The following is a 63,763-nucleotide window of genomic DNA, read 5'->3' on the forward strand; positions in this document are numbered from 1 at the left end:
GATGTTATGGGAGACCGTGCAACGCCAAGCAAGCGCCAAGAGCCCGAGGCCGCCTCCTCCTCCCCCTCTGCGCAGCGCTCGGCGAGGCTCCGCGCTCCCGACTCACATGTACTGGGGACCTCCATGCTTTCCTCCTCTTCAGAGCCGTCGTGGCTTTCGGCCAGGGTCTCTTCATACTTAGTCCACGAGCTGTCATCAGGACCAGGGAAGGAAAACTCTGCTCACAAAGAGAAAACAAGGACAGGAGTTTGTGCTGACGCCTCCCAGCTGCGTCACGGGGGAGAAGAGCTGATGAGGAAAGCGAAACCACGCCGGCACCCAAGGGCAGAGCTGGCAAATCCCAGGGGCAGAGGCAAGGAGCCGAGCGCAGGCGCGCGGTGGCAGCCCCACGTCCGCTTCCCGCCTCCCCGCCGAGTCCCAGGAACCCCGTGGCTCACCGGTGCTGGGGTCTGTCGGGGTGTCCCCTCCCTCAGAGTCATCCGGATCCTCGGCATTGGGATCCTCCCCTTGCTCAATCCGCGACAGCAGGTCAGGCTTCGAAATGGCAGCATCTGCAGGTAGAAAGAGGGTCGGGACGTCTCCTCCGGCCTCGCAGGAGAGAGACATTCTCCAACCTTTGCCCACCAACCTTCCTTCACTGCTGGGGCTGACGGGGAACGGAAAGAGAGGCTTACGGAGACGCTCTCACACGTCTGCACCGCTCACCTTGTCTGGCCCTGGGGACATGAGCGGACTGCAGGAGCACACTCTGCTCGGGTGAGGAGCACCTCCCAAGCCTGCAGCGTGAGGAGGAGAATAAGAAAATGCATCTGTGCTTACCTCCGGGCTTCCTTTCTTCTCCTCTCTGCTAAGGTCCGCGGGTCCATTACAATGGGGACTTCAGCTCGGGGACAGCACCAGAGCTGTCAGCCGGCGGCAGCAGGGGAAGTGCCCTCCCCATGCGGTTCCCTCCAGCCAGGACCACTCCATCCTACTCGTCCGAGTCCCAAGCTGCTCGCGGGTTTTGGTGGGGGAAAGGGGGGACAATCACAACCTCTCCTAGGGCGGAGAGCGGAAAAACTTCGTTTCCAAACAAGTGGGTATTCATTTCCACCGCTGCTCCGGTGGATCCGTTTGCCTTAAACGAGGGCCAAACCCCTAAACCTCATTGCTCCGAAAGAAACAAAAGAAAGAAACCTTCAGATGAAGCACAGATACATTTTTCTAACCTCCAGGCTCAGATCCACAGACGCCCTTCGGCGGGGCCGCTACGTTCCTGCGCCTCTAGCGCAGCGGGATCAGTTTTTAAATGGGAGAACGGGGGGGGGGCAGTATTTATCCTTCACCTTTTTTCCCCCTCTTTGCACACAGGGACTGCTGAAGACCTCTGTCCGAAAAGATGGAGGAAGAAAGGAAGGAGAAAAGAAGGATGGAAGGTCTGGGCCGCCCCGAATCGGATGGCAGGGCGGGGGTGAGCCTGCATAGCGGTGGCCTCGGCGCAGGGAGCAGACGCCGGGGATCTCTCCTGCCCAGCTGAGGCATGGGCGCTTCTCCGTGGAGGCGACGCGTCCCCCCCCGTGAGGGAAACCCCCCTGCAGCCGGCACCGCGCCCGCCAAGCCGCCGGAGGGGAAAAGCGGAAGGCAGAGCCTGCCTTCGCCCGCTGCTTCTCCCCAGCTCCGCGGGAGCAGAAGCTGCCAACGTGCTCGCGCCAGAAACGGTCCCCGGGACGAGGGTGGGGGTCAGAGCGAGCACCACGGCGGGCAGGTTACGGCTGAAGGACTGACCGCCCCCCTGGACAGGGCTGGAAGGAACCCCAGAGGCAGGGCACCCCTCTGCTGCGCTACGTGGCAAGCGGGCTGAGGCACCCAGCGCAGTGGATCTGTGGGCCTTTGCCTGACAAAAAAACCCCGCCTCTTCCCCATCTTTACTCGGCTTGAGGGGTCCTCTCGCTTCCCCTCCTCCTCCCGACCCGGGTGCTCGCTCGGCTCCCACCGGCCGCCGTCAGGGAGACGCTCGGGACGTCCGTCCCACCGCTCCACCGAAGCGGTGAGGGCTGAACTCGCCGGGGCTGGCGGCGAAAGCCGTGAGGCGTCCCTGGATCGGCACGCCGCCCGCCCGCCCCGCTCCCACCAGGCGCTTCCCCGGGGAAGCCTGGCGCAACGGAAGGCCCGGGGGGCGAACCCCGGCTCGTCTTTACCCATCGAGATGACGGCCTCGTAGTTGCCTTTCATGATATGCCTGTAGAGCTCCTTCTGCCACTCGTTCAAGCTCTTCCATTCCTCCTCCGAGAAGTTAAACGAAGCATCGCCGAATGCCACGGGGACCTGCAATTAGAGGCATCGCGCGCTCAGGCGTTTTGCTGCTCCTGGAAGAAAACACCCGGGGATGTTTTCTGGTTCAAACTCCTCCAGCACGGCACAGGAGAGCTCCACGCAGCGAGGCCTCACTCGGCCCTGGCGCCTGGCTCGGGCAGCTTCAGCCCCGCCTGCCGGGGACACACGGGGTCCTCCCCTCGCCGCCTGCCCGGCCTCCTCACGCCGCAGGCACGGCGCCCGACACGGAGCCCTGTCCCCGCTTCATTTTTGAGGTGGCTCTGCAGCCATTGCCTCTGAAGAGGAATCAAGAGAATCCCAGCATGGCAGGGGCTGGAAGGGACCTCTGTGGGTCACCCAGCCCAACCCCCTGCCGAAGCAGGGTCACCCACAGCAGGCTGCACAGCACCGCGGCCAGGCGGGGCTGGAAGATCTCCAGAGAAGGAGACTCCCCAGCCCCTCTGGGCAGCCTGGGCCAGGGCTCCGTCACCCTCAGAGGGAAGAAGTTCTTCCTCGGGTTCAGCTGGAGCTTCCTCGGCTTCAGTTTGTGCCCGTTGCCCCTTGTCCTGTCGCTGGGAACCACTGGAAAGAGTCTGGCCCCGGCCTCCTGACCCCCACCCTGCAGATATTTAGAGGCATTTCCAAGGTCCCCTCTCAGCCTTCTCTTCTCCAGGCTGAACAAGCCCAGCTCCCTCAGCCTCTCCTCCTAGGAGAGATGCTCCAGTCCCCTCCTCATCCTCGTAGCCCTGCGCTGGGCTCTCTGCAGTAGCTCCTCATCTTTCTTGAACTGGGGAGCCCAGCACTGGACACAGCACTGCAGATGGGGCCTCAGTGGGGCAGAGCAGAGGGGGAGGAGACCCTCCCTCGCCCTGCTGCCCACACTCCTCTGAACGCAGCCTAGGAACTGGGGACACGTCCCCAAACCCGGCAGGCACGCGGGGCTGAGCCACGCAATCCTGCTCAGCTCCAACCACGCTGAGGAGCCTGCGACCCCGCGCAGAGCGGCCGACGAGCTTTGGTGAAGACCACGCCCGTATATAACGAGCGGTGCGTAATTAACATAGCGGGACCTGCGCGGAGCAGCGGACCGTTACCTTGGGGACCTCGCCCTTCGCCCCAGGGGGCAGGCGCAGGATCCAGAAGTTCCTGTTCTTGAGGAGGTTCTCCATGTTCTCCAGCCTCTTCTGCAGCTGCCCGTACTCCTGGATCAGCGTCCCCAGCGCCGTCCACTTGCTCTCCAGCTGGTTCCCAAACTCCACCGCCGTCTTCTCGCAGCCGATCAGCTTGGTTTCCGCCATCCTCATCCTCCCTTCCAGGTTCATCAGCTGGGCGGCCTGGGCGTCCACCTTCCTGTCCACGGCCTGGATCTCGGTCACCAGCGTCAGGGAGATCTCGGCGGCCGGCGGCTCGGCCTCCCCGCCGGGGCTTTGCTCGGGCCCGGCCAGCGGCTGCTCCAGGGCCAGCTCCTGGGACTCCATCTCCCACTCCAGCTCCTGAAGGGGGGGAAAGGAGGGAACAAGACGGGGCCGTGAGAGACAACCGGGATGGCGTCCCCGGGACGGGCCTGCACCGGAGCGGAGAGCTCGCAGGCCCAGCCGCCCGGGAGGGGGGGACAAGAGACAGAGCCAGGCTGGGGGAAGGCGGCGGGGCTTACCTGAGCGGGGGCCCAGTCGGCCATGGCCGTGCGGGGCGGCGGCGGGGGAGGGGGGGAGCGGCGGCGGAGCGGGAGCGGGCGGGAGGCGGCGGCGGCGCGGGCCCGGCGCCTCCTCAGCAGCGGCGGGGCAGAGCGGCCATGCCGTGAGCGCGGAGCACGCTGGGAGAGGCGGGTGCGCGCCGCGGCGCCACCTAGCGGCGGGAGGACCGCGCAAGCACCGGGATAAAAAACCCCCGAAGCGGGAAGGGAGAAGCAAACCGCCGCGTTCCGGGCCGCCGAGCTGATTGGGAAGGAGGATCGGCCAATCAGCGCGGAGCCCGCTGGAGGCGGACCAATGGCTGGGCGGAGCGGGGCGGGGAGGGGCGGGGCGCTCCCGAGGGGCGGGCGTACCGGTAGGCGCGCTCCCGCCGCCGGCAGCGGGGCCGCGCGGGGCGGGGCCGCGCGGGGCGGGGAAGAGCGGGCGGGGGGAGCGGGGCCCGGCACCGGCACCGGCACCGCCACCGGCACCGGCACTGCCGGTTCCACTTCCGGGGTGGCGGCCGGGTTTGCCGCGATCCCGGTGCGGCTCCCCGTTAACCGCTGCCGTCCCTCCCGCAGGTGAGGCCCGGACGGGAGCAGCCTCCGCGCCCCTCCCCGCCTCCCCGAGTACCGGGCCGGTGCCGTGAAGGAGGACGGCGAACGCCCCGGTCCCCCCCGCTGAGGCGCGCCGGTCCTGCCCGCTCCCGTCGCGACCCGTCGCGACCGGCGCCGTCACCGGCCTCGCCTCCTCTCCGTCGCAGGTCGCGCCGTCGCCAACCCCGACATCCTGGAGCGGCGGGAAGTGGCGGCGGGGCGTTACCGGGAGCACCGGAGCCCCCACCCGCCCGCCGGGGGCGAGCGGGAAACGGCGGGAGGGTGCCCGGGCGCGACGGGGGTGAAGAGCGAGGAGGGGGGCTCCCCGCCGCCCCGCCATCCCGGTGACACCGCCCTCCCGCCGCCGAACCGGGGCTGCAGCGTCGCCGAGCCGGAGCCGAATCCCGGAGCCGGTAACGGAGGGTTCGTCCCACCGTCGCCCGCCTTCGAGAGCCGCCGGTGCCGGCTCGAGTGCGCTGAGTGCGGCCGCGGCTTCGCGCCGAAGCCGGACCCGCTGCGGCACGAGCTGGCGCGCGGCGGCGAGCGAGCCCACGCCTGCGCCCGCTGCCGGAGCAGCTTCACCGAAACCGCGGGACCGGGGACCGCCGGCGGCCATTACCGCACCGCCGCCACCGCCTCGACGCCGCGGAAGGAGCGGAAGGAGCTGTCGCTGCCGGAGAAGGTGCGGGTGCTGGCGATGCTGGAGGGCCCCAAAGTGTCGCAGAGCGAGCTGGCCAAGCGCTTCGGCGTCTCGCAGCCGCAGATCTGCCGCATCATCAAGAACAAGGAGCGCATCCTGAGCGAGTGGCACCGCGGCGGCGGTGGCGGCGGCGAGCCGGAGCGCAAGCGGAAGCGGGAAGGGAAGGACGCGGCGCTGGAGGCCGCGCTGCTGCACTGGGTGGAGGGGGCCCGCGCCGACGACCTCCCCGCTGCCGACCCGGTCCTCCAGCTCGACGCGGAGCCCGGCGCCGGCTGGCTGGCTCGCTTCGGCGCCGGCCGCAACCTCGCCGTTGAGAAGCCACCGGCGGCGGAGGAAGGGGACGCGGAGCAGCGGACGGCCGAGCGCTGGGCCGGCGCGGTGCTGCCCGGCGTCCTCCGTGGCTACGCGCCCTCCGAGGTCTACGCCTGCGGCGAGACCGGCGTCGTCTTGCCGGCCGGCTCCTCCGGCGCGGGCGAGAGCGCCGGCGACCGGCTGACGCTGCTGCTCTGCGCCAACGCCGACGGCTCGGAGAAGGCCCCGCTGCGGGCGGTGGGGGAGAACCCCCGGCCACGCTGCCTGCGAGGCGTCAACCTGGGCCAGATGCCGTGGAGCTACCGCGCCGGCAGCCGCGCCGCGGTGACCGCCGCGCTCTTCGCCGAGTGGCTGCGGGAGTTCGACGAGGGGATGCGGCGGCGGGGGAAGAGCGTCCTCCTCCTCCTCGCCAAGCATGAGGCGCACCCCTACCTCCGGCTCGCCAACGTCAGGGTGGTCTTCACCCCGCCGGCCGCGGCCCAGCCCCTGGACCGCGGCGTTGCCGGCGACCTCAAGGCCCACTACCGGCGTCGGCTGCTGCGGCGGCTGGCGGCGGAGCGCGGCGCGGGGCAGCCGACGCTCCTGGACGCCCTCCACATGCTGACGCAAGCTTGGGGCGACGTGCGCCCGGGCCTCATCGCCGGCTGCTTCCGCGCCTCCGGCATCAGCCCCGACGCCGAGATCCCGGCCGTTGGCCCGCAGCGGCCGGAACGCCGCGGGCGGATGAGCGAGGAGCCGGAGCGCGACGAGGAGCTGGCGGACGGGGACGAGGGGACGGCGGAAGACGAGGAAGTGGGAGAGGTGGTGGCGGCGGCACGGCCGTGCCCTTCGGAGCGGGAGGTCTGGGGGAGCCTGGCCACGCTGCGGCGGTACCTGGAGTGCCGGGCCACCTCGCCGGACATCTTCCACGCCTTCTACGAGCTGGAGGACGCGGTGGATGCGGTGGCGGCCGGCGCTGCGCCAGTCTTCTTTGGGGACAGCCCTCCCAAGCAGTGAGCGGAGCGACCGGTGCGTGCCTGGACCTGCTCGCGCCGGCGCTGGGGACCATCGCTCATGGTCAACGTCACCGGAGTGGTCTGGTCGCCGTCACTGGAGGGGCCTGGTCACTGTCACCGGAATGGCCTGGTTACCATCAGCGGAGCAGGCTGGTCACCGTCACAGGAACGACCTCCTGGTCACCATCACCGGAACGACCTGGTCGCCGTCACCGGAACGACCTGGTCGCCGTCACCGGAGTGGCCTGGTCACCATCACCGCCTGGTCACCATCACCATAACAACCTGGTCGCCATCACCGGAGCGGCCTGGTCACTGTTACCAGAGTGGCCTGGTCACTGGAGTGGCCTGGTCACCGTCACCGGAACAGCCTGGTCACCATCACGAGAACGACCTGGTTACCATCACTGGAGTGGCCTGGTCACCAGAACGGCCTGGTCGCCGTCACCGGAGTGGCCTGGTCACCGTCACTGGAACGACCTGGTCACCATCACCAGAACGGCCTGGTCACCGTCACCGGAGTGGCCTGGTCACCGTCACTGGAACGACCTGGTCACCGTCACCGGAACGACCTGGTCACCGTCACTGGAGTGGCCTGGTCACCGTCACCGGAACGGCCTGGTCACCATCACCAGAACGACCTGGTCACCGTCACCGGAGCAGCCTGGTCGCCATCACCGGAGTGGCCTGGTCACTGTCACCGGAACGACCTGGTCACCGTCACCAGAATGGCCTGGTCGCCATCACCGGAACGACCTGGTCACGGTCACCGGAATGGCCTGGCTATCGTCTCCGAAGTGGCCTGGTCACCGGAATGGCCTGGTCGCTGTCATTGGAGTGGCCTCGTCACCATCACCGGAACGACCTGGTCACTGTCACCAGAACGACCTGGTCGCCATCACCGGAGCGGCCTGGTCACCGTCACCGGAATGACCTGGTCGCCATCACCAGAACGACCTGGTCACCATCACTGGAACGACCTGGTTGCCATCACCGGAACGACCTGGTCACGGTCACCAGAACGACCTGGTCACCGTCACCGGAGTGGCCTGGTCACCGGAATGGCCTGGTCACCATCACCGGAGTGGCCTGGTCACCGTCACCGGAAGAACCTGGTCACCGTCACGGGAGCGGCCTGGTCACCATCACTGGAGTGGCCTGGTCGCCATCACTGGAATGACCTGGTCACCGTCACCGGAGTGGCCTGGTCGCCATCACTGGAACAACCTGGTCACCATCACCAGAACGGCTTGGTCACCATCACCGAATTGGCGTGGTCACCGTCACCGGAACGACCTGGTTGCCATCACCAGAATGGCCTGGTCACCATCACCGGAGCAGCCTGGCCATCGTCCCCGGCGGAGTTGTGCCGTGGGGTTTGCCATGGGTCCTCGTGGCTCGAGGAGGGGGGACACGGCGAGCCACCGCGCTCCGGACATCACCGCTTGGCGCTGTGCCGGTGGCTGGTGCCAGGGGCACGGACCCGCTGCCGACACCTTGTCCCCGCGCCGGGAAGGGGCGATTTAACCCTGAGTGGGGGGTGCTGTGTTTTCTGGGGGGGACGTGGGGTGTCCCCACGGGGGAGCGGGTGCCACCGTGTGACGCCAGAAGTTTTGTGCCGGGCATTAAAATGGCGGAATCCAGCCAAGCGCCACGCGCGTCGTGGTTTCGAGGGGTTTCAACGCCGCACCTGGGCCCCGCCGTGACCCCCCAGGGGCAGCAGGACCCCCCCCAAACCTCCCCTTCCCCCTCCCTGGGGACACGGACCCCCCTGTCCCGGTGACGCTGTGGCACCCCGGCACGTGCCGTCCCCGCCTGGGTGCTGGGGTCATGGGTGGTGGGGACCTGGCCGATGACCCCAGTGCACGCGGGGGGTCCCCTGCACCCCCCCCCCCCTCCCGGTGTGTGGGACCACTGGGCACCCCGGCACGGTGACCGCCGCCGTCCCTGGTCACGCTGGGGTCCCCCGGGGTGGCACGGGGCACAGGGGGGCAGCTGGAGGTCACCAGGCCGTGGGGGCGTCCCCACCGGGGCACCCAGGGGGGCTCCGCAGCCAAACCCGCGGGGGGGACCCCAGCCACGACCCAGGGGACAGGGGGGTTCGGTGGGAAGTGCCCCCCCAGGATGTGGGGTGCGCTGGGGGTTACCTGGGTGGGTGCGGGGGACGGGACGTGGCGGGGGCACCCACGGGGGATGGGGGTCCACGGGATGGGCAGCACGGGGGGGGGGGGGTCAGGCTGCAAGGGGGGTGCCCATGGGGGTGTGTAATCACAGGGGGGCAAACAGCACCTGGGGGGGTGCAGGGATGGGGTGCACGGGGGGGATCCCCACAGGGATGCAAAATCACGGGGGTGGGGGGTCCAGGACCGGGGTGCACGGGGGGAGATCCCCACGGGGGTGCAGAAGCTCGGGGGGGTGCAGGGCCGGGGTGCACGGGGGGGGATGCCCACAGGATCCATCACTCTCCATCATCTTTGAGAGGTCCTGGAGGACAGGAGAGGTCCCCGAGGACTGGAGAAAGGCCAATGTCACTCCAATCTTCAAAGAGGGCAAGAAGGAGGACCCAGGGAGCTACAGGCCAGTCGGCCTCACCTCCATCCCAGGAAAGGTGGTGGAGCAGCTTATCCTGGAGGCCATCAACAAGCAAGTGGAGGAAAAGAAGGTTCTCGGGAGTAGTCAGCATGGATTCACCAAGGGGAAATCATGCCTGACCACTCTGATAGCTTTCTACGATGGCATGGCTGGCTGGGTAGATGAAGGGAGAGCTGTGGATGGTGTCCACCTCGACTTCAGCAAGGCTTTCGACACGGTCTCCCATAACATCCTCCTAGGGAAGCTCAGGAGGTGTGGGCTGGGTGAGTGGTCGGTGAGATGGATCGAGGACTGGATGAGCGGCCGAGCTCAGAGGGTTGGCATCAGCGGTGCTGAGTCTGGTTGGAGGCCTGGAACTGGTGGGGTTCCTCAGGGGTCAGTACTGGGCCCAGCCTTGTTTAACTTCTTCATCAACGACCTGGATGAAGAGCTAGAGCATACCCCCAGCAAGTTTGCTGGTGACACAGAACTGGGAGGAGTGGTGGACACACCGGCAGGCTGTGCTGCCATTCAGCGAGACCTGGACAGGCTGGAGAGTTGGGCAGAGAGGAACCTGATGAGGTTCAACAAGGGCAAGGGCAGGGTCCTGCGCCTGGGGAGGAACAACCCCAGGCACCAGGACAGGCTGGGGCTGAGCTGCTGGAGAGCAGCTCCGTGGAGAGGGACTGGGAGTGCTGGGGGACGACAGGGTGACCATGAGCCAGCAGCGTGCCCTGGCTGCCCAGAAGGCCAATGGTCTCCTGGGGTGCATTCAGAGGAGTGTGGGCAGCAGGGCGAGGGAGGGTCTCCTCCCCCTCTGCTCTGCCCCAGTCAGGCCCCATCTGCAGTGCTGTGTCCAGTGCTGGGCTCCCCAGTTCAAGAAAGATGAGGAGCTACTGGAGAGAGCCCAGCGCAGGGCTGCGAGGATGAGGAGGGGACTGGAGCATCTCTCCTAGGAGGAGAGGCTGAGGGAGCTGGGCTTGTTGAGCCTGGAGAAGAGAAGGCTGAGAGGGGACCTTGGAAATGCCTCTAAATATCTGCAGGGTGGGGGTCAGGAGGCCGGGGCCAGACTCTTTCCAGTGGTGCCCAGCGACAGGACAAGGGGCAACGGGCACAAACTGAAGCCGAGGAAGCTCCAGCTGAACCCGAGGAAGAACTTCTTCCCTCTGAGGGTGCCGGAGCCCTGGCCCAGGCTGCCCAGAGGGGCTGGGGAGTCTCCTTCTCTGGAGATATTCCAGCCCCGCCTGGCCGCGGTGCTGTGCAGCCTGCTGTGGGTGACCCTGCTTGGGCAGGGGGTTGGGTGGGGGGTCCCCAGAGGGCCCCTCCAGCCCCCGCCGTGCTGGGATCCTGGGAGCCTGTGATAGAGAATCCCGGGCGTCCAGGACCGCGGTGCACGGGGCGGGGGGGGATCCCCACGGGGGTGCAGAACCCCAGGGGGGTCCAGTACCAGGGTGCACGGGGGGGGGTGGATCCCCACGAGGATGCTCCACCCCTCGCGTGCACGCGCGGTTCCTCCCCCCCCACCCCCCGCGCCGCTCCTCTGCCGGCGGCTCCGCCAGGGGGCGCCCAAGCGGCGGGCGGGCTCGCGCCGAACCCCGCGCCGCCGGAGGGGGGGGGGGGAGGAGGACGAGGGGGAGGGGGGGGGGCGGAGGAAATGCGGGCGAGTTCCGCCGAGGCGGGAGCCATTACCCGCCGCCGCCGCCGGACCTGAGCCCCCCCCCCCTCCCCCCTCCCCTCCCCCAGCTCCCGGCCCCGCCGCCTTCCCCCTCCCCCCCTCCCCTCCGCACAGGTAGGCGCCGCCGCCCGCACCGGGGGTGGGGGTGGGGGGGGGTGTTTGGGAGGGGAGGGCCTGCCCACGGCCTCCCCCTCCGCGCTTACCGGTTGCAGGCACCGACCCCGGCCGCTTTGTCCCCGGTGCCCGGCGGCCGCGCGAACAAAAGCCGCTCGCTGAAGGCCCCGGCCTTGCTCCGGGGGTGCAGCCGGTAACCGGTTTCCATCCCCCCCCCCGGCTCTGGGCACCCCTGACGGGCGGGTGGGGGGGGGTGGGGGGAATGTGAGGCTCTCGGGGGGGGCTCGGGAGGGTCTGGGGGTGCTGAGGGCGGTTGAGGGCTTGGCCGTGGTGTTGGGGGGCGGAGGGGGCGGTGGGGCCGGGGCCTGCGCCCGCTGGCTGGGCCCTGGCTGTGCCAGGGTCCTGAGGCGCTCGGTGGGAGCTGTAGGTGTTCACCACGGCCAAGGCCTTCGCCAAGGTCTTCGCCAGGGCCTTGAAGCTCTCGCCATGGTCTTTGCCATGGCCCTAAGGCCCTCATTAGGAGCTTGAGGTTTTCACCATGGCCCAGGCCTTCACCATGGTGTTGAAACACTTGGCGTGGTCTTTGCCATGGCCCCAAGGCCCTCATTAGGAGCTTGAGGTCTTCACCATGGCCAAGGCCTTCACCATGGTGTTGAAACACTTGGCGTGGTCTTTGCCATGGCCCCAGGGCCCTCGGTGGGAGCTTGAGGTGTTCACCATGGCCAAAGCCTTCGCCAAGGTCTTCGCCATGGTCTTGAGGCTCTCACCATGGTCTTTGCCATTGCCCAAGGCCCTTGCTGGGAGCTGGAGGTGTTCACTGTGGCCAAGGCCTTCGCCATGGTCCTGAAGCTCTCACCGTGGTCTTTGCCATGGCCCAAGACCCTCACTGGGAGCTGGAGGTGTTCACCGTGGCCAGGGCCTTCGCCATGGTCTTCACCATGGTCTTTGCCATGGACCCAAGGCCTTCATCGGGAACTGGAGGTATTCACCATGGCCAAGGTCTTTGCCAAGGTCTTCGACAAGGCCTTGGAGCTCTCACCATGGTCTTTGCCATGGCCCCAAGGCTCTCATTGGGAGCTTGAGGTGTTAACTGTGGCCAAGGCCTTCGCCAAGGTCTTTGCCAGGGCCTTGGAGCTCTCGCCATGGTCTTTGCCATGGCCCCAAGGCCCTTGTCGGGAGCTGGAGGTGTTCACCATGGCCAAGGCCTTTGCCTAGGTCTTTGCTATGGTCTTGAAGCACTTGCCGCAGTCTTGGTCTTTGCCATGGCCTGAAGGCCATTGTGAGAGCTTGAGTTGTTCACCAAGACGGAGGCTTTCACCTTGGTCTTGAAGTGCTCACCATGGCCATGGTCTTTGCCATGGCTCCAGGACCCTCGCTGGGAGCTTGAGGTGTTCACCATGGCCAAGGCCTTTGCTGAGGTCTTTGTCATAGCCTTGAAGCACTTGCCACAGCCATGGTCTTCACTGTGGGCCCACGGCCCTCACTGGGAGCTTGAGGTGCTCTGCTCTAATGTCTTCACCTTGGCCTTGAAGTACTTGCTGTGGTCAAGGACTTTGCCATGGCCCCAAGGTCCTCACCAGGAACTTGAGGTGCTCACTGGGGCCCCAAGGGTCGCACCATGGCCCAGACCCTTGCCAAGGCCTGCGTCATGGCCAAGGTCTTCACCAGAGCCTCGAGATGCTCACTGTGGCTAAGGCCTTTGCCATGGCCCCATGACCTGTGCCATGGCCAAGATCTGTGCTGTGGCCTTGAGACCCCCTTGCTGAGAACCTGAGGTGTTCACCATGGCCAAGGCCTTCACCGTGGCCCTGAGGCCTCGTGCTTTCACCATAACTGCGGCCCTTGCCACGGTGCTGAGGTGCTTGCCGTCAGCGAGGTCCTTGCTGTGGACCTGAGGTGCTGACCACGGCCAAGGCCCTCGCTGTGGTGCTCGGGGTGGCCCAGAGGCGATGGCGGTGGCCCTGAAGTTGTTGCTGGGGCTCTGGCCGTGGCCTTGGGGTGCTTTGCCAAGGCCGTGTCCTGGAGGCACTCGCCGCGCGACCAGAGGCGCTCCCCGTCGCCGTCAACGTGGCCGCGAGGCCCTCACCGCGGCCCCTGTCGCCGTCCCAACGCACGCACCGCGACCACGACCCTCTCCGCGGCCCCCCGGGGTAGCTGGCTAGGGGGTCCCCGGGTGCCTCTGGTTGGAGAGGGCCAGGGGACCCTCGCCGTCACCCCGCGCTGCCGCCACCCACCGCTGCCCTTTCCTTTTCTCCCCTCCCAGGTGCTCTCGAGCCGGGGCGAGGGGATGAGGTGCCCCCCTGCCGCGTCGTGTGCCGAAGCGGCTCTTTAGATCCTCCCTGGCCCAAGCCTCCCCTGCCATGGATGCCTCGGGGGCTCTCGCTTCGGCTCCCTCCTCCGCGGCTCCCTCGGGCTCCCGCAGCCCCATGTTCCCCCCAGGAGCCGACAGAGAGGAGTGGGGACCGAGGTTCAATTGTGCCCCTTCCACCTCTGCCGCAGCCTCGCAGGCGATGCCAGCGTCTGGCCGGAAGAGGAAGGCCAACTTCTCCAATGACGAGACTGAGACGCTGGTCTGGAATGTGGTGCGGCATTTCAGCGCCCTGTACGGGTCTGAAGCCCTGCGGGCTCACCCCGTGCGGCGGAAGCAGCTCTGGACCCAAATCCAAAGCCGCGTCAACTTCCTGGGCTACACCGAACGCTCCATCGACGACCTCAAGCACAAGTGGCGCGACCTGCGGTTGGACGTCAAGAAGAAGATCACCTCCAAGAAGCACCTGCCCATGAACCGCGCCGGCGGGCCCCTCCACAAGCCTCGCCTCACACCCTTGGAGAAGATGGTGGCTTCCACCTTCCTGCAGGCCAGCCACGACTCGGAGCCCGAAATCATCTTGGACCCAGGTCAGTCGTGGTGGTGGCTCTCGGGGGAGAGGAGAGCTGGAGTAGCAGAGCCCCGCGCCGTCTCCCGACCCTGCGCGTCACCGGGCCGCGCTCCCCCGGAGCTCCGGGGTCTGCCGGGCGTTGGCGTTCTGCGGGTCGTGGAAGGAGACTCAGGGGTGTCGGGACTGCGGCCCCCGGCAGCGCCGTGCTCCCGTCGTAGCGGAGCAGCGAACCGCCGGGGTCGGAGACTGCGCCCGCCGAGGTTAAAAATCCGCCGTGGAAAGAACCTGGCGTCAACGGGAACGCCTCGAGCTTCGTGCGAGTGCGTCTTTTGGGTTTTTAATTTTTTTTCTTTAATTTGATCCGGTGCCTGGCCTTGCTGGATGCCATCTAAGGGCAGCTGGTAGAAGATGGGACGGGGTTTTACGTCCCCCGTTGCTTTGAGGGTCAGCGTCCCCCGTGGTCAGCGGAGGTTGGAGGGAGCGGGAGCAGCGGCTTCGTCGTCCTGCACCCAGACACCGCGCGTGGCCAGGGTGCCGGCGGGTCCCTGGGTGGGCCGTGCCCCCTCGACGGGGCTCTGCCTTTGGCCTCCCGCAGAGCCACCCTGCGTCCCGGCCGGTCGCGCTCCTGGGGAGCGCCCGCTGAGCTCGAACGCCCAAGAGATGCTCGGGGAGGGCGAAGATGTCGGCGAAAGACCCGACGTCGGTCTTGCAGCTGGGCTTTGTTACTGGCCAGGAGGCAAATATCCCCCCCATCACCCTTTCATTTCCACAAAGGGGATGTGTCCGGCTTCTTCGTGTCCCTGGAGGAGACCGGAGTTGTCCCTGCTCCTTCCTCCGCTCTTTGGTTTCGGCTCAGCCCGTCAGCGTGGATCTTGTCTGACTTGGCTGAGGCTTATTCAAGCCCCGCCTGGACAAGGTCCTCTACAGCCTACTGTAGGTGACCCTGCTTCGGCAGGGGGTTGGGCTGGGTGACCCCCAGAGGTCCCTTCCAACCCCCAACATTCTGTGATTCTGTGATTCGGGCCGTCTCCGGACCCGACGCCTGCCTGGCTGCAGAGCAGCCGGTCTCTGGGCTGAAGGAAGGAGTCCGGCGGGACGTTGAGGTGTTGCTGACCTTCTCGGGGCTGGGTGGGCTCAGGACAGCGCAGAGAGGGGGGTGACAGCGAGCGATCGGTAAGGCTGGCCTTGCAGGGGGAGCGTCTGCGCCTCGGCGTGCCACCGCGCGGGACCGTTCCCCTCCAGCTTCCCGTGGGATCCTTCTCCTGGGGGGAGAACGAGGTCTGCGGGGGTCCTCGCGCCGGCTGAGCCTGGATCGTCTCCATCCCGCAGATCTCTTCTTCCCCGGTGCGACCAAGCAGTCCTTCATGCACCTGCAGCCCGGCGTGAGCCACGCCAGCATCTACATCGACACCAACGGGCAACCAACGTCGCTGCCGGACGTGGAGGGCTCCGCCGTGCCCCGGCTGGCGGTGCGGAGCCCGGACCCCTCCGTCGTCTGCGAGTACAGCCGGGGCGAAGGACAGAGCAGCTCGGGTGAGGCTGCGGGACGGGCTGCTGCGGGGTCGCGGGAGGCCGGGTGGGTTGAGTGCTGCACGGCCGGCGCACGGCGTGTGTCCCTCAGCGACGTCCGTGTGTCCGGGAGGGGCCGGGGTCAGCGACTGCGGCTCACCGGAGCGTTTCTCTTCTCTTCCAGCCGAATCGGGACCGGAGCTGCGGACTCCGGACATGTCAGCCATTTCCCCGTCCCTGCGAAACGAGTCGCTCGTCTCCTACGCCTCCATGTCGGAAGAGGAGGAACGCGAAGGCCGGGAGGTGGAGAGGGGCCACGGCGCGGCCGCGGGGATGCAGCCCGCGCCCGAGGCGCCCATGTCCGCAGAGGAAGACGTGAAACTGTCCCGCCAAGCCATGCTGATCCGCAGGTGCAGCTCCCAGGGCTCCGTCACCTCCCTGCCCGAGGACCCCCTCAACCCCGCGGATGCTCAATCGGACTGGGGCCACGAAGCCGCCTCCGACCTCCCCGCCCTGGGCCGCGGGCTCGACTCCTCGCACCCCGAGGAGCAGGCGGGGGGTCCGGAGGTGGGCGCCTTGCCCAGGGTACTGATGGGGCCAACCTGGGAGAAACCAACGGCCGAGGAGGAACCCCCGACCCGCTCCCCGCTTCACGGCGCCCTGACCGAGGAGTCGCTGCCCTCCTCCGCCTCCCCCCCGGGCGACGCTCCCGCCGCCCCCGGCCCGCCGCGCGGCCTGGGCTGCTCCCGCCTGCGGGACGACCGCCGGGAGAGCTGGAGGACTAACATCCATCATCTGCTGGACCTGGAGGAGCAGTGGGACCATCTGTACCACCAGGAGCTGGCCATGTGGCAGGAGGAGCGGGCGACCCAGCGCGAGGAGAGGGCCCGCGACCGCGAGCTCCAGTTCCGCTTGCTGGGCGTCCTGACGGACATCCGCGACGAGCTGCGCTACCTGCGTCAGGAGAGGGCCAGCGCCCGGCAGAGCCAGGCGCCGCCGCCCGAGCCCCGGCCGGACCCCAGCCCGCTCCTCGAGCAGCCCAAAGCCGAGCCCGGCTTCCCCGAGCCGCAAGCCGGCACCGCCGGCTGGGGAGAGACCGCCGTGCCCACCCGAAGCCCCTTCGGCAACCGGGGCCGCGGCCGGCGTCGCGGCCGGCCGCGTGGCTCGGCCTCCAGACACAGACGGCTCTTCCTCGCCAACAGCTAGGGACGGGCGAAGACGCTGTCCCGCGAAGGACGTGGTGTGCCCGCGGCGCTTCCCCGGCGCCCGCGTGGCCACGGCTCGAGGCGCACGCGTCGGTACCGGCGCGCGGCCGCCGGCGAAGTCGGCGCCCGGCACGGCGGCGGGACGCGAGGCGCGCGAGCGCCCGGCGGACGGCGTCTGCCCGCGTGGGCATCGCGAGCGCGGGCGGCAGCGGGGCCCGCGCGCCAGCGCTAGTCGAGTAGGAGTGCTACCTTTCAGGGGGGGTGGTTGGGGAGTTAGGAACACTTAGTCGCTGACGGGCGAACATTTTATGCAAATCATTTAATGACCTAATTTGCATATAACCATAAACTTCTGTTTAAAAAAAAAAAAAGAAATCCCCCCCCCCCCCCCCAGAAAAAGCCGTCTTTGCCTGTGGGCGCTGGCGCGGCGAGCGAGCGGGACCTGCTGCGTGGCGACAGCCGGCCCGTGCCGCCTGCCGAAGCCGTGCCCCCTGTCTCGGGGACGACAGGGGAGTGGCGAGCCCCCCCCCCGCTGCGTCGCCCACCCAAAGGTGAACCCCGCTGCCTGGGTCCTGTCCTGGGCCACCGCGCTCCCTCCTCGCTTGTGCCAACGCTGCTCGGCCGCCGCGTCACTGCCCGCCTGCTTGAAACCCCCCCAGCGCAGCGTGCGGGGTCCGCGGGGAGGGCGCTGGGTCGCTTGGGGTGACCACGCGGTGAAAAAAGCCGTCCTTGGGCTGGTGCCCCCCCGAACGCCACACGTGAGGTCCCCATCGCCGTGTCCGTGCTCGGTGGTAAATCCTTTGTCACCCCAGTGGGATGGCGGCCGGGCAAAGCAGCTGCTTGGTGGGACCCCCCCCACCCCGACTTTCTGGGTCTCCAGCTCCAGCTGGGGTCTCCCAGGGTGACCAGCACCCTTGGGGGGACAGTGACACCCAGCTCGGGGGGGGGACACGACACCTCCACCCGCGGAGGGCTTGGCCTCAGCCAGCTGCCCCCGCGATTTGGGGAAAAGCAGGAAAAATCAGCACCGCTGGGAAGCGGGGTGGCTGGGAAGGGTTGGGCCTGGGGGGTCGGGGGGCTGCAGACCCCCCCCCCCCCCGGGGGACACGCAGGACCCCCCACCGTGCCGGGGACCGCGGCCGCCTTGCTGACACGGACACGCGTGCGCGTGCAAGCTCCGGCGTGGCCTCCCCTCGCCCTGCAGGGTTTCACCCGGGGGTGCACCCACTCCGGGGGGGGGGGGGGTCTGTGCAGCCCTGGGGGTCTCTGCACAGCCCCCGGGGGGGGGGTCTCACCGCAGCCGGTGACACCGGGGGTGCCGGCAGCCCCCTCCCCTCGGCCGTTCCCACTGCTGTGCCACCATGTCCCCCCCTCATCCCTCAGCCTTCCTGGGGTGCGACCCTGGTGGGGGGGGGGGGGGGGGCTGGGGAGATGGGGGGGCTCTGGGAGATGGGGGACCCCGCGGGGCTGGGTTGGGGGGGGGGTGAAGCCGCTGCAGCCCAGCACGACTTTATTCCGTATCGCATCGTCCATACAAAACTACAGCCCAAGCACTGTACAGAGCGGGGGGGGGGGGAGTAAAAATAAGCGGGGGGGGGTGGGGAGCAGAGAGCAGCAGGCTGGGGGGGGGGGGGAGACATGGAGGGGGGGTGGATGGGGGGCGAGGGGCTGCTCCCCATCCCGTGCAGTGAGATTGTCTGGGGGGGGGGGGGGGGGGGGGGCAAAGAGCGTCCATCCGTGGCTGGGGGGGTGGAGGGGGCGTGTGGGTGCCTGCCCCCCCCCAACCCAGGGGTCCCCATGCCAGGGTCGGCCGGGGGTGGGGGGGGATGTGGGTGCCTGCCCCCCCCCAACCCAGGGGTCCCCGTGCCAGGGTCGGCTGGGGGTGGGGGGGGATGTGGGTGCCTGCCCCCCCCCACCCCGGGGGTCCCCGTGCCAGGGTCGGCTGGGGGTGGGGGGGGATGTGGGTGCCTGCCCCCCCCCACCCCGGGTGTCCCCGTGCCAGGGTCGGCTGGGGGTGGGGGGGGATGTGGGTGCCTGCCCCCCCCCACCCCGGGGGTCCCCGTGCCAGGGTCGGCTGGGGGTGGGGGGGGATGTGGGTGCCTGCCCCCCCCCACCCCAGGGGTCCCCCTGCCCCAGCCGGGCGCCCGTATTTGGTCGGAAGCTGCGTGGCCGACGCCTGGCCCCCCCACCCCAGTGGGTGTCAGTCCATATTGAGGTGACCCCCACCCCCACCCCCCCCCTCCTTTAATCCCCGGGGGGCATGATGCCGGCAGGGACCACCGGCCCCCCACCTCCCTCCGCCCCGTGAACCCGTTGGTGATCCTTGAGCGATTCCTTGTAGCGGAAGCTGCGGCCGCAGGCCGGGCACTGGTACGGCCGCTCGCCGGTGTGGATGCGCTGGTGCTTGAGCAGGTTCTGCTTGCGGATGAAGCTCTTGCCGCAGGCGGCGCAGGCGAAGGGCCGCTCGCCCGTGTGCAGGCGCTGGTGGTTCTGCAGGTGCTCCTTGCGGCTGTAGCACTTGCCGCACTCGGCGCATTTGTAGGGCCGCTCGCCGCGGTGGATCATCTGGTGCCGCGCCAAGCCCGAGTGGCAGTTGAAGCTCTTGCCGCATTCGGCGCACGGGTAGGGCCTCTCGGCCGCGTGGCTCCGTTGGTGGATCCGGAGGCTCTTCTTCCCGCTGAAGGTCTTCCCGCACTCGGCGCAGCCGTGCGGACGCTCGTCGGCGGGACCCGGCGTCGCGGTGGGGATGCCCGACGCCTCGGCCGATGGTTCTTTGCCCAGTCTGTGCTGCGCCGCCGCCGCTGCCGCCGCCGCCGCTTGTCCATCGGGGTTCCCGAAGCCCGCGCCGGGGAAGAGCAGCTCCCCGGAGCCCCCCGGTAAACCCACCTCTTCGGGGGGCTCGGCGTGGGGGCATCGCTCCTCCGTTTTCACCAGCAACCCCTCGCCGGCTGCGTGGAGGGAAAGGCTCCGGTCAACGGCTTCGGCAGGGGGTTGGGTGACCCACAGAGGTCCCTTCCAACCCCCAACATTCCGTGATTCTGTCATAACAGGGACAACGAGGATGTCCCCAACCCCGGGTGGGTGCTCCCAGTGGGTGCTCCCACCCCCAGCCCCATCCCGACGTCGCTCACCGGGGCCAGGACCCGCCAGCATCTCCCTCTCCGGCAGCTCCCAGGGCTCGCGGACGCAAGGTTCTTCCTCCTGCTTGATCCACGACAAGAAATCGTGCGCCGTGATCAGGGCGTCCGCGCCTGCGGGGACAGGACGGGGACAGGGGCTCAGCGGGGCCGCATCCTGCGCTGGGGGGGGAGCGGAGGCAACGGCTTCCGAAACACAGCGGCTGCGACCGATGGGTGTGCGGCGCGGCCCCGGGCTCACCCGCGCAGGGGTCCGCTGGCATCCCCCGCTCCTCGGCGAACTGCTGCTCCCCGACGAAGGCCACCTCCTGCTTGATCCGGGACAGGATGTCGGAGGTGGAGATCAGCGGCTCTGTTCAGAAGGAAGAGGCTTGGCCCGGGCCACGCTGCGGCTGCCGTGGCGTCACCTGTGTCCTCCCCGGCCACGCGGGATGTCCCCGTCCCACGGTGGTTATGGGGCATCAAAGACTCCCGGGGGAGATGTGGGGATGGGTGACTGTGGGACAGCTCGTGGGATCGGTGGCCGTGGAACAGCACGTGGGGATGGGTTACCTTGGGACGGCCCGTGGGGACGGGTGACAGCAGCACAGCCCATGGGGATGAGTGACCACGGCACAGCCCATGGGGATGGAAGGGTGATGGTGGAACAACCCATGGGGACAAGTGACAATGGCACAGGCCATGCGGATGGAAAGGTGATGGTGGAACAACCCATAGGGACGAGTGACCATGGCACAGCCCATGGGGATGGAAGGGTGATGGTGGCACAACCCATGGGAATGAGTGACCATGGCAAAGCCCACAGGGATGGAAGAGTGATGGTAGCACAACCCATGGGGATGAGTGACAATGGCACAGCCCATGGGATGGACAGGTGATGGTGGCACAGCCCATGGGGACGGATGGGTGATGGTGGCACAACCCATGGGAACGGGTGACCATGGCGCAACTCATTGGAACAGGTGACCATGGCAAAGCCCACGGGGATGGAAGAGTGATGGTGGCACAACCCATGGGGATGAGCGACCATGGCGCAACTCATTGGAACAGGTGACCATGGCAAAGCCCACAGGGATGGAAGAGTGATGGTAGCACAACCCATGGGGATGAGTGACCATGGCGCAACTCATTGGAACAGGTGACCATGGCAAAGCCCACAGAGATGGAAGAGTGATGGGGGCACAACCCATGGGGATGAGTGACCATGGCACAGCCAATGGGATGGACAGGTGATGGTCGCACAACCCATGGGGATGGATGGGTGATGGTGGCACAACCCATAGGAATGGGTGACCGTGGCACAACCCATGCGGACGAGTGACAATGGCACAAGCCCTTGGAGATGGAAGGGTGATGGTGGCACAGCCCATGGGGATGGAAGGGTGATGGTGGCACAGCCCATGGGGATGGACAGGTGATGGTGGCACAACCCATGGGGACGAGTGACAATGGCACAAGTCCATGGGGATGGATGGGTGATGATGGCACAGCCCATGGGGACGAGTGACCATGGCACAGCCCATGGGGATGGATGGATGATGGTGGCACAGCCCATGGGAATGGGTGACCGTGGCACAACCCATGCGGACGAGTGACAATGGCACAAGCCCTTGGAGATGGAAGGGTGATGGTGGCACAGCACATGGGAACGGGTGACCATGGCACAGCCCATGGGGATGGAAGGGTGGTGGTGGCACAACCCATGGGAATGGGTGACCATGGCACAACCCACGGGGACTGATGGGTGATGATGGCACAGCCCATAGGCACGGGTGACCATGGCACAACCCATGGGGATGAGTGACCTTGGCACAGCCCATTGGGATGGAAGGGTGATGGTGGCACAGCCCATGGGGACGGGTGACCGTGACACAGCCCACGACCTCTGACACAACGTGGTGGCGAAGGGGGACGCACGCATCTCCCAAGAGATGCCCAAGACCCCCAACGCGTCAGTCAGGGGGGATTTCCCGGGGTCTCCCTCGGCCGTCCCTGGTCACACAGCGGGAAGCCAGGCCCTGGGGTGCTGGGATCGATGGGGCAGGAGCAGGGACATCCCCGGGGTGGGTGAAACACGAGGTGGGAAGGCAGCGGGGACGGGGGGCCGGTGCCTCACCCGCGCAGGTGTCCGGCGGCAGCTCCCTCTGCTCCATCTCCCTCTGCTCGGGGACGCAGGGTCCCTCGCCGCGCTCGCCGCGGGGCTGCGCCTCGCTTCTGGAGACGCCACCGTCTGCGCGGGGACACAGCGTGGCTGGCGCCGGCGCCGGGGCTGCGCCCGCCCGACCCTCCCCGTCTCCCAGGCCTGGTGGAGAAGCTCCCGAAATTCAGCGGGACCCCCACCCCGTGACGGGATTTTGGGGGATGAGGGCCCGCTCCGGCTCCCCAGGACACGCCATCCCGTCCCCAAGCGCGGAGCGCGGCTTCCCCCCGAAACGTGACGCTCCGGAGCTCCGCCAACGCTCTCTGGACCACCCACGTCCACGACCCTATGGGAAAACGCAGCCACCCCCCGGGGAAAAGGGGCAAAAAGGGGGTTTTTGGGTTTTTTTTTTTACCCAGGGAGATCAAAGACTCGTAGTTCTCCTTCACCAGGTTGTTGTACAGCTCCTTCTGCCACTCCTCCAAATTCTTCCACTCCTCTGCCGAGAAGTAGACGGCGATGTCAACGAACGTCACCGGCACCTGCAGGGACACGTCCCCGGCAGCTCAGGGGGGGAGCTGAGGGTCCCCCCGCGTCCAACCCGCAGCCCACCCATCCCCTGGCAGCCATCACTACCTTGGGGACCTCGCCCCGGGGGCCGGGGGGCAGGCGCAGCACCCAGAAGTTCCTGTTCTTGAGGAGGTTCTCCACGTTCTCCAGGCGCCGCTGGAGCAGCCCGTACTCCTGGATGAGGGTCCCCAGCACGGCCCACTTGCTCTCCAGCTGGTTCCCGAACTCCATGGCCGTCTTCTCGCAGTCCAGAAGCTTCTTCTCGGCCGTGCCGGACCGACCCTCCAGGCTGAGCAAGCGGGTGGCCAGGAGGTCGATCTTCCTCTCCATCGCCTGCACCGTGGCCACCACGGTCCAGAGCGAAGCCTCGGCGGAGTGGAGCTGCGCTTCCCGCACGTGCGCCCGCTCCGGCAGCAGCGGCGGCTGCAGCGGCATCAGGTGCGGGGCCTCCACGTTCCACTCCTGGACCTGCGGCCGGGTGGGGAGGGGACCCCACGGTCACCCCACGGCGGTCGCTGCCACCGCTGGCACCCCGTCGTGTGGCAGGGACTCGGCCCTGGAGCGGTCGGTGACTCCCACCCCATGGGAGGTCATCGTGCCGCGTGGGCAGCGACCCCCTCCCTGCACCCCCGTGCCCCCACCCAGGCAGGACCCCCCCATCCCCCGGGAGCAGGATGGGACCGGGTGGGCACGGAGCAGCCGGGGACACGGGGACACCCTGGGTCGGAGGTGTCCAGGGTGGCCCAGGGCTGGAGCCTGGATAGAGCATCCTGGGGGGGCAGGGACATCCCGGGGGCACAGGGACATCCTGGGGGCACAGGGACACCCCAGGAGCATGGGGACATCCTGGGGCTGGAGCCCATATGGAGCATCCCGGGGGACAGGGACATCCCGGGGGCACAGGGACGTCCTGAGGGCACAGGGACACCACAGGGGCATGGGGACATCCTGGGGCTGGAGCCTGCATGGAGCATCCTGGGGGCACAGGGACATCCCGGGGGCACAGGGACATCCTGGGGGTACAGGGACATCCTGGGGGCACAGGGACACCCCAGGGGCATGGGGACATCCTGGGGCTGGAGCCTGCATGGAGCATCCCAGGGGCACAGGGACATCCTGGGGGTACAGGGACATCCTGGGGGCACAGGGACACCCCAGGGGCATGGGGACATCCTGGAGCATGGGGACATCCTGGGGCTGGAGCCTGGATGGAGCATCCCGGGGGCACAGGGACATCCTGGGGACAAGGGGACATCCTGGTGGCTCAGGGACACCCCAGGAGCATGGGGACATCCTGGGGCTGGAGCCCGTATGGAGCATCCCAGGGGTACCGGGGCATCCTGGGGGCACAGGGACATCCCGGGGACATCTCAGGGGCTTGGGGACATCCCAGGGCTGGAGCCTGCATGGAGCATCCTGGGGGCTCGGGGCCATCCCAGGGGCTCAGGGACATCCAGGGGACATGGGGATACCCCAGGGGCATGGGGACATTCCAGGGTAGGAGCCCACATGGAGCATCCCAGGGCCACCAGGGCATCCTGGGGACATGCTGGGGACAAGGGGACATCCTGGGGCTGGAGCCCGTACGGAGCATCCCGGGGGCTTGGGGACATTCCAGGGGCTCAGGGACATCCTGGGGACATGGGGACTTCCCAGGGCTTGAGCCCACATGGAGCATCCCGGGGGCTTGGGGACATCCTGGGGACAAGGGGACATCCTGGGTTCTCAACACCATCCTGGGGGTTTGGGGACATCCCAGGCCTGGAGCCCACATGGAGCATCTCGGGGGCACCAGGGCATCCTGGGGACATCCTGGGGACAAGGGGATATCCCGGGGCTGGAGCCCGCACAGACCTTCCTGGGGTCTCAGGGACATCCGGGGGGCACAGGGACATCCTGGAGACATGGGGACATCCTGGGGACATGTGGACATCCCAGGGCTGGAGCCTGCATGGAGCATCCCGGGGGCATGGGGCCATCCCAGGGACATGGGGCCATCCCAGGGACATGGGGACATCCTGGGGGCTTGGGGACATCCCGGGGCTTGAGGCCACATGGACCATCCCGGGGTCTCAGGGACATCTGGGGGGCACAGGGACATCCTGGGGACATGGGGACATCCCAGGGCTGGAGCCTGCATGGAGCATCCTGGGGGCACCAGGGCATCCCGGGGGCTCGGGGCCATTTCAGGGGCATGGGGACATCCTGGGGACATGGGGACATCCTGGGACCATGTGGACATCCCAGGGCTGGAGCCTGCATGGAGCATCCCAGGGGCATGGGGCCATCCTGGGGGCATGGGGACATCCTGGGGACAAGGGGACTTCCCGGGGCTGGAGCCCGCACGGAGCATCCCGGGGGCTTGGGGACATCCTGGGGACATGGGGACATCCCAGGGCTGGAGCCTGCATGGAGCATCCCAGGGGCATGGGGCCATCCTGGGGGCATGGGGACATCCTGGGGACAAGGGGACTTCCCGGGGCTGGAGCCTGCACGGAGCATCCCGGGGGCTTGGGGACATCCTGGGGACATGGGGACATCCCGGGGGCTTGGGGACATCCCAGGGCTGGACCCCGCATGGAGCATCCCGGGGTCTCAGGGACATCCGGGGGGCACAGGGACATCCTGGGGACAAGGGGACATCCCGGGGCTGGAGCCCAAATAGAGCATCCCGGGGGCTTGGGGACATGGGGACATCCCGGGGGCTTGGGGACATCCCGGGGACAAGGGGACATCCCGGGGCTGTAGCCCACATGGAGCATCCTGGGGGCTTGGGAACATCCTGGGGACATGGGGACATCCCGGGGGCTTGGGGACATCCTGGGGCTGGAGCCCACACGGAGCATCCCGGGGGCACTGGGGCATCCTGGGGGCGTGGGGACATCCTGGGGACATGGGGACATCCCGGGGGCTCGGGGACTTCCCGGGGGCTCGGGGCCATCCCGGGGGCTCGGGGCCATCCCGGGTCAGAGGTGCCCGGGGCATCCCGGGGCCGGAGCCCGCACGGAGCACCCCGGGGGCACCGGGGCATCCCGGGGACATCCCGGGGGCTCGGGGCCACCCCGGGGGCGGTCCCCGGGGGCAGCCGGGGGGGCGCGGGGGGGCGGCCGGAGCCCCGCGGGCTGGGGGTGCCGGTGCCGGGGGGTGGGGGGGTGGGGAGGGCCGTGGCGGGGCGGCTCCCGGTCCCGGTGCCCCCGGGCCGGGCCGCGCTTACCTGGGCGGGCGCCCACTCGGCCATGGCCCCGCGGTGCTGGGCCGGGCCCCGGCGGCTGGGGCCGGGCCGCGGCGGGGAGAACGCGGGGAGGTGCGGGGCCGCCGCGCCGGGAGCGGGGCCGGTGGCGGGGCCGGTGGCGGGGCCGCTGTCGGTGGCTGCGCGTTGCGGGCCGGGCCCCGCCGCCCCGCCGAGGAGCCAGCGGCAGCCGGGGAATCGCATCCGCCTCCTCCGGGCTCGGCGGCGGCGGCGGCGGCGGGCGGGGGAGCGGCGGGAGCGCGGAGCACTGCCGCCTACCGGCACCGGCACCGCCCGCAGGGACGGCAGCGGCACGGGCACGGGCACGGGCACCGGCACCGGCATGGGCACCGGCACCGGCACCGGCACGGGCACCGGCACCGGCATGGGCACCGGCACCGGCACCGGCAGCCGGGATGAGCACTGGTACCGGCATGAGCACCGGCAGCCGGGATGGGCACCGGCACGGGCATGGGCACCGGCACCGGCAGCCGGGATGAGCACTGGTACCGGCATGGGCACCGGCAGCCGGGATGGGCACCGGCATGGGCACCGGCACCGGCACCGGCAGCCGGGATGAGCACTGGTACCGGCATGGGCACCGGCAGCCGGGATGGGCACCGGCATGGGCACCGGCACCGGCACCGCCCGCCGGGACAGCACCGGCACGGGCACGGGCATGGGCACCGGCACCGGTACGGGCACTGGTACTGGCACCGGCAGCCGGGATGGGCAGCGGTACCGGTACGGGCACCGGCATGGGCACCAGCACCGGCACCTGCCTGCCACCGGCATGGGCACCAGTACCGGCACCGGCAGCCGGGATGGGCAGCGGTACTGGCATGGGCACCGGCATGGGCACTGGTACCGGCACCGGCAGCCGCTGGCATGGGCACTGGCACCAGCATGGGCACCGGTACGGGCTACGGCACCGGCAGCCGCCCGCCCGCCGCCAGGATGGGCACCGGCAGCGGCGTGGGCATCGGCATGGTTACCAGTACCGGCAGCCGCCCGCCCGCCAGCATGGGCACTGGTACCAGTATGGGCAGCAGCATGGGTACCAGCACAGGCACTAGTACTGCTGTGGGCACTGGTACGGGCACTGGTATGGGCACAGACACCGGTATGGGCACTGGTATGGGCACCAGTATGGGCACTGGTGTCACCACCGGTATGGGAACAGTATGGGCACCAGTATAGATGCCGGCATCGCCACTGGCAACGGCATCTGAGTGGGCACTGTCGCTGGTATGGGCACTGCCACTGCCACCAGTATGGGGACCGGCACCAGTATGGTCACCAGCATCAGCACCAGCACCAGTATGGGCACTGTCACTGTCACTGGCACCAGCAGCCACGGCCACACTGCCACCGGCACCAGCCCTGCCATTGGCACCGCCCCTGGCCCCAGCACCGCCACCCACAGCCGCAGCTGCCCTGCCACCATCACCGCCACTGGCCCTGCCACCGGCACCAGTATGGGCACTGCCACCAGCACCAGTATGGGCTCTGGCACTGGTACCAGCACTGCCAGCCACAGCCACCTCACCACCGGCACTGGCATTGGTATGGGTACCAGCACTGCCACCAGTATGGGCACTGGCAGCCACAGCCACCTCACCACCGGCACTGCCAGGAGCGCCAGCACTGCTGCCACCACCGGCACCAGTACGGGCACTGGTACAGCCACCAGCATCAGCACTGGCATGGGCACCACCACCAGCAGCGAGCCCTGGCGCTGGCATCTGCACTGGCATTAGCGCTGGAACGGGCATCGGCACTGATGTGGGCACTGGCACCAGTCCCAGCATTGGCACCAGCATCAGCGCCAACATCAAGCCCTGGCACTGGTGTTGGCACCAGCACCAGTGACAGCGCTGAGTGCTGGCACCAGTATCAGCATCGGGACCAGCATCGGCGCCAGCACCAGTACCAGCACCGAGCCCTGGCACCGGTATTGGCATTGGCACCGGCATCAGCACCAGTACCAGCACCAGTATCAGCACTGTGCCCTGGCCCAGCACCAGCATCGGTCCCAGTGCTGGCGTCGGCGCCGGCACCGAGACCCGGGGGTGCCCTGAACCCCAAGTCCCCGCATCCCCGCCGGCACCCCGGGTCACGGCACCCCAGGGTCCCGGTGGCGGCCCCACGGGTGGCAGATTGGGGCTGGGGAGGGGGTGTCCCCCCCCCACCCTTGGGCTGCGCTGTTGGGACCCCGCTTCCCCCTCCGGCAAACCCCCGGTGACGCCGGTGGCCCGAGAGCCTGAGGTGAGTGCCGGGCGTGGGGAGGGGAGCACCCGGCCACCCACACCAGGACCCCTGTCCTGGCCAGGGACGGGTGGGAGACCCACACACGGGGGTGGACAGGGCTTGGGGGGACCCCCTTGCGCGCTCACCCCAACCCCGGGACCCCTTGGTCTAACGGCACCGGGGGCCCACGGAAAAGCGTGCCAGTCCTGTCTTCATGGAAACCTCCCTGGAGAAGGGAGAAAGGTCCCCATGGGACCTCCTCCGGTGGCACCGCGGCACCCCGGGGTCCGTACGGGTGGGCCGCAGCGGGTGGGGACCCCCTCTGCCGGCCCCAGCCCCCGGGCGGGACGAGAAGGGTTAACGGGCCGAGCCGGCGTCACGGGAGCCCGAGCAGCCATTTCGCTGGAGGACGCGATCGCTCCGGCGTCCCCTCCAACGCCGCGTCCCCCCTGGCCGGGACACCCCAAGACCCCCAAAGCCCACCACCCCGGGGTGCTCCCCCAGCCCCAGGGCTGAGCCGGGGCGGTGGGCACCCACCATTGCCGGGGATGGACTGGGCCCAAGGTGTGAGCTGCTGGGCGGCGGGCGATGCCCTTCGGGGGACGGGGAGCGGGGCCGGGGACCCCCGGAAAAAAGCGGGGTTAGGGGGGCTCGTTCTCTCCACGCAATTAAGGGAGTGGGTGGGAAACGACGGTCTTTGGTGAAATAAAAACCCCGTCCAGCGCTGCCCTCCCCACCCCGGTCCCAACGGTGCCGTCCCCGTGCCCGGACCGCGGCACGGTGACCGGGAGGGCTCCCAGGACAGCGTTTGGTGACAGCGACCTGCAGACAGACGCAAATAATGGCAATTTATTGGGTTTTGTGTGGGTTTTTTTTTTCACTCCCCACCATCCCCTCGCACCCAGCAGCTCTGGGTGGGAAGGAGCTGAAGGACAGGGATCCCTGGGGACTGGGACCCCCTGCTCCCCACCCCGCCTCCCCAGCTCCAGGGGGCAGAACCTCGCTCGCGGGGAGCAGGCACGGTGACAAACGCAGGCGAAAGTGGCACCTCGACGTACAGGAGAGAGCAGGGACCCACACGGCCACCGCCACTGGCAGCAGTTTCGGTCATAAAAAAATAAAAGTATCTCCATAAAACCTGCTCTGCGCCGCTCAGGGTCACCCTCGGAGCCCAGGGCAGGAATCCTGTAACTGGTGGGGTTCCTCAGGGGTCAGCACTGGGCCCAGTCCTGTCCAAGTTCTTCATCAACGACCTGGATGAAGAGTTAGAGCGTACCCTCAGCCAGTTTGCTGATGGCACCAAACTGGGAGGAGTGGTGGATACACTGGCAGGCTGTGCTGCCATCCAGCGAGACCTGGGCAGGCTGGAGAGTTGGGCAGAGAGGAACCTGATGAAGTTCAACAAGGGCAAGGGCAGGGTCCTGCACCTGGGGAGGAACAACCCCAGGCACCAGGACAGGCTGGGGCTGAGCTGCTGGGGAGCAGCTCTGTGGAGAGGGACTGGGAGTGCTGGGGGACGACAGGGTGACCATGAGCCAGCAGCGTGCCCTGGCTGCCCAGAAGGCCAATGGTCTCCTGGGGTGCATTCAGAGGAGTGTGGGCAGCAGGGCAAGGGAGGGTCTCCTCCCCCTCTGCTCTGCCCCACTGAGGCCCCATCTGCAGTGCTGTGTCCAGTGCTGGGCTCCCCAGTTCAAGAAAGATGAGGAGCTACTGGAGAGAGCCCAGCGCAGGGCTCCGAGGATGAGGAGGGGACTGGAGCATCTCTCCTAGGAGGAGAGGCTGAGGGAGCTGGGCTTGTTCAGCCTGGAGAAGAGAAGGCTGAGAGGGGACCTTGGAAATGCCTCTAAATATCCGCAGGGTGGGGGTCAGGAGGACGGGGCCAGACTCTTTGCAGTGGCGCCCAGCGACAGGACAAGGGGCAACGGGCACAAACTGAAGCCGAGGAAGCTCCAGCTGAACCCGAGGAAGAACTTCTTCCCTCTGAGGGTGATGGAGCCCTGGCCCAGGCTGCCCAGAGGGGCTGGGGAGTCTCCTTCTCTGGAGATATTCAAGCCCCGCCTGGCCGCGGTGCTGTGCAGCCTGCTGTGGGTGACCCTGCTTGGGCAGGGGGTTGGGCTGGGTGACCCCAAGAGGTCCCCTCCAGCCCCCAACATTCCGTGATTCTGTGTGCGATATGCTGTGCTGTGTGTAACGTGCTGAGCTGCACGCTGCTCACCAAGGTGTGTGGCACGCACCGGGCTGAGCGTGATGCATTGTGCTGGGCACAATGTGCTGGGCAGAGTTTGACTCCCCGGGCTGTGCGCGATGCCCTTTTTATCTTACAACGGTGCCTGTACTTTGCACGTCCATTACCAATACACCCATGCTCCTTCCCCGAATCTCAGAAATCAAACTGGCGTCTCCCCCTAATAAACAGATGCTTGAAGCAACCAGTTCTGGTCGTTATCTCCACGCAACAGTGCTTTAACGGCCAGCGCCGCTGTCCTACGACGGTAACTGCTGAACTAACTGTTTCTTTTTCGGTTGCTATTTTCACATCAAACCCAACCACCCACCTTCACCTACACCCTTACGAGCTCCATTTCCTGCTTACGGCTCGACGGACAATCCTGTTCTGATCTCTGATCGCGGTGTTGTCTCCGTCTCCTCCTGCCTGAAAAACTCCCAGCAGTTTTCCGCAGCGGTACAGACGTTCTCGAGCACACGCTGTTTGCCGCACCAGAAGATTTTTTTTTTTTAACAACGCTTCTGGTACAGTCAACGCTGCTCTTTACAACTCCTCCTCCCAGATATGAATCATCCAGCTGCTAATTAAAATCAGCTCCTAATCAATGACTGTTGGGCTGGCAACAACCAGATGCTTTTCATCCTCGAACGTGATTCAGTCTTATTAAACTGCCTCATCCTAAAGCTTCCCCCGCAATCAATAAATGACGACAAGCCATCCTCTCTAGATGGAGATGGATTTTTTTTGATAACTGAATGGAAAAATCTATCCCAAGAAAGCTTTTGGCAGACCAATTACACGCATACGTTGTGAGTTCGCAAGTGATTAGTGAGCCTTGGCTTTTCCACGAAACTTTTTTCACACTCCGTACACTTGTAAGGCCTCTCCCCCGTGTGAGTTCTCTGGTGGCGAACCAAGTCCGCATGGCGACCAAAGCTTTTACCGCAGTCCGTGCATATGTACGACGACACCTGGCTCTTTCTGGTGTGAGTTTGCTGATGTTTTAGAAGTCCAGTTTTCCATTTAAAAGGCTTCTGATATTCCATACACAGATACGGTCTTTCTCCTGTATGGGCTTGCCGATAAAAAAGCGTCTCCTTGAATTCATGCGGACCTCCTTCCTCAGAAGAGCTGTCACCTCTTCTGCTTCCCGCTGGATCTGCCTGATCTGCTGCTGGACTCTGACGACTCTCAGATGTCACCCCCTTCTCCGCAGTTTGGCAAGTCAGATCTCGGGATCCTCCTGAGGACAATTCGCCCAATTCTGCATTTCCTGCACCCCTTGCGTGGCTCCGCAGCTCGGATCTGGTCACAGCCCCAACACAGCCTGGAACAACAAGATTCCAAACGTTCCCTTTACCTGATGCGATATAACACAGATCTCCAAAGAACAACAACTCCCGATTCACTGCGGCTACATCCATACAAAGAAAACAAGTTTTGGGTAAAAAAAAGCCGGGTGGAATCCCCCCTCGGCCTACGAGTTTCAACGTGTCGCAGATTTAATTTCTGACGAGTCTCAGGCCACCACACACCTGTGCTACGACGACCTGCGGGGATCTCCTCAGCCTCCTGCAGACCCTTGACACGCAGCGCTGCTCTTGGCTGGCTACTGCCTTTGGGAAGGGGAGAATCTGCACAAGGAACAGAACGTGGAAATTATGATTACTGTTTTCCTCTGATTTTTCTTTCCATTTTACAAAGATATTTCCTAACCTGCTTTAATTGTACTGATGTAGACAAGGATACGTTGCACAAAGACCAGTCCTGAAGAGGGCTTTTTGTCAGCCCGTTCACTCTGCCTCTCCGAGCCCTGTAGTTTACTCATGCCCTTGCTTTGTAACATGACTCATTTTTTGTTCATTTACATGAAAAACACTGCTTTTTGCTTTCTCAAAGAACAGCATTTTCCTAGCTGTTCCTAGAATCGCAGGAAAAAACATTGTGACGCTATTTTCTAGCGAATAGCTGCGCAACTCCCTACCAGCAAATGCAGCGGCTCTGGCGTCTAAGAGGGTGGCTGGGAAGCAGGTTAGCAACATTTGTCTTCCTTTTTTTATTTTTTTAAATATTCCAGAAATTATAGCCAAAAGGTTGAAAAGTTAAGTGTTCAGACGTGGAAGGTCTTGAATTGATTACAGCCTTAAAACCCGGCTCGGCCGCCTGGTGCTGCGGGTTCTGATTCAGTCGCAGCTGCCTTTGACAGACAAATTGCTCTTCCCCCAGCTAATCCCGCCTCGTGCAACGCGCAGCACATACTTTGCCAACAGATCAGAGCTGTAAAAAGAAAAAAAAAAAAAAAAATAGAGGCAGCTGTCTGCAGACTCTAGCTCCTCTACCGTAAAAAACAGAAGGTATGTAAAGAATTAAAAAAAAAAAAGAAGTGGAATTGCATTGTCTCATTATTTCCCGCGATCTCAAATCTGAAAGCGCAGGAGCAGCAACAGAATGAGGTTAGGCTAAATCAGCGTTGCTTCAGCAGAGTGGAAGATCAAGAAAAATCAAAGCGCAAACGAGAGTAGGTGACAGCTGAAGCTCCTGGGGCTCACGGCACTTCTGTTCCGCCGGTCCCGAGGACAAGTAAAGGCACTTTTAGCCTCTAATTACAGCAGGTTCTTCTTCTGCTAATCCAAGCAATTACCTGAATGCTGAGGAGCCAGTGAGGGCTCACACCTTCACCTTTGCAAAAACAGTGACGTAAAACAGATCTATAGTTGGGCACTTAAAAATAACCAATAAGACTTCTTCGTTTTCTGAGGCATCATTCATGTTATGTAACTATTTCTGCATCAAAATGGGGACACTTTTTATACAGGGACAATCTTTTTATATGGGGACAATCTTTTTAGCAAGGCCTGCTGTGATAGGATGAGGGGGAACGGTTTTAAACTAAAAGATGGTGGATTTAGACTGGATATAAGGAAGAAACTTTTCACACAGAGGGTGGTAAGGCCCTGGCCCAGGTTGCCCAGCGAGGTGGGAGATGCCCCATCCCTGGAAACATTCCATGCCAGGTTGGATGGGGCTCGGAGCAGCCTGAACCAGTTGAAGATGTCCCTGCTCATGGCAGTGGGTTGGACTGGGTGGCCTCTAAAGGGCCCTTCCTACCCAACCCACACCATGATTCTATGAAAATAGTTCAACACTCTTTAGTGAATCACATAACCCAATATACCTCGGGATGTGGGGATGAGGAAAATACTCACAACTTAATTAAAATTAACAGGTCCACAGGATTCACGATACCGTCTGTCACTGCGGCTCCTTCACGCGGGTATCTAAACCTTTTCCACTCTCCTTTGTGCCTCGTTTCATGGTTAGCACGTGCATTACATTACCAAACCCCAAACCCTTCTAATAGGGGAGACCGTTTCGCTCTCCGTTATTCCACTCGCACCATGCAGACGAGGTATTGCCTGCCTGCACAGACTGAGCGCCCAACATCCGCCAAGCGCAGGGAGGCGGCGCTCATGGAGGTGTTAGAAAAGTGGCTGTCCTTCAGCCTTTACAGAAAAGGCTGTGGAGCTTATCTGCTATCGCAAAGATTCAGAAGTATTTAAAGATTAATCCACCAGAAATCAAGGGATTTGAGGAGCAGCTGTTAGACAGTCAGCACCGATCTGCTAGCCTTCAGCGAGAAAGGGAGAACTAACCTTTACCCAACGTGATTAAAGATTCATAATTCTGCTTTATCACTTTCCTGTAGAGTTCTTTCTGCCGACCCTCCAAGTCCTTCCCCTCACGCGCTGCAGCATTATCAGATGTCCCAGGGACCTAAAACAAAGCGTTCAATAGTCAATGCCACTGGCGAGTCACGCGTCCTCGAAAGCCCTCTTTTTCAAACAGTTTCGAGCAAGCGGTCGCCAGCCAACTGTTTCTGGCAATGCCCGCGCTACGTGTAACCAGCACGCTAGTTCAGGACTTTCCGTAGGAATCTTCTACTGTCATATCTGCACATAGCTCAGAATGAGTAAAATCACTTAAAAATAATGTGACTCAACTGAAACAATGACTTTCTAGAACAACTGGGTCAGAAATTCGAGTGGTAAAAGAAATCTGTGGTCACCACCCGTCCCCAGCCCCATCAGGGAATCCGGCTCTTCCTTTCACCGAAAACCAGAACACGCTCCTGAGCGTATTTTAAATAAGCCCCGAGGCAGTGCCGCAGTCTGTCAGATCTGGCTGTGAGAGTCCTTCCCTAACAACAAAAGTTAGCACAAACGAAAAATTAAGCCCCATGACTACCAAGAGCTGAATCCTGCATTTTCTGCAATGCATACGTACACACTGCGTACGTACTTCGTGTCTGCACCTTATAGCGTAAGGTTTGTACGTGCTTGCCTTTCAACGCGTTTTAATTTGCCTCTCAACCTAACGCTCATCTCACCGCTTCGGGTGTTTTGCAGCTTGCATATAAACTCAATTGCACAAATCTGCTGCCAAGAGAAATAATTAAGTTTCATTAATTTGTCGCTGGATGGGATCAAAACAAATTAAATACACGGGGGGAGAAGGCTGAGCAGAAGCGAAGCTTTTGTCTGGGCCCAAAACGCTGATGCCGTGGGCGCTGCGCCACCGACAAACCACCTCTATGACTCTGAAGGAAATTTTTCCAAGCCTGAGGACTGCCGTGTACAAACACAGGTCTGCAGGGAGCGAATCCATTTTATGGCACGAAGCAGGACTGCTTTTCCAACAAAGAGCCGATCTCCTCCATAATATGTCGGCACAAAATCAGAATTTGAGCACCACGATGCCTTTCATTTCCCCAGTCACCGATCTCTGGGTGTCACCTCCACGCTCTGCAATATCAGGGAGAAAAACGAAACCCGCTGCGTCGCTGGCAGCATTCTACTGCCACACAGCACGTTTCACGGACTGCCGCTTCCCCAAAGTGCTATACGTGCAAATCTTCTGTTAATTTCTGTTAATTTAAGGGAAGTAAACATGACAGCAAACATCTCCATTACCCTCGAGTGCTCAGGACTCCGGATTCGTTTCCGAGTTTTGTTACTGATCCCACCACAGAAGCTTCGGGGTGTGCCAACGAGCCAGTTTCCGTCTTCACCCAAAATGAACTTCTTGGGAACCGCTTCTTTCAGCAGACGTCTGTTTTTTCTAATTTTTAAGGGGTCGATTTCAAAAGCACTCTCCTCAAAATGCTTTGAACACAGCCGCTGATGCTTGGATGGCGTTCCCATGTCCCGGCCCATGTTGTGAATCCACTGCTTCAAGAGAGGTTTGTTTTGCAAAGGAAAGCCGTAGAAGGTAACGGTACTGTTCTTGTAGACCCCGCTGGTGGCGTTCTGACAGTTCAGCGCCGAGCAATAAACCATCGTAGAACGGAAAACGGGAACCAATCAAAAAATAATGTGCCAGGAGGAGGCTTTAAAGAGTTTCTAATCAAATTTAGTATTAAATGGGCCTAAACGTCTCTAGAAAGAAACAAGGTTTTGAAGAACAGAAAGAGCTGAGGTCACGAAGAAGTGAAACACGGTGCTGAGCTTCCCTGCCAGAGAGACGGAGCTCACCACAGCCGACGGCTGCAGCGCACGGAGATGAGGAGCTGGGGCCCTTTCATAGCTGTGCAGAGCAACAGCGCACAGTCTGAAAGGGAAAAATCTTTAAAATCAGCTTAACGGCCCACTACTACGCAGATTTACATTTAAAGTAACTTCCGTTATGTACACGTATATAAGCACTTCACTAATTTGCGTATCCACGAGGAATCCTGCCATGCTCCACAACGACGCTTATAACGCAGCTGATCAGGAGGCAGCAACAAAAGGGCGACAGCCGCACGGCTTCCAAAAAACGAAGACTTGGGTGTAAAGGTGAGGGCTGAGCAAGGGCTTTCCCACGGTAGCGGCTGTGTGCTGGAGCAGGCGAGTCTCAGGGACGTCGGTCAGAGAGGAGAGCTTCAGACAGGCGCGTCGAAAAGAGAAGAAAACCACCACGAGGCACTGCTAGAAAAGGACGGCGACAGAAATCGTCAGGGCTCCACGCCTGCAGAAAGAACCCAGGGAGCGACGGGGCTCCACAGAGAGCGCAGAGGGCACTTCGGGAAACAAACGTCGCCCCGATCTCGTGCCAGCGACCACTGCCGCCCCCGCCTTACGCTTCGGGGAGCCCGAACGGCTCCGGTGGTGGACGCAGGAGGAGATCGGGCGCCTCTGCCCGCCCGGGGCCCGGCTGCGGATCCCGCACCGGAGCCCAGTGGGGCAGGAGGAGGCCGTTACTTCCCCCGGGGCCAAGCCCCGAGCTCTGCTGGGCTGACACCAGAGGAACATGGGGCAGCGCTTCCTCCTCCTGCCCTGAGCCTGGCCCCCGTGCTCCACAGCTGTGGGAGGACGTGCGTACCGGCCCGGCCCGGCTCTCCCCTTGCCGTGCTGTTGGGCAGGCCCAGGCCCAGGGCCAGGCCCGGGTCTAAGCCCAGGGTCAGGGTCAGGGTCAGGCTCAGGCCCAGGCCCAGGCCCAGGCCCGGCAGGACCGCGGCCGTGCACCCCCGACCCCCACCACCGACGGGGGAAAGCGGGCCGCCCCTCGGGGACACCGCGCCCCCCGCTGCGCCCCCCCCCGGGGAACGGCGGGGGCGCCCCGAGCACCACGGGCCACCCCCCGCCCCGGCCGCTCACCGCCCCCGCCCCGCCGCCATCTTCCACCCCGGCGCCGCGCCACGCCCTTCACGCGGGCAGCAGCCAATCGGGCGGGGCGCCGGCCATTAGCGCGACTAGCCCCAGGCAGGGTGAGCCGGCCCATCTCCACTCGCCATTGGCCGGCTGTCACTTATCCCCGCCCACGCGTTCCCCACGGCAGCCAATCACCACGCGCAGGTGAGGCGCGCCCTCCACGAGGAGGGCGGCGGGCAGACGCTCTCCTTCCCATTGGCCAGCGAGCGAAGGCGCAGGGCGCTGATTGGAGGAGGCAAGCGTGACCTCGGGGGAAGGGAGGCGGGGATTGCGAGCCCGCGCCTTCTTGTTGGCATAGCAACGGTGGAGCGGCCGGGGCCGGGGCCGGGGCCGGGGCGCGGGGCGCGGGGCCGGGGCCGGGGCCGGGGCCGGGGCCGGGGCGCGGGGCGCGGGGCGCGGGGCGCGGGGCTGTGAGGCGCCGCGAACCCACGGGGCGGCCCCCGGGAAGTGGCTCCGCCGCGAAGCCCCGTGCCCGGCTGCCCGCAGGAGGAGGAGGAGGAGGAGGAGGAGGAGGGGGCGCAGGCCCAGGCCCAGGGCCTGCTCGGGGAGGGCCGACGGGCGGCGGGAGAGGGGGGGATGCGCTGCCCCGGAGCGCGGCCCCGGCCCGGGGGTGGGGGCGGCATGTCCCCGGGACGAGCCCCGTTCCCACCAGGGAGGCCTCGCGCAGCCCAGGAGGGCCCCGCTCCCCCCTCTGCCCCGTTGCTGGTTGTTTCCACATCCAAAGGAAGGGGCCGGTGCTCAGCATCTTCATCCGTGATCTGGGTGAGAGGATCACGTGCTCCCTCAGTCAGTCTACAGGGGACACCACGCTGGGCGGGAGCGTCGATCTGCTCGAGGGCAGGAAGGCTCTGCAGAGGGGTCTGGGCAGGCTGGGAGAGCCGTGGGTGTTGTCTACCTCAACTTCAGCAAGGCTTTGGACGCTGTCTCCTGTCACATCCTCACAGGGGAGCTCAGGAAGTGTGGGCTGGGTGAGTGGTCGGTGAGGTGGATCGAGAACTGGCTGAATGGCCGAGCTCAGAGGGTTGGCATCAGCGGTGCTGAGTCTGGTTGGAGGCCGGTACCTAGTGGGGTTCCTCAGGGGTCAGTACTGGGCCCAGTCTTGTTTAACTTCTTCATCAATGACCTAGATGAAGAGTTAGAGCGTACCCTCAGCAAGTTTGCTGGTGACACAGAACTGGGAGGAGTGGTGGACACAGCGGCAGGCTGTGCTGCCATCCAGCAAGATCTGCACAGGCTGGAGAGTTGGGCAGAGAGGAACCTGATGGAGCTCAACAAGGGCAAGGGCAGGGTCCTGCGCCTGGGGAGGAACAACCCCAGGCACCAGTCCAGGCTGGGGCTGAGCTGCTGGAGAGCAGCTCTGCGGAGAGGGACTGGGAGTGCTGGGGGACGACAGGGTGACCATGAGCCAGCAGCGTGCCCTGGCTGCCCAGAAGGCCAATGGTCTCCTGGGGTGCATTCAGAGGAGTGAGGGCAGCAGGGCGAGGGAGGGTCTCCTCCCCCTCTGCTCTGCCCCACTGAGGCCCCATCTGCAGTGCTGTGTCCAGTGCTGGGCTCCCCAGTTCAAGAAAGATGAGGAGCTACTGGAGAGAGCCCAGCGCAGGGCTACGAGGATGAGGAGGGGACTGGAGCATCTCTCCTAGGAGAAGAGGCTGAGGGAGCTGGGCTTGTTCAGCCTGGAGAAGAGAAGGCTGAGAGGGGACTTTGGAAATGCCTCTAAATATCTGCAGGGTGGGGGTCAGGAGGACGGGGCCAGACTCTTTGTAGTGGTGCCCAGCGCCAGGACAAGGGGCAACGGGCACAAACTGGAGCAGAGGAAGCTCCAGCTGAACCCGAGGAAGAACTTCTTCCCTTTGAGGGTGACAGAGCCCTGGCCCAGGCTGCCCAGAGGGGCTGGGGAGTCTCCTTCTCTGGAGATATTCAAGCCCCGCCTGGCCGCGGTGCTGTGCAGCCTTCTCTGGGTGACCCTGCTTCGGCAGGGGGTTGGGCTGGGTGACCCCCAGAGGGCCCTTCCAAGCCCCAACATTCTGTCATTCTGTGATTCTGTGGATTGATGGGCCGAGTCCAACTGTGTGAGGGTCAACAAGGCCAAGGGCCGCATCCTGCCCTTGGGTCACACCAACCCCAGCAGCGCTGCAGGCTTGGGGAGGAGCGGCTGGAGAGCTGCCCGGCGGAAAAGGCCCTGGGGGTGCTGGGAGACAGCCGGCTGAACAGGAGCCAGCAGTGTGCCCAGGTGGCCAAGAAGGCCACCACCATCCTGGCTTGGCTCAGCAATGGGATGGCCAGCGGGAGCAGGGCAGGGATGGTGCACAGGGACTGGGCACTGCTGAGGCCCCCCCTCCAGTGCTGTGTGCAGTGCTGGGCCCCTCACTGCAAGCAGGACCTGGAGGGGCTGGAGCGTATCCAGAGAAGGGCAGCGAGGCTGGGGAGGGGGCTGGAGAAGAAGTCTGCTGAGGAGCGGCTGAGGGAGCTGGGGCTGTTCCGTCTGGAGAAGAGGAGGCTGAGGGGAGACCTTCTCTTCTTCTTGAGGGGTTGGTCTCTGCTCCCCAGGAACCAGTGACAGGACGAGAGGCGATGGCCTCAAGCTGCGTCAGGGGAGGTTCAGCTTGGAGATTGGGCAAATGTCTGTGCTGAGAGAGTGGTCAGGCCTTGGGCCAGGCTGCCCAGGGCAGTGGGGGAGTCCCCATCCCTGGAGGGGTTCAAACACCATCTGGATGTGGCACTTGGGGACAAGGTTTAGCAGGCATGGGGGTGTTGGGGTGACGGTTGGACCTGATGATCTTAGAGGTGTCTTACAAACTTCATGATTCTAAGATTTGCCTTGAAAGCAGGGCCGGGGGGAGGGGCCACATGCCCGGAGCCTCTCCCTCGCTTTGGCCTCACTCATGTCTTCTCCTCCCCCTGTAGAATGGCACACGGAAGATCTCGAACAATTTTAATTTAAAAAAAATGAGACATTTCCAACCAACAAAAAGGCATCCTCACAAAACTTAAGCAGAAACACACATGTAAAAAAGGCTGTTTAACAAAATTTGTCACAACTCTGAGAGCTCAACAGCGCTCTCCCCCTTAAGAGACACCGAGCATGAGCAAAAATACAGTTTCTGAAGGAGAGTGTTTAACGAGCATCTAAATGTTCTGTTTTCGTAGAATTTGGAAAACTGAACAAACACAGAAGACCTGTAAAACGTGGCAAAGTAAGTGCAACACAGCTTTAAGGCTATGCAAAATAAAAACCGTATTCCAGGCTCCCCGGCCATTTTACAGCTCCAGGTGAGGACCCCCCAGCCTTCAGGAATCCTCTCCCCGGGGTTCAGCAGCACGGAGCCCCACGAGCTCCGTGATTTAACTGTGGGAACGAGTCGCTTCTCAGGCTCTGCTCCCCTCTGTCGAGTTGCTACTTCCTGAAGAGGCTTCTTGCGAACGGGCACCGGGTCGACGCTTCCTTTCTCAAAGCGTTTCGCACAAGTGGGTGTTTCCTGACACCGTTTCACATGTTTAGTGGACAATTAGTTAACTTTTAGCTCATTTGTTTGCCACCCAGTCCCTGGATTCTGGTCTCTCAGCAGCCTAGAGGTAACACTTTAGGTATTCTCCAGCCCGAAGCGTTACAAATTGTTCCGTGTGCTGAAGTGATTTCTCTCCCATGTGGATTCACGGCTCGCAGTCACTCTGAGCACCGCAGACTTCCCGCACAGCTCCAGCACGTCCCGAACAGCTACAGGCGCCGGTGAAAGCTGCGAAACAGCTCTGCAGACCCCTGCCAGTCGGTCTGCGGAAAATAACCCCCCCAACCTTCCCCCTCTGCCTGGGAGGGGGCTCGGGACAGCTCTTTGACAGCCTCCTCCTTCCCATGGTCCCACGCAGAGCTGGGGGATCCTGCCGCAGCCCTGCCTCCCGCCCAGCAAGGGTGACAGCCAAGCGGGCTGCGAAAACCCCAGCTTGAGGGGATTTTCTATATGGAGTGCATCACGGAGCCCCTGATCTCCGTGCAGGGCCAACCCGCCAGCGTCAGATGTGTTTCTTGCACGTGACTCTCCTGATGCTTCATCAAACTCCTCCGGAGCACGAACCTTTTCCTGCAGAGGGGGCACTGGAAGAGCCCCTCTCCGGAGTGCCGGCGCTGGTGGTTTAGCAGATAATCCTTCCTCCTGTAGCTTTTGTCACACTCGGAGCACTTGTACGGCCTCTCTCCCGTGTGAGTCATCTGGTGCCTAACGAGCCACGAATGGCAATCGAAGCTTTTCCCACAGTCGCTGCAAATGTAGGACTTGCCCCGGCCCTGGCTCTGCTGCTGGTGTGCGGGGCTGCCCCTGGGCACCAAGTGCTGCCTGTCCTGTGCGTGATCCCCGCATGGGCTGCCCAACGCGTTTTCCGTGGGGAAGTTCTCCTCGCTTTCCACCGATGGCTGCTCCTCTCCGACGAGGTCATTGCGGTCACGAAGCCTGGTTCCGCCCGCAGGGTTTTGCCCACGCTCGGTGCGGGCCACCAGCTGCGGCCCCGTGGGCAGCCCCTCGCAGGAGGCGTGAGCAGCCGCCGGCCCAAGGCCTTGCTCACCCGGAGCACACGGCTGCGAGTGCAGCAGATGGAACACCCTTTCACTGAGACTCTTCTCGCATGCAGGGCCTGGAAACGTCTCCCCTTCTCGGGCTCCCTGGGGAGTCTGAAGATGTTCGTTCCGGGTGGAATTTCTCTCACATCTGCTGTATGCGCACGGCCTCTTTCCAACACTGTTTTCCTGAGTGCTAAAGAAATCCACGTGCTCACCAAACCCTCGGTCGCACCGAGCGTCACCCCCAAGGCCGTTCCCAGTGGTGTTCATTTCCATCATTTCTGACTCGCGCTGATTGTCCCATGTCACGCCGGGGCTAGGATCTTGGGAAAACTTTTCTCCAGGTCTTCCTGGTGCCTCTGAGTCACACACCGTGCTTTCAAAGCAATCTGCCGGATGGTCCCTCTTTGCGTTTTCATCGTGCACTGAAACAGACAGATCGCAGAGTCTTTCAGTTAAGGAAGCTGCTTAAGAATATCCCTCCAAGTCTACAGCCATGTCACGCTAATGGACAAAGTAAACAAGGTGGGAGGTTTGAATACTGAGTGGGAGAGAAAGTACCAGAGTTCCACTGGAACAAAATCTTCAGGAAAACAGAAGATATTTTTGCAATTTATTTTTTTTTTTTCAATCTATAGAAAAATGCACCAATGCAATGTCTGAGCTTCAGCCTCTCATTTGGACATCTCAAGTGTGAGGTCTAAGCTCCCTGACAGCGGACACCGTCACACCTCGGTGCTTCTTAACTGCTCTCCAGCCACTCCACCCAGCATCTAGGGAAGTGAGGGTCCAAGCTGAGGCACCGAAGGCGGCTCAGCACATCAGTGTGGGTGCACCCCTTCTTGTACGTGAACTGTTGTCTCTGCAGGCTGGGATTCTGCAGGGAGATGCTCTCCAGCCGTCTCCTTGTTCAGAGAGCTTGGAGTGGTGCTGAGTGGAGGGAGCTCTCGCACCTTGCAAGTGATCACCAGACAGGCACACAGCTCCGGCTCAGTGCGGAGGCACGCTAAGACTGAGAGCCGTTGGTCAGACTGCCTCTCCCCTAGACGCCTCTCCTGCTTTCCTTGGAAAATGAACTTTCCCCAGGCTCCTGATAATGCAACCCATAAAGGTACCCAGCGCCTTAGCTGCTTAGGCACAGCTCTAGATTTGCCATCGGACAACACTATTGTGCTGACCTGCAAATTCCCTCTTTCTGTTTCCCATGACAAATATCCACCGTTTCATTTTCCAGATTATTCTCACCAACGCTCTTCAGCCCAGCTTTCTAATGCTCCATGATTTTTCTGTCCCCTAAGACCTGTCACCCTCCCAGCAGCTGCGAGTTGCTACAGAAAAACACCGAGCATCATGAAGGACCCCGGGTCTCTGAGCAGCATCAGCCAGCTGAGTCCAAAGTTATCTGCACCGCACAAACACCCTGAGCTCTGATTTCTCTGGCTGCATACCGTGACATCAGCGCACAAACATGTTACCACAGGCCAAGCTAACACGTGAATGCAGAAGGCGCTGGTTGCTCTACAGTAATTGTCCAAGCATGTCCTCTGAACCCAGTAACCCAGGTTACGTGTGAACACAGACTGAAAGGGCTGGAACAGACTGGGTTGACTGGGGAGCCCACCCTGCGAGGTCTCTCGGAGCAGCTGGGACAGGTCTCCCTCAGGAAGGAGTTAGGTGGAGCTGATCCAGCCTTGCACCAGGGCAATATCCTGCATGACCTTTTTCTGTGGGGCAGAATCATTCACGTCGGCAGTTCCCATGCATACCGAGAATTTATCCCTTGATTTACTCAACAGTAACTTTATCACGTGCCCATGAATGTTCAAATAACTCACGTGAAGTGAAGGCATTCCAGGCTACCAACTGATTTCTACACAAAATATTTCTCTGCACCCCCTCCTCAGTTACCCACTGAAGAGCTACACTGAGCGGTCCCAGGTTGTGGCCCAAGAGATGATATTTAATATCCCCATCCAAATGTGCACACCCATTCCCTGACGTTAAGCCTTGTTCCAAAGATGAATTTCCCTCTATTAACTCCACACTCCAAGTGCGCTCGGTGCAAAAATTCCTCTGCATGCATGTTAGCATGCTCATCTTCAAATCACATGCCACATTTTGCATTAAAGCCGCCTTCTCTTCTGCTGCAGGATAGCTCTCCTGCTTGGGAACACAAAGTCAGGACTCCACGTTCACCGGTACCAGGTTTAGACACCATCAAGCCAGCTGGAAGTACAGACTTGATCCGTTAGGCCCGAGCACACCACTGTGCTTGCCTAAACAGAAACCCAAGCTTCAGCTATGAAGCTATGGCAGCTTCAGGCCAGCTGAAGGAAGAAGCAGACTCTTCAGCTGACAGAACCTGAAATTTCTGCGAACAAATATTAACTAGGAGACGGAGGTTTGTTCCAGTTCTTTCACGGCTTACATTGTAAGGTGTGACATTTAATATAGTACAGAAAAATGATCAAAATCAGATTTACTGTCCCAGAAATCTCAGCTGAAATCCATTACTGACCTGTACTTGAATCTATAGAGATTTCTTCTTTCGCCAAGTCCTGTCGTTCAGGGCAGCGTGGCTCCTCCTCTTGTTTAATCCATGATAAAACATCAGTTGCGTAAGTCTGAAATCCTGTTCATTGAGGAGAATTTACACAATTGAGAAACACTGGAGAAAGACGAAGGAAGGTTCGGGAATTCACAAAGACAAGAAAAGGGCTGACAAAGCCTCAGCGAAGACGTGACAGGAGGAGTCACCTGAGGGGCGATTCCTGCAGTGGGAGTTTTTGCCCGGGAATCCTCACCTGCGTCAGGGTCTCGTGGGAGGTCCTCAGCCTCTGCGCCTGGCAGCTCCCTGGCACGTGCCTCTTTCCCTTTCTTGTCCTGACTTGAACCCTCGAGCTCATAAAATGCTTGCTCTCCTAAAGGAGAAAATTCAAGACAAGCCTATCAAAAGAGCATAAGCTCGGGATTTCGCAAGGGCTCTTGTTTTCTCCCAGGCCAACCCTGGATTTTTCACAAGCTCCCAGACATCCAGTTTCTTAACGAAACATGATGGAAAGGTCTAAAAACCCCAGTTTGCTTCCCACTGGAAGCCAAGTAAAATCACAGTGGAGCCAACAGATAGAGCTGCTACCCTTTGTAAAGAGTGAGGACAGTCAAGCTCCAAAGCAGAATAGTTTACTTGTAACGCTGAGAGGTACCACCAAGTGAGAAGGCAAGAAGCAGGTCCCCAGGCTGCGCGACCGCCCCGCACAGCAACAGCACTACCAAGTTGCTGGCGCGCTCGCTCGCGTACGCCAAAAAAACACAGAAGAGAAGGGAGGAGGGAAAAGGCAACCTGAAGCCTCTGGATACGCAGGAGGAGAGGCCCTCAAGAGAAGGCCGTGGGGGACGTGGGTCTGAGGAGCTGCCAGAGCTCCGATTCCCCCGTAGCCAGAACAGCGCACGCAGTCCTGCCTCCACGCAGTCGCAGCCCCGTGTAGCGGATGGCACCAACCACAGACCTCAATCTGGCACTGGTTTTTGCCTCCTCCAGGTTAAGCCGTTGGCCCCAAAAGGTGAATAACAGCCCACTTTGCACTAGATATTTAACCAGCTCCAACTGGAGGGAAGCACAGTAAGGAATTTAAGGGCGAATGAACCATTTCCTATTCCACGCTGCACTTGCTTGGATGAAAACCAGCCACGAACCCTGCAAGCTCCAAAATGGCCGTGAGAAGGGAAAGGTGAAACGCCAGCCCTTACGCATCAGGACTGGTGGCAAGTCTGTTCAAAACTCGTGAGCTTTTTATAAAAGATTCGGAATACAGGAGAAGAGGTGGGGAAAAAAACCAACCTTGGAATTTAATCCCTCTGTTTCATTTTCCCTCCGAGGTACGCAGTTACTCACCTGGGCAGGGCTCTTCGGGAACTTCTTCAGCCTCCCCCTCCTGCTGATCTGCAGCGCACAGCTCTTCCTCTTGCTTAACATGGATTATGCCATCTTCTGTAAAAAGAACCAATGTTATTTTAATTCCATACACAAAATTCATTCCCATTCTCAGCCCATCCCAGGCACAGCAGCTCTGTTGTAGCTCACGTTCTAGAGAAAACCTCACTTCAGTTCTAGTTCTTGCTGATGATGGTCTCTTCAACAGACCTAAAATATTCGTCGCAAAACCCTCAGCAGATATTTGAGCTCCAGAAACACACGAGAGTTTCACACAAGTGTAATGTCCATTTTGTCGTGGTGCCCGTTAGCAAGAGAAATCACGTTCTATGTGGCCCCGGGAGAGGAGGGCACAACTTGAATTCTCATTCTCAAGTTCTGTTTCTCTTTCGGCTCTGCCAGAATTATGCCATTCCCTTTTCAGTCGCCGCCGGTAAAACGCACACCGCTGCTAACCCGTCGGTAAAGCACTAGTGAGAATTACGGACAAAACTTACCGAAAAAAAGGAAAAAAAAAGTGAAATACACAAGAAAAAACAGGATCTGATGCTCTGCACATTACCTTTATACCTCTAACACAAGGAATCGGAGGAATACGTTGCACGTGCATGAAAACAACTACACTGTGTGCGTTTATGCACGCAGAAGTCCTCTTGACAGCCAGCCTTCAGACGGGAAAACGGAACGTCACCCCACTTCGACTGGCAATGCAGGCACGGCCTGGTGGCAAGAGGACTGCGGGCAGCTCGGCAGCCGGGAGAGGGGCAAAAGGCGGCTCGACGTAGTGTCCTGGTAAGACCGGGAGCGACGAGACAGCCAGCAGCCAAGTGTGGGAGACCACGCTCGACACAGCGAGTGCCGCGGAGAGAGGCTGACGTCCCACAAAGAGCCCAGCGGCCGGGTTTTTGGCGGTCGTCCTGACGCCACTCACCGGTGCTGGTCTCCGCTGGATCGCCTCTCGCGTCCTCATCCTCGCAGCTCCGAGCACGCGGCCGGTTCCCGTCTTCCGACCAGGCTTGGGCATCCCATCCGGAAGCGTCGGGTTCTGCGGGGAGGCGTCAGGTGAGGCGCAACCGGGGGTCCCGCCTGCCCAAGGCCTCCGGGGACCCGTTGCTTGCCCAGAACCGGCTCCGAGCCCCCCGCCGCCCACCCCGGGGGTCGAGGGCCTTACCGAGGGAGAGCGACAGGCGGCCGTGGCTCCTGGCGACGGCCCGGTGCAGGGCCCGCTGCCAGCCCCGCAGCGCCCGCCACTCCCGCTCGCTGAAGTGCACCCACACGTCTTCCAGGTTCACCGGCGCCCTGGCTCCCCGAGGCCTCGCCGCCTCCCGCCCGCCGCCCCCCGCCGCCCCTCGCCTCGCCGGCACCCGAGCGGCCCCGCAGCCGTTCTCCAGCCTCCGCTCCAACGCCTGCAGCCGGCCGCGCAGAGCCAGCGCGGCCCGCAGCTGCCGCTCCGCCCGCGCCAGGCGGGCCTCCAGGCGGAACAGCCGCGCCGCCACCGCCGCCTCCTCCGCTCCCCCCACCCGCGGACCAGCCATGGCCGCCGCCACCGGCCCCGGCCCCGCCGCTCCCGGCCCCGGCCCCGCCACCGCCGCTCCCGGGCCCGCCGCCCGCAGCGCCCCCTGCCGCCGCCCCGCGCCGCGCACTGCGGCGCCCCCTGGCGGGAGGGCTCGGGGCGGCGGAGCCGGAGGGGAGCGGGGCCGGCGGCACCGGGGAGCCGGGAGGGACCGGGGGTCCGATCAGGGCCGGGAGGGACCGGGGGTCTGCTCAGGGCTGGGAGGGACCGGGCCCTCCTCAGAGAAGGGAGGAACCCGGGGTCTGATCTGGGCCAGGAGGGACCGGGGGTCCCCTCAGAGCCAGGAGGGACTGGGGGTCCGCTCAGAGAAGGGAGGGAGTGGGATCCGTGCAGAGCTGGGAGGGATGGGGGGTCAGCTCAGAGCCAGGAGGGACTGAGGGTCTGCTCAGGGCTGAGAGGGACCGGGGGTCCCCTCAGAGCCAGGAGGGACTGGGGGTCCGCTCAGGGCCGGGAGGGACTGGGGGTCCACGCAGAGCCAGGAGGGACCGGGGGTCCGCTCAGGGCCGGGAGGGACTGGGGGTCTGATCAGGACCGGGGGTCCATGCAAAGCTGGGAGGGCCTGGGGGTCTGCTCAGGGCCGGGAGGGACCGGGGGTCCACGCAGAGCGGGGAGGGGTGGGGGGTCAGCTCAGAACCAGGAGGGATCAGGGGTCAGCTCAGAACCAGGAGGGATCGGGGGTCTGCTGAAGGCCGGGAGGGACTGGGGGTCTGATCAGGGCCGGGAGGTATCAGGGGTCTGATCAGGGCCAGGAGGGACTGGGGGTCCACGTGGATCTGGGAGGGACTTGGGGTCCACTCAGGGACTTGGGGATCTACTCAGAGCCGGGATGGACTGGGGGTCTGCTCCGAGCCAGGAGGGACCAGGGATCCTCCCTGAGCCGGTAGGAACTGGGGACCCCTCAGATCTGTGAAGCACCGAGGGTCACCTCAGAACTGTGAGGAAGCAGGATCCTTTCAGAACCAGGAGGGGTCGGGGTCCCCTCAGAGCTGGGAGGGACTGAGGATCCACTCAAGGCCGGGAAGGGCCAGCGTCTTCTCTGAGCTCTGAGAGCTCAGGATCCCCTCAGAGCTATGAGGATGCGAGTTCCTCTCAGAGCCATGAGGGACCAGGGCCCCCTCAGAGACAGGAGAGCTTGGGGATCCTGTCAGAGACAGGAGGGGCTGGGGTCCCCTAAGAGCTGGGAGGGACCAGTGTCTCCTCAGAACTCTGGTGGCTCAGGATCCCCTCAGAGCCATGAAGGACAAGGGTCCCCTCAGAGCTGGGAGGGATCTGTTGCCTGCAGAGCAGTCGGGGCACAGGATCAAGAAAGATGAGGAGCTACTGAAAAGAGTCCAGTGCAGGGCTACGAGGATGAGAAGGGGACTGGAGCATCTCTCCTAGGAGGAGAGGCTGAGGGAGCTGGGCTTGTTCAGCCTGGAGAAGAGAAGGCTGCGAGGGGACTTTGGAAATGCCTCTAAATATCTGCAGGGTGGGGGTCAGGAGGATGGGGCCAGACTCTTTCCAGTGGTGCCCAGCGACAGGACAAGGGGCAACGGGCACAAACTGAAGCAGAGGAAGTTCCAGCTGAACCCGAGGAAGAACTTCTTCCCTCTGAGGGTGACGGAGCCCTGGCCCAGGCTGCCCAGAGGGGCCGTGGAGTCTCCTTCTCTGGGGATATTCCAACCCTGCCTGGCCGCGGTGCTGTGCAGCCTGCTGTGGGTGACCCTGCTTCGGCAGGGGGTTGGGCTGGGTGACCCACAGAGGGACCTTCCAACCCCCAACATTCTGTGATTTTGTGATTCTGTGATTGTCACAGAGCCATGAGGGCTCCGGGCCCCCTTGGAACTGTGAGGATGTGGGATGGTCTCAGAGCCGTGAGGGCCCAGGATCCCTTCAGAGCCATGAGGGCACAGCGTCCCCTCAGGTCTGTGTGGGACCAGGATCCCTTCAGAGCTATGAGGGCTTGGGATCCCCTCAGAGTCAAGGGGTTTGGGATCCTCTCAGATCTGCAAGGTGCCAAGGTCTCCTCAGAGCTGTGAGGGCTTGGAGATCCTTCCACAGCTGTGAGGGACCACTTCTCTGCAGAGCCATGAAGGCTCAGGATCCCCTCTGAGCTGTGAGGGTTTGGGCTCCTCAGAGCTGTGTGGCCTCGGGATCTCCTCAGAGCCATGAGGGTGCAGGACCCCCTCTCAGCCCAAGCCCTGTCCTCGCCCACCATGCCAGGGTGCAGCCCAGGGTCTCTGTGGTTCATCTCAGCATGGCTCCAGGTGCCACCACAGCCCTGGGAGGGGGTGGTGAGACAGCTGTGCAGGTCAGCCCGGCCCTGGGCTGTGGCTTGCAGGATGCCGTCTACGTGGCCCCACTCCTGCTCTGCCAGCTTGCTGAGGGGGACCTCCCTGGGGAGACAGCCCTCCTAACAGCCCCATCTGCGGTGGTGGCAGCCCCTCAGCTCTCCTGGTCCACACAAGCACCGGGAGAAGCTCATGTCTCGGGTACGTTACACAAACGAACAGGAAGCTGAAGAGGTTGGAAACCTTTGATGGATCTTGTGCACAGGGTACAACCCCCCTCCCCCCGGGGAAATTCAGGAAATTCAGGTCTTCCAGAAGCATCCTGGATCTCCACTGCAGGTGTCCCCACAAAGGCACCTTCAGCTAGGTCAGGTGACACCCCCGGGCCTTTCCTCTATGACCGACAGCCACTCTGTGACCCACAGCCTGTTTGGAACGACCACCTCGCCTCATCCTCCTAATTTGGTGAGTTTACGAAACTGCTTGGCCACCAGCTGAGCAGAACTGGACCTCCCTTACCATAAGAGGTGATCAGAAGTGCAAAGTTAGAAGTTTGCTTGCTAACCTACGTGGCTGATGTGGACACTCTTGCTACAGGTAGGTCTCAGGAGGGTGCTGAGTTATGTCAGCACTTTGTAGCCTCCTCCGGCAGCAGGAATCAGATGTTTGACCTGCGGTACAACAAACTGCTCTTACCTGCCACCTTTAGATCTCACCTGGGTGTCCCACCACGTGGTGATGAGGACATACTTCTGGGCAGTGAGAGGCTGGTGGACTCATACACCTCCTGGGGAGGTTCAGCTGAGCTACGTTGGGCCTCTCAGCTCAGCACAGCGACAGGACAAGGGGCAACGGGCACAAACTGAAGCAGAGGAAGCTCCAGCTGAACCCAAGGAAGAACTTCTTCCCTCTGAGGGTGACGGAGCCCTGGACCAGGCTGCCCAGAGGGGCTGGGGAGTCTTCTTCTCTGGAGATATTCAAGCCCCACCTGGCCACGGTGCTGTGCAGCCTGCTGTGGGTGACCCTGCTTGGGCAGGGGGTTGGGCTGGGTGACCCACAGAGGTCCCTTCCAACCCCGAACATTCTGTGATTCTGTGATTCTGAAGCAGAAGACTTCCCCTCCAGTGTTTGGAAAGGACCAGGCCCATCCCAGGAAGGGACAGAAAGGGGCTTCAGCTGACCACAGTGTGAGGTGACACTTGTTGTGACACGCGCGTGGTTCTGGTCCTCTCGGTGAGGGACAGACCTGCGGGGAGAGCCAGGCTGCCAGAGCGTGGTAGGGCTTCTCTGTACTCACACATGTTCTTTTTGTCTCGCGTTTAATCGTCACATAAGGAGCTGGATGTGGGAGAGCCGGTGTACTTCTGCGACACGCAGCGTACCATGGGACAGGAAGAATTCCTCCCTCTGTGTGGTGAGACACAGAGAGGCTTTTACAAACAGAAACCTGAAGTCACAAAGCAATAAAAATCTTGGAGTTGCTCTGACAACAGCACGTACTTTGCAAAACGAACAAACAAAAGCTTGAGCTCCTTTTAAGCAAAACAGTTTGCATTTGCCGGAACTTGGCAATCCAATAAGACGTTGCTGTCCTGGGTGCACCTGGGTCAGTTTATTGTTTCCCTTCGTTTTTCTGCGTGTGTCTTTGCCTTCTCTTGTGAAGAAGATCTCAGCCTAGACATCTGGCTTTGCAGCGGAGGCTGCTGCCCTACTCCAGCCCAGGCTGCAGCAGCCCAAGTAACGGAGAGTCAGAAAAAAAGTTGCGTGACGAGAAGCACTACCCAAGGATGGCGGAAGTTCAGCGCTTGTTCTTGGGAGGCGTGGAGACTCCACAGTGCATCTGAGGGTGGGTGTGGGGGACGCTGTGCTCCCAAAATATTCCCTCCCTCCCCATCACCACATCTTCCCTTGCCTTCCCCTGCAGCTTCTGCTCTTTCCTGTAAGCATCACTCTTACCTGTGCAAGGGGAGGATTTGTCTTCTTGCTCTTGGCCTTGGAAGAGCAGCGCATTTCTATGCCACTTGACATTTCTTCTTGGATTCAGGGTTGAATTTTTGCAATTTAAGCAGCGCTAATCTCAAAATAGCTCTGTGATTTGTTATAAATAAACATATTTGCCTCTGAAATACAGGGGAGCTGGGCTAGAATAGGGAAACTGTGACTTGCTGTGCGAAATATTGCTTCATCTGTTTATCAAAGGCAGCATCGAGAAGTGATGAAATATGGAACACGTCAAGTGCTTCTGGTGCTCAGACAGCGGTTAACATCTGAAGTCTCCCAGTCAAAAAGACAAGAGTGCTGCTGAGACGGCGGAACGCTCCCCAGCTCACACTTCTGAGACACCCATCTTCACTATCTGAACGCCAATTCTTCTACGGTTGTGGCTGCGCAGACACCTCTCAGATGTGAACACGGCACCTCCTTCATTTGTGCTTTAACTAACGTTTAAAACTAGAATGTCTAATGAAAATGAAGCGGTATGAGGTCAGCACTAGAACATAAACAATGGTTATGAAACAGGGAGGAGAATTGGCAAGGTGGCAGGATTTCGGTGTTTCTTGTTACTGTCCTTTCATAAGACCAGAAACAGACCAGAAAAGGCACCTGAAGTTATTTGTTTGTAGAATAACCAACAAGCGCTGCTGAAGTGATCCTAACTAAGATTCAGGATGTTCCGGTCACAGGGGAATCGGTGACAATCTTTGCATCTGGAAAATCTGGTTGTGGTGTTCCTCAGGAGTCGATATTGGGACTGGGGCTGTTTAACACCTTTGTCGGTGACGTGGACAGTGGGATCGAGCGCACCCTCAGCAAGTCTGCTGATGACACCAAGCTGAGTGGTGCGGTCAACACGCCTGAGGGAAGGGATGGCATCCAGAGGGACCTGGACAGGCTGGAGAGGTGGGCCTGTGGGAACCTCATGAGGTTCAACCAGGCCAAGTGCAAGGTCCTGCACCTGGGTCGGGGCAATCCCAAGCACAAATCCAGGCTGGGCAGAGAACGGATGGAGAGCAGCTCTGAGGAGAAGGACTTGGGGGTGCTGGGCGTGAAAAGCTCAGCATGACCTGGCAGTGTGTGCTGGCAACCTGGAAGGCCAACCGTGCCCTGGGCTGCATCCCCAGCAGCGTGGGCACAGGGCAAGGGAGGGGATTCTGCCCCTCTGCCCCACTCTGCTGAGACCCCCCTGGGAGTCCTGCGTCCAGCTCTGGAGCCCTCAGCACAGGACAGAGCTGGAGCTGTGGGAGCGGGGCCAGAGGAAGCCCCAGCAATGATGCGAGGGCTGGAACCCCTGTGCTGGGAGGAAAGGCTGGGAGAGCTGGGGCTGCTCAGCCTGGGGAGGAGAAGGCTGCGGGGAGAGCTTAGAGCAGCTGCCAGTGCCTGGAGGGGCTGCGAGATAGCTGGAGAGCGGCTGGGACAAGGGCATGGAGTGATAGGACAAGGGGTGATGGTTTCAAGCTGAGAGATGGGAGATTTAGATGAGGCAGAAGGAAGAAATTCTTCCCTGTGAGGGTGGTGAGGCCCTGGCCTGGGTTGCTCCGAGAAGCTGTGGCTGCCCCCTCCCTGGAAACACTCCGGGCCAGGTTGGATGGAGCTCTGAGCACCCTGGGCTGGGGGAAGATGTCCCTGCCCATGGCTGGTGGTTGGAACTGGATGAGCTTTAAGGTCCCTCCCAACCCAAACCATTCTGTAATTCTACGATTCTATGATCTTTATGCCAAAATACATCCTGCTCTTCCTGGACTCAACTGGGCTAAACTGGTGACAATTGCAACGCTGTCACATGAAAACTTTTCGCTGGTAGCACAGATCAGTGGGATCTGCCTGTGGGATAAGAATTGTATCGTGAGCTTGTTTACCTGTTTTTAGATACTTTTACTGTTGAGGCCCCGTTCAGATCGCAGGCACATATACGGAGAACAATTCTCCTGCTCAGGTTCTGCTGCCGTATTAAAAAAAAGCAAGGAAAACCCACCCCATTCTCTTTCTGATTCTAGGCAATCTTTTGTCCCTCCATCAGTAAGTTACGGTACTACACACTGCCATTGACCAGCAGTTAAAATGATTTTAAAAAATAGTAAAAAAAAGACGCATTTAGAACTTTACAGCTTTGATCTATTCAAGTTTAATGTTATTGTTACTAAAAGTCAGGTATCTACTGCTGCAAATTTAACTGGCATTTTACAAACAGATAGAAACAAGTTCTCTGCCCTGAAGGCCCACAGTCTAAGTAACAAAAGTATAAAACAAAAGAAGCAGTTTCACCGGACTCGGTAGGAAACCATGGAGAACTGATTAATGTACCCGCTTATTGGGCAAGACTCCGACTGCTTGTCTGGGTACCAAATGCCCCGTCCTGCTAACTGCCAAGAGACTCTCCTTCAGCATGTCAAACAGTGGAGAAAAAAACATCCGTGTTCACTGCTTTATGGTAGCAAGTGGCCACCGAACACAGAATTGAAAAAACACAAACCCTCTGGCCTCAGAGTTCTTATTTGGAAAAAAAAAAAAAAAGACACGTGCACAGAGATGGGCTCACCACACACAGAGCTCCTGAAGACACGTCGGGAGCTGTGAAAGCCGAGCTCAGCAGCACTAGGATGAGACCAGGCAGCAGGCAGTTGGTCACCAGGTCAGAGCGGTTCACGCAGGCTCACATCCATCCTCCCCGGGCAAGAACCAGATGAGTTCAAACAGCCTGGAGCTCCGAGCTGGCCTCGATGGCTGGGCCGAAGCAAGCGCAGGAGGGCTCCTGTCTTACGCTGCTGGCAGGGCAGGCGACAATGAACAGCGAGGACCTGGAAAGAGACCTCACGCCTTGGCCAGAGGAGTTTCCAGACTAAAACATCTGCCACAGCAGCCAGAGGAACATCTCTGTCTCCGTGGGGATGAGCCAGCCACTTGCATCCTCTAACTGGCGGACACCTCAGGACCAGGAATCACAGAATCACAGAATAGTAGGGGTTGGAAGGGACCTCTGTGGGTCACCCAGTCCAACCCTCCTGCCGAAGCAGGGTCACCTACAGCAGGCTGCAGAGGACCTTGTCCAGGCGGGTCTGGAAGGAAGTGACAGAGGGGTTTCCAAAGCCCGAACAGTGATGAGGAAAACGAGCGGCAGGTTGAAAACAGGTCAAGCAGCAACACCAGCCCTGAAGTTGCACTACGTACCTGGGCAATTTGCTAAACACATTTCAATATGCTAGGGACTTTTTCTTAACGGTCTGGGATATGATGAAAGCTGATCCCCAAGAACAAAAAACATCCGTGGCTGAAGCCACCAGGAGGAGAGGGGAGATGAAGGCAATAATGAAATATGAAGAAAAGAAGTGTTAATGTACAGGTGGTCAGCAGAAAGTTACCCCAACGCTCACTTTAGCCTGGGAGTACAGGTGTGCCCCACCTCTGGCTTTGAAGTGGTTTCCTCACTCAGTTCCACTGGCAGTATCATAGAGGTATGAGAAGGGGTTTGGGCGATGCCACCTCCTCTGGGTGTGCTTAGAGGTGACAGAAAACGGAGCAAATTCCCCGCAGTTACTGCAGGGCAAACCCAGAGCCTCCAGCAGAGCGTGTCCCAGCACACATCGGAAGAACTCCGAGCAGAACGTGGCACTGTCATCAGAATTTACAGCAAACTAAATCTGATTTCGGGCTCTAGAGAAGGAACTGAACCAATCTTTTCCAGCTAGCTTCCTGAGCAGAAGCGGCAGTGAAAATGTCATGTGGCCTGTGCGGAGGGATGGAGAGAGCTGGGGACCAACTGGCTGCCCCTCCTTGGCCAAGGGGGCATCCGCGCCAGCCGTCAGCGAGGCCTCACCCTGTGTACATGTTTAGTTGCCAGGAGTCTTTTTGCAAACATGCAACTCAGACTCACCCATGAAATTGAAGACAGTGGAATTTTGTCAAGGGGAGCAGCCAGGGAACCTCCAGGCAAAGAAGAGCTGCTAGAAACTCGACCTCACTGGAACCAGCTCAAGCAACTGACTCAGACTTGGAGAGGCCTAAAACTCTTATTCTGGAGAGATTTTTGGGCAGACTGTGAGGTACTATGGCGTACCATCCCCACCAGGTAAAAAAGGCCGTGGTGCCAAGGCGGATCCTAACTCTGCTTTGCTTGGATCTTCGGGATAAATTGTCAGAGAGCCTTTACTGCTGAGCAGCAGAGACTCTTTCCTCTCCTACCTTGTCCAGGGGCTGTGTGGCTGCGTGAGCCTGCACAGCCTAGAAGCTGTGTAGCAGTGCCTTCCTCACACTCTATGTCGCCACACCATTCCTCTTGCACAGGTGGATCTTCTCGTCCCGGAGGAGGTGCTGCTTCTGGGTGAAGCTCTTTGGGCACTCATTGCACTGCTATGGCTTCTCCCCACCATGGATCTTCTCATGCCGGATCAGATTGCAGGGATAGCTGAAGGTCTTCCTACAGTACAAGCACGAAAGGACCCCTCTGCTCTGTCCTGAGTGCACACGCTGGTCGATGTTGAGGGCTTTCTTTTGGGAGAGGCACTTCTGATGCTTGTCACATTGTAAGGCCTGCCCCGTGGGTGGCCTCTTGGACTTGGCTTGTAGCTGCCGTTGGTGTTGAGGCTTTTCATGGACCTAGGATTGCTGTACACCTTGTCCATGGCCGGGACACTGGCATGAGCTTTTGCATTCCAGTTCTGCTTGAACCTCTTTGAGGCCACACGGGTCCTGTCTTCCACGTAGGTCCTCCATTCCACATGGGTCTGCCAGCGCTGCTGATGGAGGAATCACAGAATCACAGAATGGTAGGGGCTGGAAGGGCCCTCTGTGGGTCACCCAGCCCAACCCCCTGCCCAAGCAGGGTCACCCACAGCAGGCTGCACAGCACCGCGGCCAGGCGGGGCTGGAATATCTCCAGAGAAGGAGACTCCACAGCCCCTCTGGGCAGCCTGGGCCAGGGCTCCGTCACCCTCAGAGGGAAGGAGTTCTTCCTCGGGTTCAGCTGGAGCTTCCTCGGCTTCAGTTTGTGCCCGTTGCCCCTTGTCCTGTCGCTGGGCACCACTGCAAAGAGTCTGGCCCCAGCCTCCTGACCCCCACCCTGCAGATACTTAGAGGCATTTCGAAGGTCCCCTTGCAGCCTTCTCTTCTCCAGGCTGAACAAGCCCAGCTCCCTCAGCCTCTCCTCCTAGGAGAGATGCTCCAGTCCCCTACGAACCTAATATATGCTTACAAAAAAACATATGAAGGAAGCCTTCCTCATCTCTAGCGTGCTCACTGCTGTATGTGTGCCGTGGTTCTTCTGGTGAGTCGTCAACATCTTCTTCAGAAAAAAGCCCTCCCCGTACGCAGTACACGAGTGAGGTTTCTTGTTGGGACAGTTTTGCCCATAGAACATGACAGCATTGCTTTCACCGAGACCTTCTTCCCCTGGGAACGGATGGCACCAGCCTGTCCATGCTCTGGTTTCCCTGCTGCACAGGAGAGCCATACTGACTATCAAAGGGCAGCGTCTTGCTGAGACCCCGAAAAACCAGCTCCTCCAACTCCCTGGCTAAAGTCACAGAGGATGCTGAGCTTTGGGGGCATTTCTCAGAGTCCAGCTGCTCTATTTTGAATATCACTTCATCTGCTGGAACTGACAAGAACAACAAAGGGGACATTCATTGGTGTGAGACACAAGAGGCTTCTGAAATCCCCCGCACTGCTTCCCCCACCAGCCGTGAATCAAACAGGCCCATCATACACGGGGAGTGTGAAAAGCAGCTGTGCTCACAGACCAACAGCCAGCTGTGGGACCGAAAGAGAGAATACGAGTGAAAAGTACAGGAACGCGCCCCTTTCAGCTGGCTGTGCAGCGAGCGTGAGTAGCCATGAGGGAGGGGGCAGAGGGAGGTCCTGTCTTCCATGATAGCAGAGTGCAGCAGTTTCTAAAGCCATCTCCAGTCGTCATCTTCCTCCGAAGATCTCACGGACCTGGGGCAGCCCTTTGCTCCCCTCTGTCTCCCTCCCCACACCAACGACGCGGCCCTTCCTCCTCGGAGAGCAGCAGCTCATGGTCCGTGAGATCCATCTTCCCCCCACTCCCAGGACACTGTGACCCACCTGCGCGGTCCCCTTCGTGAAAGGGGACACGCGGACACTGCCTGGTTTTGACTCGAGACGCGCCTGCTGCTGCTCAGGACACACATCTCACGAGGAAGCCTCCTTTGCAGTCCTCTCTGAGGCCGCACACGTACGTGTTCTCTGAGGGTTTATCAATTTTCATATCTGAGCGAGGTGCCTGGGATTTTCTATTCACACTAAACCTGTCTCAGACTTTCTCTTGACCAGCATTCCTACCCCAGCATCGAATTGTAGCTGACCTGGATACGAATATGACCCATTGGTGGGAAACCAACCAAAGGTCAAGGACAGAAAGTGCCCCAACGCTCGACCGCTCTGAAAGCTGTTGACAGTGCGAGGGCGAAACCTCAGCAGGGCTCAGCCTCCTGCCTGGAGAGCGTCGCTCGGATGTGGCACAGGGGGAATAACCAGAGACCAGCGCTGAGAGCGAGGAAGTGACTGGTGAGCTGGGGACAGGCTGCTCATCAAGCCAATATGACATTGTTCTTGGGATTAACGGAGCCGGTGACTCCTCCAGCCTCCGCGTGGCCGTTGAGGCTCTGCTCTGAAGCGCAGCTCCCGCTTCTGAGGATGCTGCCACCAAGCAGAAGAAACTGCAGGAGAAGAGCGGCAGATGGGCTCTGGAGGATGAGAGACAGGAGCCACGCGAGGGAGCAAAGCTTTCTGGGCCAGGGGCCGAGAAGCCCAGGGCTGCAGGGAAGAGCCATGCTCTGCAGCAGCCACCATCTTGCCAAACACGGGGACGGCCTCCCTGCAGCTGGACGGGAGCTGGAGGTGACATTCCAGCTGGGAATCTGCCAAAACCCCTTCTAAGCCCGCTTTGCTTTCAGCCTTTTCTGTGCCCTGCGGTGGGAGGTGCTACAGCTTGCACACACGTACGGTAACAGACTTTGCCCTGCTCAGTTTAAAGCAAACGCCTTCTCCTTTCGCCGGGCGCTCCCTGGAGCTTGGACAGCGAGAAGGAGCCAAGGTTCATTCCTTCAGCTCCCGCTGGGCACCGCTCAGCCAGGCGCAGACCGGTGTTGTGTCCCCCCCCTCTGCCACACCTTCCCCAGGCTGTGGGAGTCTTCCTGCGTTCAGTCTCCCCAAATATGGAAGCTCTCCTCCTCGCTGCTCTGCTCTGGACTCTGTCCCTGCCTACTGCATTTCTTTCAATGCTGAGCAAGAAGAACTTCACTTGGTTCCCCTGATACCTTGGCATGGCACCTTCTTTGGAGATGATCTTGAGAATCGTTCTTGACTTCATTCCTAGCGATTCCTTCGATCCCGTTTGATTTATTTCAGGGATGCCTGTCTCCTCACCTGCAGTGTCTTGTCTACCTGGCACTTTAATCTCCCTGCCAGTCAAACGATCCGCACGCTTGCTGCCCGCTTTCCTCAGCTCAGCGTGGCTCTTGCCCTCTCCCCACTGCTCTGTCTGCCCCTCGCCAGTCCCTGTGGCTTAGCTTTTCCGTCTGAACATGAGAAAGAACTTCTTCCCTCTGAGGGTGACGGAGCCCTGGCCCAGGCTGCCCAGGGAGGTTGTGGAGTCTCCTTCTCTGGAGATATTCAAGACCCACCTGGACAAGGTCCTGTGCAGCCTGCTGTAGGTGACCCTGCTTCAGCAGGAGGGTTGGACTAGATGACCCACAGAGGTCCCTTCCAACCCCTACTATTCTGTGATTCTGTGATTCTGTGATATGCTGTCCCACAGCAGGAATGTCGGGGACTGCCCACATCTCCAGCTGCACAGTGCACCGTGGGACTGCTTGGAACTCACCCATGCTGAGCTCGGTAAACTCTGCGTCCTCTGTGGCTCCCCGCTCCTCCGCAAGACGGCTCTTCGTCTTGCTTCACAAACGCCTGCAAAGCTCAGCTCTGGAGTGCTGTAGTCTGCTGAGGTAAAGAGTAAACTTCTTTACTGGTTACCACAGCACTGCTCGGCTCTTCCCTCGCTGCGTGCAGGGGGTTTGCTGTTCGCTACCCTGCTTCCACACACAACCTCTCTCCAGCACCTCCTGCTCCTACCTCTGGGAGCGTTACCCTGCCCCACAGAGAAGTGATTTCCCCCCCGATGTGTCGTTTCAGGAGTGTGTCCTCCCTGCCCTTGTGTCCAAGCACACTCAGAGTGTCAACCTGCTCGAGGGCAGGAAGGCTCTGCAGAGGGGTCTGGGCAGGCTGCATCCATGGGCTGAGGCCAACTGTGTGAGGGTCAACAAGGCCAAGGGCCGGGTCCTGCCCTTGGGTCACACCAACCCCACGCAACGCTGCAGGCTTGGGGAGGAGCGGCTGGAGAGCTGCCCGGCGGAAAAGGCCCTGGGGGTGCTGGGCGACAGCCGGCTGACCAGGAGCCAGCAGTGTGCCCAGGTGGCCAAGAAGGCCACCGCCATCCTGGCTTGGATCAGCAATGGGGTGGGCAGCGGGAGCAGGGCAGGGATGGTGCCCCTGGACTGGGCACTGCTGAGGCCGCCCCTCCAGTGCTGTGTGCAGTGCTGGGCCCCTCACTGCAAGCAGGACCTGGAGGGGCTGGAGCGTGTCCAGAGAAGGGCAGCGAGGCTGGGGAGGGGGCTGGAGAAGAAGTCTGCTGAGGAGTGGCTGAGGGAGCTGGGGCTGTTCCGTCTGGAGAAGAGGAGGCTGAGGGGAGACCTTCTCACTCTCTGCAGCTCCCTGCCAGGAGGGTGCAGTGAGGGGGGGTTGGTCTCTGCTCCCCAGGAACCAGCAACAGGACGAGAGGCGATGGCCTCAAGCTGCGTCAGGGGAGGTTCAGCTTGGAGATTGGGAAAAATGTCTGTGCTGAGAGAGTGGTCAGGCCTTGGGCCAGGCTGCCTAGGGCAGCGGGGGAGTTGAACCATGGAGGGGTTCAAACACCGTCTGGATGTGGCACTTGGGGACATGATTTAAGAGGCATGGGGGTGTTGGGGTGACGGTTGGACTTGATGATTTCAGAGGTGTTTTCCAACCTTAATGATTCTATGGGTCTATGATTGATTCTTTCAGAACAACACTCATTGGGTCCGGGTTCAGCCAGCATTGTTCTTCCTTCCAGGCTTTCCCACCCCGCTGGGCACTGTGCTCCTTCTCTGCCGTCCTGGCTGCTCACATCAGGTCTAACCAGCAGAGACTCTGCTAATGGGAAAGATCAAACCTGTTACGTTTTCTTCTCTGTTACGGCCCCTGAACCTACTCCTCCTGAGACCTGAGAAGTTCCCTCCATAGCACATTCAGACTGCCACCTCGTGATGTCTTCTGCCTGGTGACAACAACATGCAAATGCTAAGCCTGAGAACAAAGCTGTAATTCATCTCTTGGCTGCACTTGGTTCTGTTGGAATCTCTCTGGAGGCCTCCTCATCACCATTGCAGGGCGCTTCTCCATGAAGTCAGGACAGGAGGTCGGGTTTGGAGAGCGCATTTTCTGTCGAGGAACAGAGATCTGAAGGTTTCCGTGCTGCATCAAGATGCCTGCTGTGTCCACGGGCAGGAACGCACCTCTGCACGCACTGCTGGCACTTGGCCGTGCTCCCAAAACCGGCTCCGTCGCCCGCAACCCAGCGCCTGGCAGGATGGAGAGCCCTCCATGCAGCCCACTGCGAGATGGCGGCTTCCGTCGGTGGCGGTCAACCCCATGGGCCGAGGGAAGGGGGCTGCGGGCTGTGCTGGGAGCAGCCGTGACACAGGGGTAGCTGCCGGCCGTGCCCACGGCCAGCGAGCGCTGGAGACGGAGGGACTGGACGTGACGCAGCGGGCACCGACTTCTCCGCGTTTCTAAAAATCCACCTCCCAGGCGTGGGAAAAACTCCCCGGCGCTCGGCAAGCACCGAGAAGTGACCGAGGAAGCGGTCGATACTTACCCAGGGGGATCAGGGATCTGCTCTTCCCTCTCATTCCACACAGCTCCCTCTGCCAGCCCTGCAGATCCTCCCGCTCGTGAGCAGAACCCGCTGCGGCCGGCAAATTGCCAAAGCGCGACGCAGTCGGAAAAAAAGGGGGAAGAGCCCTTGGGAAAAGCCCTCATTTCTGTTCGTTGCTGCTGCGCTTGCGCCCAGGGCTGAAAGCAGGACGAAACGCCCGCCTCGGGGCATTCTTGTGCCACAAAGAGAGTAAGGACTCGGCTTTTCAGTTTGAAGAACGGAGCTAATTCCTGCAAATTCCTCAACAGCTTCACTTCCTCCCTGCACGGTGCCTGATCCTGTCACGGATCCTGATCCCGTCACAGATCCCGTTTTTGTGATAAACGGGAGATTCTTCCCCACCGCGGTGGCTCTTCCCTGCAGCCCTGGGCTTCTCGGCCCCTGGCCCAGAACACTCTGCTCCCTCACGTGGCTCCTGTCTCTTGTCCTCCAGAGCCCATCTGCCGCTCTTCTCCTGCAGTTTCTTCTGCTTGGTGGCAGCATCCTCAGAAGCCGGAGCTGCGCTTCGGGGCAGAGCCTCAACGGCCATGCGGAGGCTGGAGGAGTCACCGGCTCCGTTAATCCCAAGAACAATGTCATATTGGCTTGATGAGCAGCCTGTGCCCAGCTCACCAGTCGCTTCCTCGCTATCAGCGCTGGTCTCTGGTTATTCCCCCTGTGCCACATTCGAGCGACGCTCTCCAGGCAGGAGGCTGAGCCCACAGAACCCCAGCATGGCGGAGGTTGGAAGGGACCTCTGGGGATCCCCCAGCCCAACCCCCTGACGAAGCAGGGTCACCCACAGCAGGCTGCACAGCACCGCGGCCAGGCGGGGCTTGAATATCTCCAGAGAAGGAGACTCCCCAGCCCCTCTGGGCAGCTTGGGCCAGGGCTCCGTCACCCTCAGAGGGAAGAAGTTCTTCCTCGGGTTCAGCTGGAGCTTCCTCTGCTTCAGTTTGTGCCCGTTGCCCCTTGTCCTGTCGCTGGGCACCACTGGAAAGAGTCTGGCCCCGGCCTCCTGATCCCCACCCTGCAGATATTTAGAAGCATTTCCAAGGTCCCCTCTCAGCCTTCTCTTCTCCAGGCTCAACAAGCCCAGCTCCCTCAGCCTCTCCTCCTAGGAGAGATGCTCCAGTCCCCTCCTCATCCTCGCAGCCCTGCGCTGGGCTCTCTCCAGTAGCTCCTCATCTCTCTTGAACTGGGGAGCCCAGCACTGGACACAGCACTGCAGATGGGGCCTCACTGGGGCAGAGCAGAGGGGGAGGAGACCCTCCCTCGCCCTGCTGCCCACACTCCTCTGAATGCACCCCAGGAGACCATTTGCCTTCTGGGCAGCCAGGGCACGCTGCTGGCTCATGGTCACCCTGTTTCGCCCTTGCACTGTCAACAGCTTTCAGAGCTGTCGAGCGTTGGCACTTTCTGTCCTTGACCTTTGGTTGGTTTCCCACCAATGGGTCGTATTCGTATCCAGGTCAGCTACAACTCGATGCTGGGGTAGGAATGCTGGTCAAGAGAAAGTCTGAGACAGGTTTAGTGTGAATAGAAAATCCCAGGCACCTCGCTCGGATATGAAAATTGATAAACCCTCAGAGAACACGTATGTGTGCGGCCTCAGAGAGGACTGCAAAGGAGGCTTCCTCGTGAGATGTGTGTCCTGAGCAGCAGCAGGCGCGTCTCGAGTCAAAACCAGGCAGTGTCCGCGTGTCCCCTTTCACGAAGGGGACCGCGCAGGTGGGTCACAGTGTCCTGGGAGTGGGGGGAAGATGGATCTCACGGACCATGAGCTGCTGCTCTCCGAGGAGGAAGGGCCGCGTCGTTGGTGTGGGGAGGGAGACAGAGGGGAGCAAAGGGCTGCCCCAGGTCCGTGAGATCTTCGGAGGAAGACGACGACTGGAGTTGGTTTTGGAAACTGCTGCACTCTGCTGTCATGAGAGGCAGGACCTCCCTCTGCCCCCTCCCCCACAGCTACTCACACTCGCTGAGTTGACCCCGCGCTGGGGAAGAATCTCCGTTTATGGTAAAACCCCCGCGCCCCACGCTTTCGCAGCGGGATGCAGCCGAACCCGCGTGCGTCCATCCCTGCGACCGCTCCCGGGGTGAGAAGCCACGCCGCTCCCGTGGGCTCCTCTGAACGCTCCCGGCCCCACGGGAGACGGGCCCCCCGCCGCCATTACCGAGCTGATCGCCACCCCAGAGACCTCGACCCCGGGGAGCAGGAGCAGGACCCCGAAACCCACCACCCTTCTCCCGCAGCCTGAGCTCATCTTCTCAGTGATGGCCGCTCCGGGCCGAGCACCCGCGAGGCGTCAGCCTCCAACGCTCCGTTCCACCGCCTCCACGGCCGCCGCCGCCCTCCGTGGCGAGACCCCGGGGCTTTGAGCTCGGCGGGTGCTGGGATGCCGTGGCCGCTCCCCCGCCGGGCTCTTGCGGGGCTGCTGGGCGCCATGGCTGAGCGCCCTGGGCCCGCTCCCTCCCCGCCACCCCTGGAGCAGCACCGGGAGCCGCGGTCCCGCACGGCCGCCAGGGGGCAGCCTCTCGCAACAGCGCCCCTCCCGCCCCACAGCCCCTGGAGCCGCACTGGGAGCCGCGGCTCCGCCCGGCCGCCAGGGGGCAGCCTCTAGCAACAGCGCCCCCCCCCCCCCCCGTCCCCCCGGCGGCCCGCCCGGCCGTGATTGACAGCTGTCCATCACCGAGAAGCGGCTGATCCGAGGGGGCGGCCGGCTGGGAGCAAAT

At 61.9% G+C, this 63,763-nt stretch overlaps 5 protein-coding genes across 6 annotated transcripts in view; 1 reads left to right on the forward strand and 4 right to left on the reverse strand.

The window, feature by feature from the left end:
• LOC104328045 (uncharacterized) overlaps positions 1–4,117 on the reverse strand; it is a 29,808-nt gene extending 25,691 nt beyond the window's left edge. Inside the window, exons 1-5 of the mRNA XM_075417947.1 lie at positions 3,947–4,117; positions 3,387–3,785; positions 2,178–2,304; positions 438–551; positions 107–217 (exon numbers count right to left, since the gene is read on the reverse strand). Of these exons, the coding sequence (XP_075274062.1) occupies positions 107–217; positions 438–551; positions 2,178–2,304; positions 3,387–3,785; positions 3,947–3,970 (775 nt within the window). The 5' untranslated portion in view covers positions 3,971–4,117. The remainder of the gene's footprint in view (positions 1–106; positions 218–437; positions 552–2,177; positions 2,305–3,386; positions 3,786–3,946) is intronic.
• A 6,647-nt stretch (positions 4,118–10,764) lies between these two features.
• Positions 10,765–17,224, forward strand: LOC142361112 (uncharacterized). The gene is given in 6 exon segments (XM_075417948.1): positions 10,765–10,925; positions 13,425–13,823; positions 15,134–15,337; positions 15,498–16,338; positions 16,340–16,754; positions 16,913–17,224. Coding segments are annotated over 5 exon segments (2,160 nt in total). The 5' UTR covers positions 10,765–10,925; positions 13,425–13,435.
• Positions 17,225–18,719: 1,495 nt separating this feature from the next.
• Positions 18,720–46,775, reverse strand: LOC104328024 (uncharacterized). The gene is made up of 23 exons (XM_075417949.1): positions 46,412–46,775; positions 46,172–46,285; positions 45,202–45,297; positions 44,114–44,230; positions 43,828–43,941; positions 40,716–41,734; positions 39,995–40,236; positions 37,187–37,552; positions 36,896–36,982; positions 36,707–36,752; positions 36,279–36,497; positions 35,933–36,037; positions 30,438–30,550; positions 28,382–28,437; positions 27,428–27,671; positions 26,787–27,339; positions 25,580–25,918; positions 22,432–22,833; positions 22,211–22,337; positions 21,772–21,885; positions 19,897–20,007; positions 19,650–19,769; positions 18,720–19,466 (listed from the first exon to the last, which is right to left on the reverse strand). The coding sequence occupies exons 1-23, from the start codon at positions 46,773–46,775 to the stop codon at positions 18,763–18,765; spliced, it is 5,772 nt and encodes a 1,923-aa protein (XP_075274064.1). The 3' UTR covers positions 18,720–18,762.
• LOC104328034 (uncharacterized) lies at positions 29,964–36,795 on the reverse strand. Of its 2 annotated transcripts, XM_075420050.1 has the most exons (5): positions 36,707–36,795; positions 35,042–36,037; positions 33,725–33,845; positions 31,607–31,705; positions 29,964–31,398 (listed from the first exon to the last, which is right to left on the reverse strand). In XM_075420050.1, the coding sequence occupies exons 2-5, from the start codon at positions 35,405–35,407 to the stop codon at positions 30,866–30,868; spliced, it is 1,119 nt and encodes a 372-aa protein (XP_075276165.1). In that variant the 5' UTR covers positions 35,408–36,037; positions 36,707–36,795; the 3' UTR covers positions 29,964–30,865. The 2 variants fall into 2 exon arrangements, with proteins under 2 accessions (XP_075276165.1, XP_075276164.1); XM_075420049.1 differs by lacking the exon at positions 36,707–36,795 and having other exon boundaries at positions 35,042–36,605.
• Positions 46,776–55,050: 8,275 nt separating the features above from the next.
• Positions 55,051–61,580, reverse strand: LOC104328014 (uncharacterized). The gene is made up of 5 exons (XM_075417950.1): positions 61,355–61,580; positions 60,992–61,081; positions 58,922–59,034; positions 55,519–55,814; positions 55,051–55,198 (listed from the first exon to the last, which is right to left on the reverse strand). The coding sequence occupies exons 1-5, from the start codon at positions 61,578–61,580 to the stop codon at positions 55,051–55,053; spliced, it is 873 nt and encodes a 290-aa protein (XP_075274065.1).
• Between the last annotated feature and the right edge of the window lie 2,183 nt (positions 61,581–63,763).

The sequence above is a fragment of the Opisthocomus hoazin genome, chromosome 4 (genome assembly GCF_030867145.1).
Source record: "Opisthocomus hoazin isolate bOpiHoa1 chromosome 4, bOpiHoa1.hap1, whole genome shotgun sequence".
NCBI lineage: Eukaryota > Metazoa > Chordata > Aves > Opisthocomiformes > Opisthocomidae > Opisthocomus > Opisthocomus hoazin.

Bases quoted from the DNA above. Each gene is read 5' to 3' on its own strand.
- LOC104328014 (XM_075417950.1), bottom strand. From the start codon at position 61,580: ATGGCCGTTGAGGCTCTGCCCCGAAGCGCAGCTCCGGCTTCTGAGGAT. The intron at 61,082-61,354 runs GTGACGGGATCA...TGCCGGCCGCAG, and splicing joins TTATCACAAAAACGGGATCT to CGGGTTCTGCTCACGAGCGG. The intron at 55,199-55,518 runs GTCCTTTCGTGC...TTTATCCCGAAG, and splicing joins ACTCAGGACAGAGCAGAGGG to ATCCAAGCAAAGCAGAGTTA.
- LOC104328034 (XM_075420050.1), bottom strand. From the start codon at position 35,407: ATGGTTTATTGCTCGGCGCTGAACTGTCAGAACGCCACCAGCGGGGTC. The intron at 33,846-35,041 runs GTAATGGAGATG...GCTTTGTTTTAG, and splicing joins GGAGTCCTGAGCACTCGAGG to GTCCCTGGGACATCTGATAA. The intron at 31,706-33,724 runs GTTAGTTCTCCC...TTCCTTGTGCAG, and splicing joins TTTAATCACGTTGGGTAAAG to ATTCTCCCCTTCCCAAAGGC.
- LOC104328024 (XM_075417949.1), bottom strand. From the start codon at position 46,775: ATGGCTGGTCCGCGGGTGGGGGGAGCGGAGGAGGCGGCGGTGGCGGCG. The intron at 36,498-36,706 runs GTGAGCGGCCGG...CCCTGGGCTTAG, and splicing joins ATGGCGGCGGGGCGGGGGCG to ACCCGGGCCTGGCCCTGGGC. The intron at 36,038-36,278 runs GTGCGGGATCCG...GTCCTTTTCTAG, and splicing joins TCCTGCCCCACTGGGCTCCG to CAGTGCCTCGTGGTGGTTTT.